This window comes from Lutra lutra, chromosome 9 (assembly GCF_902655055.1).
Source record: "Lutra lutra chromosome 9, mLutLut1.2, whole genome shotgun sequence".
Classification (NCBI taxonomy): domain Eukaryota; kingdom Metazoa; phylum Chordata; class Mammalia; order Carnivora; family Mustelidae; genus Lutra; species Lutra lutra.
Window position 1 is genome coordinate 128,910,745 of NC_062286.1, and position 71,283 is coordinate 128,982,027.

At 45.7% G+C, this 71,283-nt stretch overlaps 2 protein-coding genes and 1 pseudogene across 3 annotated transcripts; 2 read left to right on the top strand and 1 right to left on the bottom strand.

Moving 5' to 3' along the window:
* Positions 1-1,643: 1,643 nt before the first annotated feature.
* WFDC5 (WAP four-disulfide core domain 5) lies at positions 1,644-6,282 on the bottom strand. 2 transcript variants are annotated; one of them, XM_047747112.1, is made up of 4 exons: positions 6,058-6,282; positions 2,753-2,893; positions 2,530-2,670; positions 1,644-2,120 (listed from the first exon to the last, which is right to left on the bottom strand). In XM_047747112.1, exons 1-4 carry the CDS (start codon positions 6,140-6,142, stop codon positions 2,107-2,109), a joined length of 381 nt encoding a protein of 126 aa, XP_047603068.1. In that variant the 5' UTR covers positions 6,143-6,282; the 3' UTR covers positions 1,644-2,106. The 2 variants fall into 2 exon arrangements, with proteins under 2 accessions (XP_047603068.1, XP_047603070.1); XM_047747114.1 differs by having other exon boundaries at positions 1,644-2,145; positions 6,058-6,273.
* Positions 6,283-18,821: 12,539 nt separating this feature from the next.
* Positions 18,822-20,838, top strand: PI3 (peptidase inhibitor 3). The gene is made up of 3 exons (XM_047747115.1): positions 18,822-18,930; positions 20,183-20,416; positions 20,664-20,838. The coding sequence occupies exons 1-2, from the start codon at positions 18,852-18,854 to the stop codon at positions 20,413-20,415; spliced, it is 312 nt and encodes a 103-aa protein (XP_047603071.1). The 5' UTR covers positions 18,822-18,851; the 3' UTR covers position 20,416; positions 20,664-20,838.
* Positions 20,839-59,385: 38,547 nt separating this feature from the next.
* LOC125109652 (antileukoproteinase-like) lies at positions 59,386-61,884 on the top strand (annotated as a pseudogene).
* Positions 61,885-71,283: the final 9,399 nt, after the last annotated feature.

The window sequence follows — 71,283 nt, forward strand, 5'->3', positions numbered from 1 at the left end:
GATATGGAGCACTTTTTCATGTGTCTGTTGGCCATCTGGATGTCTTCTTTGCAAAAATGTCTGTTCATATCTTCTGACTTGGGCAAGTCTCTTAACTCAAAAGTTCTTCTTGTCAAATGGCAATAAGCATGCCCACCTCCCTCAGGGTTATGGGATGGATGAATGAAATGATGTTTTAGAGTGTGAGGCATGGAATGGGCATTCACTCAAGAGTCACAATCATTATCTGAATTCAACAAGCTTTCACTGTTATAAATCTATAAGAAATGCCTCCCTCCCCAACCCCTCCATCTCACTGGCTTCCTATCACAAACCTTTATTTTGTTCTGGCAGGTGAAGGGATTGGCAGCTCAACTTCGGGCCTGCCTCAGCTTTCCTTCATCCCAAGACCAGTGGCTTCTGGGCAAGCACTTCTCATGGCAGAGGACGGAAGCTCCAAGAAGGCCGGTGCCTTGCCTTGGGACTGGCACATGTCACTTGAGCCCACATCCCATCAGTTTCAGGGCGAAGCCCTAAACCCCTTGGCGGGGCATGGGTGCTCTCTCCCAGGGAAGCCATGGTAATGGTGGGGAGGGAAGAGGCATCTCTGGGCAAACAGTGCAATGTACCCTATTATCTGTGTCGACCGCTTGAGTTTATAGATGGGGAAACTGAGGCCCAGAAGAAAAGGAAATATCCAAGCTCACAGGGCATCAGTGACCCACAGATTATTCTTCTCCTTCTCCTCCTCCTCCTTTCTTGGGCCTCAGCATGTATCCCTATAATCAGCATTTGCTGATTTTGAGTTCAGTCACTTGAGCCCCATGAGAAGGACTATGGCAGTGAAGAAACAGGATTCTCTCCATCTTCCAACAGGGCAAACAGAATCCCTGAGCGGTGACTCACCTGTGACCACACTACTACGTCAAAGGAACAAGGAAAGAAAACCCAGGATTCCCAACTTGACCTGGACGGTGGACTGGCCAACCCCAGATTCCATCAGGGCACAAGAGGAAACCCAGCAGATAAAGCAGAGAGGAATCTGCCTGGTTCCCGCCCCTCCCCAGAGTGAGTACTGAGTGACTGGGACAGCCAGGAATCCAGCCCTTTGGTTCCAGGAGTGTCCCTTGGGATGGCTGTCATTCTCTCATTGACCCCCTCCCCTGCCCTCTTACACCTGGACTACAGACTGACCCTTGAGAAATCCAAGTGAATGAGGTATTGTCCAATGTGAGACAGACTCTCCCATAAATAATGACATCCCAGCTGTTCAAGCAACATTCCCCAAATGTGGAGCAATTTGAAATGATCTTAGGGCGGACCTGGATGCGACATTCTACAACACTGACTCTTGAGAAAGTTGTCTTCTCAGTCCTTCTGATTACCCCACGAAAGAGGTCCCAGTTTTGAGAAGTGTGTCTTTAACGTGTCTTTAACCCTTGCTAATCTTCGTTTATTACCAGAGCCAGAGAGCAGCCTTTGGGCTCACAGTGTTGGTAGGTGGCAGCATCTAGGTAGAATTTAATACCATTATGTAATATTGTTTCATCTGACAACATTTACTTTATTGGACCTTAGCTATTTTCACTGCATTTGCTTTTACAACTACATTTTATTTGTGGCAAGTGATCCTGCCTATTCCATTTATAGTGATGATGTCAAGGTTTTCTTTTGAAATAAACTTATTTATATACCAAAGTGAGTCCATTCAGAGAGAGACATTAGATAACTAGTAGTGTAGGCAGTACACAAGATATCACGATGCTGTTTTGCAGGTGTTGCAAGAACAGTGGAAAGGGGTATGCAAATAGATAATGTCTGGAAAACTCTGCTAGAACATACGTTCGAAGTGGCTGGGCTGCCTCAGGGAGGGGTTTGGGCCCCTCAAAGAGGGGCCTACCTGAGTTGGGTATTTTAGGCAGAGAAACACGCAAGGAGACGGGGCTGTGGTGCAGCATGGCGGGAGTCTATCTGTGCACCTTGACTCCCAGGAGGAGAAACCAGCGGTGGATGGTGGCAAGGGAGGGGGCAGCAGATCAGTGTTCATCAGAAGGTTGGAACTGCCTCAAGCAGAGACAGAGGTATCCAGGTGGCAGGGTCCCAGGCCCCCATCAACATCTCTTCCTGCTAGAGACCCCATCCTCAGGATCCAAAACCAGAATTAGACTGGGGAGAGAGAAGGAAAGAGTTACGCCCCCCATTGCAGGACTCTGGGATCTTTAGAAACTTGGGTCCTCCCTCCACCCCATCAGCCTAGCCCTGGGGGTGGGGAGCACTGAGGCAGGGTGGCCCAACCTCCTTCACAAGGGCCAGATGAAGCTCAGAGCCATTGTGAGATCAGCAAGAGAATGGAGGATCGCCAGTTCCTCCAGGTCCCAAAGGGTCCTAACAGGACCCCTTCCCTCCCCCACATCCACTTCCCAGGTCTGATGTAGACAGCCCCAGGCTCCTGGGAAGGTAAGTGTCCCATTAGACTTATTGACCTGGAAGGACATCTAATGCTGGGGCTAAGAGAGGGAGAGAACCTGGCTCAGGTGCAGAGGAACGTACCTTGGACAGGGTTGCGACAGTCTCGGCCACAGGCCCCGAGGCAGCACCGACTGGAGCCCCTGCAGTCTGAGTCCTTGTTACACAGGTGCTGTATGGGGCTGAGGCAGTGCAGGTGGTCCTCGGGGCAGTTGCCCCGCTTCACTGCAACACAGGGGTTGGTAAGCCCTGCCCTGTGCCCAGCCCCGGGGCTTGGGCGCCAAGCAGGGCGGAGGAGGACACTCACCGAAGACCATGGGGACACACTGGCGGAAGCAAGCTTTGTAGCAACACTTCATCCTTGAGGGACACTGGCTGTCATCCATGCAGTGGTCAGGCACCGAGAGGGGACAGGGCCCATCGTCCGGTGGGCAGCCCCCAAATTTCTCTGCAAGAGAACCCCCAAGTCTTGTAGCTGGAGGCAGCTCTGAGTCATGTAGTAAGCACCTGGGAATCACGAGATCCAAATTCTCTATTCCTTATTTCTTGCCTGTCCTTTGGCAAGCTTTTGTGTTGTTTTGTTTTTTGTTTTTGCTGTGGGGGGGGGGGAGTAGACTTGCTTTTATTTGTATAATAAGTATAATTGTATAATTTTATTTGTAAATAAGTATAATTGACGTAACTTGTTAGTTTCAGGTGTACAACAAAATGATTTGATATTTATATATATCGTGAAATGATCACCGCAGCAGGTCTAGCTAGCGTCTGTCCCCATGCAGAATTAGAAATTTTTTTCTTATGATGAGAACTTTTAAGATTTTCTCTCTTAGCAACTTTCAGATAAGCAATGTAGTAAATTACTTATAGTCACCATGCCGCCCTTATATCCCCACAAATTATTTCTCTTATAATTGGAAGTTTGTACCTTTGACTCCCTTCCTCCACCTGCCCTACCTCCTACCCATGTCCCCTTGCAAAGACCAATCTGTTCTCTAAGAGCTTGTTTTTTTGTTTGTTTGTTTGTTTTGATTTCTTGGTTCCAACGTGAGATCATACAGCATTTATCTTTGTCTGCCTGATTTGTCGCCTTCAGTGTAACATCTTCAAGGTCCGTCCACATTATTGCAAATGGTTGGCAAATTTTTTTATTTTGTTTTTTGGACTGCAAGCCTCAGTTTTCTGTCTGTGGAATGGGAAGCTGGACTCCTTCCTTCCAGGGCTGCTTTGAGACTCAGATGACATGAAGGATGGCAACAAATGAAGTTCAACACTGGCATCTGGGCCAACAAGGTCGTGCCTGGCCCAGGGCTGCCCACCTCCTTGTGTTCATCCTCAACACCTTTTCCATCCTGGGCTCCTGCTCTGCTCCCATCTGCTTCTCTTGGAGGGGTCTTCTTTTGCGGGTGCTCTGCACAGTGCTCTCTCCTCTAGTGGAAACACGGCATCCTTGGGAGACCCTCCTTCTCTGACCCCCGCTCCCCAGACTAATTAGGTCAGCACCCCGCACTCTTTCCTTCAGAGTTTGTGACTCTGCATCTATCTGTCTGCTTCTCTCCCTTGGCCGGAGGCTACGAGAATAGATCCCGTTCCTGCTTCTCTTTCCATCAGACCGAGGTACGGTCTTTGATGCAGACCACCAGCGCTCAGCGACTGTTAGAAAGGAAGGATTTTCAAGTGTCTCCCAGCATCGTCAGCTGTCATCAGGCTGCTGCACTGTCACATGGCCGGCCGTTATTGGGCACACCTTGTACTGTGTGCTTGCCCTGTTGCATGTGGCCTTGTGTCAGGGATCCGTATGAACTTGGTCTTTGAGGTCTTTGAACTTGGTTCTCTGACAGTTCTAGAATGCTCTGTCCCAGAGCTGATCTAGCTATTTTTCTTGTTAGGATGTTGGGCCATTTCCAGATTTCACGCAGAAGGCTTGAATCAGTATCTTCTTCCACTTAGAGGAGAAAGTCAAGGGTTGGAAGGGCAGTGATTGTCCAGACCCACAGGGACCTGAGCTAGGACTTTGAGTCCTCTGGCCTCTTACCCCTCTGCTCCGGCCACCACTGAGTCCTGGGGAGGATGGAGGCTGGTCCCAGGCCTTCACTTTAGCATGTGAGAAAAGGTTCAAAAGCCTCCAACAGCAGCTGCAGCCAGTGCCATGACTGTACCTTGCATCTCCCTTCCCCTTCCAGCCCCATCTGCACGCATAGGGGACACCTTGCTTACACAGCAAGTGCTCAAAACCCACTTCACTAGGTCCATCGGGTTGTCTTACACTGAATTGTGCCCCTGCTGGAGAAAGGGCAGCTAGTCTGTGAAGGTGCCCCCTACTCCGATAAGCCCCTCCTCCCCGGCTGGGAGTTGGTGAGACCCCAGGAGGCTCTGAGGTCCAGGGGGGTAGCCCTGGCCAGAAGAGCTCAGGCCTTGGGGAGTGAGCCCAGAGGAGAGGCCTGAAGTCTAAGAGGGTCTCCTTGTGGGCTGGGGTGGAGTGGAGGGGACCTGGTCATGCAACCAGGAGAGCTCCTGGGAGGAGCGGCCAGGAGCTGAGCCTTGAGGAATAGAAAGACAGGAAGAGAGAGTCAGAACTGGCATTTCAAGTAGCTCAGTTTTCTCAGCTGCAGAATGGGGATAAAAATAGTCCCAATCTCTCAGCATCTCAGTGAGGAGCCACATGAATCACAGCCAGCAGGGGTCTGGCCTTGGAACTCACCAGCATCCTTCCCTCCTCAGCCAGGGCCTGAGCACTCTGCTCCCCAAACCAGCTCGCGCCCCAGGGAGAGAGCCCAGCCTCGGAGGAAGGCATAAGTTAGGCTAGAGGGAGCAGAGAGGATGTCAGGAGCTGCTCCCCAGCATTGTGGAGGAGGGAACCTGTCCCCATTACTGTCATCTTCCCCCAAGGGAGGGCCAGGGATGCATGGGTGTATGTAGGTCATGGCGTTCCAGTCCCAGAAAAGCAGGAAGCGGAGGCCTTCCCCAGGTGGGGAGGCACCTGTCCAGCCTCGCAGCCCCAACGTTCCTCACCTGTCAACAGGTCAGCCCCAGCCTTTTCGAGGAGGCTTGGGAGAAGAGAGGTAAGGGTAGAGCTTCCTCCCAAAGATCCCAGAAACCACAGCCCTACCTAGTTTGGGAGTCCCTCATGCCACCGATTGGCCCCTGGGACCCGGGAAGAACCTGAGAAAGTTGGAAACAAGATGGGCAAAGGCCAGGCCAGGCACAGCCTCGGTAGCAACAGAAGATGACAGAGAGGGTCATCGTGCTGCCATGTGGGCCCACGGAGCCTAATAATCCACAGAGACAATGAGGGAAGAGCAGGTATGGACAGGTTTGCTCCCCCCTCCCCCAGAGACACAAAGAGACACGCGTGTGCACACACACACACAATCCCACACTCAGATATGTAGACGACACCGTGACCTTGGCAGGAGGACCTTCACAGCTGCAGACGGGGCAGGCTGGCAGCACAGAGATGTACCAACAAAACACCGGCTGCTGGAAGCATCCAGAAGCTGGCATCCCCAGCTACACACACAGACGTCACACTGCACTGCCTCCCCCAACCCTCACTTTCCCCAGAGACATAAGAACTACCCTGTCCCTGGAGCAGAGGAAGCCACCCACACTCACCTCCCTTCTTCCTGGAGGAGGCAGCAGGCAGCTGGCTCCCCAAAGCCAGGAGGGCCACCAGGAGGAGAAGGCTCCAGGCCCTCATGTTCCTGCTACAGGCACTTAATAAGGCCAGGGGCCCAGGGCGCCCTAAATTGACCCCTGCAGCTCCAGGGAGGCCAGAGCAGCTGAGTCAGGGGAGGAAGGAGATGAGGTGGATGGTGAGGTTCTTATTTGCCTCGTCCTGGCCCCGCCCCCTGTCCACGAGCCTCAGGGCAAGTGTGCTTGAGCAAGAGCTGAAGATGGGTAGGTGGGAGCAGGGGCTGGTGTTGGGGTCCAGGATCCAGTCCTGCCTGCTGGACTTGGACTGTGATCTCCAGTAAGCCGGCTCCCTCTCTGGGCCTCAGTTTTTCTCATCTGGATAAAGAATGAAGGTTGTTGAGGCAGGAGATCACTGTCCTGGCTCTCTCAGGTCCTGTGGGGGAGCAGTGGCATAGGCGGGGGACAGGAGTCAGCTTTGAATGGCAAGAAGGGGGTGGCAGTGTTCTGGATGCCAAGGAGGAATTAGGGTTAAGGTCAGAGCTCCCTGCTGGAGAATGTGGACTGGGGCAGGCACAGTGAGTGAGGCCAGCTCCGGCCTCTCCTCCTGGGCTTCTGCGGAGAAGAGAGAAAGAGACCTTCCTGCCACTGGTGAATCACATCCAGTGGCATCTGGTAGAACCGCCCTCTGCCTGGGACTGGCTCAGGGCTCAGGGTGGTTGTTTGTTTGGCTGAGGTGACTGGTCACAGCAGATGTAGGTGGCTTCTGGGACCCCTTCCCTGGCCCTAGGAGATCCTGAGCAAGAAATCATCACCGCCAAGGACAGCACCTTAGATATCAAATCATTTGGCTTCTGCATCTGGTGGAAGAAGCCCTGCGGCTCAGGGTCTTCTGGGGCCCCAGACAGAGGCTCCCACAGAACCATAGGACCTTCCCACGACTTGGGGAGGTCAAGATCATCCTCGCCACCCTCCCACTTGAAAGATGGGGGAACAGAGGTCAGAGATGGGAGGGAACTGGCTAAAGGACCCACAGTTGATTCCTAACTAAGGTGGGACTTCTGTCATTGCCTGCCCATGATCCCCATCAGTTACTGGGCCTTGGAAGCCAGGCCTTACTTCATCTGACCCTAAGAAAGGAAGAGGTTATTCCATTCCAGGACAACCCTCACAGCCGGGAAATTTGTCACTGGGTTTAACTAGAAGCCCTTGTGCTATATTCAAAGCTCTCAGGAAAACAGGGACCTTATATTCTATGATCTGATGTTTCTTTTGGAATAAAAGGAGAATATGGGGCTACCCCCCCATTACAAACTACACGTGTATATTGAATAAATGCTTTTTCAATTAAGACGATTTTGTAGACATTTACCTGTGTCCTCCAATATCATCATTTTTAATGATTACATGGTATTTTGTAGGACTGATATGCTAACACATAGTTGCCTATGGTGAAACATACGTTTCCATTTTTTTTTCCCTACTCAAATAAAGCTGTGGCAACAATCTTTGTATGTACATTTTGGGTCATATCTCTATTTTCTTAGGGTAAATCTGTCAAAATAGAAATGCTAGGTCAGTCAAAAGGTACAAACTTCCAGTTATAAAATAAAGAAGTCCTGGGGTTGTAATGGACAGCATGGTGACTACAGTTAGTAACATTGTATTGCATATTTGAAAGTAGCTCAGAGAATAGATCTTCAAAGTTCTCATCACAAGAAAAAAGTTTATAGGTGATGATAAATGTTAACCAGACTTGTTTTGGTGGGAAAATATAAATATCAAATTACTCTGTGTAACTGGAAACCAATATAATGTTATATGTCATTATATTTCAATAAGAAACCTCAAAAACAAAAACCAATGTTTAAAAACCAAAACAGGGGCACATGCCTGTCTCAGTCAGTAGAGCATGTGACTCTAGATCTTGGGGTTGTGGGTTCAAGCCCCACGTTAGGTGGAGAGATTACATAAAAATAAAATCTTTAGGGGTGCCTGGCTGGCTCAGTGTGTTAAAGCCTCTGCCTTCGACTCAGGTCATGATCCCAGGGTCCTGGGATCGAGCCCCGAATTGGGCTCTCTGCTCAGCAGGGAGCCTGCTTCCCCCTCTCTCTGCCTACTTGTGATCTCTGTCTGTCAAATAAATAAATAAAATCTTTTAAAAAATCTTTAAAAAATAATGAAACAAATAATACATTATATGTTAATTTTATAAAATTTAAAATAAAAAAATAAATAATAAACCCAAATAAAAACCCAAACCAATAAACAAAAAGAAATGCTAGGTCAAAAGGAGTGATTGCGGGGCGCCTGCGTGGCTCAGTGGGTTAAGCCTCTGCCTTCAGCTCAGGTCATGATCTCAGGGTCCTGGGATCGAGCCCCACATCGGGCTCTCTGCTCAGCAGGGAGTCTGCTTCCTCCTCTCTCTCCGCCTGCCTCTCTGCCTACTTGTGATCTCTCTCTCTGTCATATAAATAAGTAAAATCTTTAAAAAAAAAAAAAAAAAGGAGTGATTGCTTTTCAGGTTTTGAATATCCAGTCAAACCGCATTTCAGGAAGGAAGTAAATGAGTGTATGACAGCCTCCAGCTGTCTCTTGCTTTTGTCTGCCGGGTATCTGTTCCTTTTGTGGAGTCATTGCTCCCGAGTCCTGTGATTCTGGTTGGCTGCCAATCACCAAGTACTTCTCCAGTCACTGGTGAGGGCACTTGACTCAGGTTTGAATAATTGGACTCTACTCTTACCCAACCCGCTCCTCCATTCAAATCCTGAACAGAGGAGGCAATGCTATAAAGAGAACAGTCTAAAATTCTGTTGTTGATTACAACCAAAGATCCCTAACAGATATACTCACTAAAGAAAGACAGGATGCTAAAAGAAAAGTATATAACATCTTTGCCAATGGGAATGTATGTCATTTTATTTCTTTATTATTTTTAATGACTTTATTTATTTATTTATTTGTAAGAGGGAGAGAGAGGGAGCACAAACACGGGGAGCGGAAGGCAGAGGGAGAAGCAGGCTCTCTGCTGAGCAAGGAGCCCGATGCAGGACTCTATCCGAGGACCCTAGGATCATGACCTGAGCCGAAGGCTGTTGCTTAACTATAGAGTCACCCAGGTGTCCCCAAAAACCATGTTAATTCTTTAATCCATCTGACATTTATGTTGGCACTGTGTGTGTGACATAGGGGAATACCTTTTTTCTAAGTTATAATACCTTTTTTCTCAGTTTCTTCTAAGCAGCTGCCTTGGTATCATTTAGTGAATAACAAACTTTGGCCATTGGTTGGAAATCAGAACTTTATAAAAAAAAGGAAGTCTTATATGTAACAAGGGACATTTCCAGGTTTTCTGCTCTTTTCCCTCGACTGGTTATTCCTGGGCCAGTACAACTTTTGTAACTTTAGCTTCTTCAAGATATCTTCAAGACGGGTGGTGTTCATTACCCCTTGCTAATCTACCTCTTCAGTTGTCCCTGACACAAGGATTCCATTCTTCCAGATGAACCTAATAATCTTTTTTTTAAAGTTACAAGAACAAATGTGTTGCTTTTTGTTAGACATTTTACCATAAAAATTTTCAAAACTACACAAAAGAACAGTAAGTACTTTTATGAAGCCTTGTCTTCCCATCACCCAGATTCAACAATGAACATTTTCCCCCAGCCTCGGTGAGATGTAATGGACCCATAGCTCTGTGTAAGCTTGAGGTGCCCAATGTGGGTGATGTGATACATCACAATATGTGGTACATGTTGCAAAAGGCTTCCCAGGAAAAGATTTGTTAACACATCCTCTACTTCACCCAATTACAATTCTGTGGTGGTTGTTATGGTGTGAACATTACATTTTATTTCTTTCTTTGTATTTATATGAGATGATGGTGTTAACTAAACTTACTGTGGTCAACATTTCATGTTCTATGTAAGTTAAATCATTGTGCCATAAGCTTAAACTTATATTGTGCTACTTGTCAGTTGTATCTCACTAGAACTGGGGGGAGGGAAAAGTGAGCAGAATTCAGCAAGGAAAATGAAAAGCTCTACTCTCTTAGCAACTTCCAAGTATAGAATACAGTATGGAGAGCTGTTGTCACCATGCTGTACATTAGCTCCCTGGAATGTAGTCATCTGATAAGTGGAAGTCCCAATAATTAACATTCTCCGACACTTCCTTCCTGAATACCCCACACCCCTTTCCTGGCTGGTGTATTTTAAGGTAAATCCAATGCGAGGGGCACCTGGGTGGCTCGTTGGTTGAGCCTCTGACTGGTGATTTCAGTTCAGGTCATGATCTCATAGGTTGTGGGGTCAAACCCCTCATAGGGCTCTTGACTCATTTGGGAATATGCTGGAGATTTTTCCTCTGTGCATGTGCACATATTAGCATTCTCTCTCTCTCGCTCATTAAAAAACAAACAAACAAACAAAAAACCTTTAAAGTAAATCCAGCTCATCTCACATTTTACCCTTAAATACTCCAGTATATGTCTCAAAGAAATAAAGACATTTTCTCACATAACCCTGATACTGTTGTCATACCTAACAAAATTAACAGTAATTTTTTAAAATCTAATGTTCTGTTTGTATCCTGTTTTTCTTATCATCTCAGAAATGACTTTGTATGGTTGTTTGTTTAAGTCAGAACGCAAGCAAGGTGCTCATATCGCGTTGGCTGTAATGTCTTCTGTTTCTTTTAATGTAGAACATTCTCTCCAAATCCTGTTCCTCCTCTTCCTTCCCTTTCTTCTCTTCCTTCTTCATGCAATTTATTTGGTGAACAAAACAGATGAAGAGTTCTGTAGTGTGTCCCACACCACTTTCCTGTGATACCTTTCAACATACTTCTCTATCCTTTGTATTTCCCGGAGATGGACATTAGCTGTAGAGGCTTCGTGGGGTTCAAATGTCAAGTCTGACTGTCAAGAATATTTCTCAGGTGGATGCTGTATGCTTCCTGTCTCTTCACTTCAGGAGGAACACGGGCCTCGCTGACCCCTTTTAGTGTGGTGAAGATAGAGCAGTGCATTGTAGGAGATGTCTCCTAAGATTCCATTGAGAAGCTGTGCTCCCCAATTTAAGAATGGCAAACAGATTGTGGGGTGAGAGTTAGGCACCCTATAAATGTCTGGTCCTGGTCAAAAATTCACCTCATGATTTCAGAAACCATGGATAATTATCACCCGAATCAATGATTTCATTAGGGGTTGCAGAAACCCACCAGGTTTTGGTTCATAATATAAATTATGGTGGCCAAGGTGGACATCTTTACCTCATGGAGGCTTCATGTTTTGGGAAGAGCGTATGTTTAAAAAATTTCTTTTGTTATGGAAAATTTCAAAGACTGTATCTAAATCTTTTTTTTTTTTTAAATGTCATGTAGTAGGGTGCCTGGGTGGCCCAGTGGGTTAAGCCCCTGGCTCGGCTCGGGTGATGATCTCAGGGGTCCTGGGATCGAGTCCCACATTGGGCTCTCTGCTTGGCAGGGAGCCTGCTTCCCTCTCTCTCGCTCGCTCTGCCTGCCTCTCTGCCTACTTGTGATCTCTCTCTGTCAAATAAATAAAATCTTTAAAAAAAAATGTCATGTAGTAAAGTTTTGTAGATATTTTTCCCCCAGAAAATTTCTGTACATTTCTAGATGAGTTTATTTGTAGGTGTTTTATAGATTTTGATAATGTTGGATAGGAATTTTTTTTTTGCTATTTACTAACTAGTTCTTGGTATTGTTTAATGATATGAGTTAATCCAACTTATTTTACCCAGAGAAGTCCTGTAATCCTTTAGCCTCTTGAAGTTTAAGCTGTGTGTTTGCAGGATGGGGAGATAGGAAGCGCCCCCTAGGGGCTGTTAACGGGAAAATGAGATAGTGCACGTGCAGTGTTTGGTACTGAGCCCGAGACAGAAAATGTTTAAAAATATGAGTCATGGGGGGCACCTGGGTGGCTCAGTCGTTGGGCATCTGCCTTCGGCTCAGGTCATGATCCCAGGGTCCTGGGATCGAGCCCCGCATCAGGCTCCCTGCTTGACGGGAAGCCTGCTTCTCCCTCTCCCACTCCCCCTGCTTGTGTTCCCTCTCTCGCTGTGTCTCTCTGCCAAATAAATAAATAAAATTAAAAAAATATATATGAGTCATGGTCACGACTTACGCTTTTTTTTGGCCAGGCCTGGAGGTCAGGCACTGGTCCTGGCTTAGACTTTAAGCTGCCCTGGTGTCAAGGTTCTTCCCCAGCCCAGCCCACCTTTTGTTCCTCTATCCCTGGAGAACAGGGGGAGGAGTGGGACCAAGGCTTGTGTCTTCCTGGAGGGACAGGGAGAGGCATGGGGTTCTTTGCTTGCCCAACCCCATCCTTCCACCTCTGCTTCCCATCGCCACCCACAGCAGAAAGCCAACCCCCCTAAAAGTTAAATTTTTAAAAGTTAGTTTCAGAGAAATGCGAACACTTACATTCACTTCCGTGTAAAATCTAAAAAACGAACAACCGCACCAAACTCAGAGAAAAAGAGATCAGACTTATGGATCCCAGAGGTGGGGGTGGAGAGAAGGAGAATTGGAGGAAGGGGGTCCAAAGGGGCAAACTTCCAGTTACAAATAAATAAGCACCAGGGATGGAATGGACAGCACGAGGACCACAGCTAACACTGTGTGTGACATACAGGGTCATTGTAAAGAGAGTAGATCCTAAGAGTCCCCATCACAAGGAGAATAGTTTTTCTCTTTATTCTGTTGGAGAAGATGGATATTAACTAAACCAACAGTGGTGATCATTTCGCAATAGATGTGAATCAGACCACTATGCTGTGTACCTTAAACTTACATAGTGATGTATATCAGCTATTTTTCAGTAAAACTGGGGGGGGGGGAGTCGACTTTACTCAGGTATAATTTCTTCCCATTAATTTTTTCTCAAAAGGAGTTAATTTTATTCTCAGTGGAGGAGTTAACGTATTCCGACCCCATTAAGACCCGCGTTGCATCTAAACCCCTCAAGTTCGATGAAGAAAAAAACAAAAACTGAGGCTCAGAGAGGGAAAGCTATTTGCCTGAGGTCACCCAGCAAGTTGGGGGTGAAGCTGAGACTAGAACTAATTTCCAGGCCAGTGTTTTCTCCACAGCCCTCCAAGCGGCTCCTCCTGGGGCTTTGGTCTCCCTTGGAGCTTTCATGGAACAGAGCATGGGACTGGTGCATAGACAGCAGACATCCAAGTCTGTCTAGGAAGCCTCTTCCCTGCTTTAGGCTCCCGTCACCCCCCAAGTCTGTCCTGCCCCCAAGATATAGGTATCTGGGGGGACTGCTCACTCTATTGAATGACTCTAAGGTGTCAGGGACCAGGTGTCACCTCCTCATTTATTTCTCAAAAGAGACCACCGGAAGAGGTTTCTCTGTAATCAGGGGGATGGAGGCCCGTGGAGATTGAATCTCAGCCTCTAACAGGGGAGGGCAGGGGCCTCCCAGTGGCAGGCGCAGCATGACTTTCCTGCTATTTCTGGGGCTTCCTTGGGCACTGGGAGTCCCTAAAGAAAGGAGGGAAGGGGACCACAGAGTGGGACTCAGCATGTGTCTGGTGAGGTGGCAGGACCGGCAGAGAGGAGGTCAGGGTGAGAATGGGTGTAGCTGGTGGGGACCTGCCTGCAGATGTGGAGGTTGGATTTCCAGATGTCCAAGGGCCAATGTGAAGACTTCAGTGTCCTCAACTCCCTGTGTTCGTTCCTGTGCCTTAGAGAGAACAGCCACCTCTGCCGGTCTTCACAGAGCGCTCTCACGTGGCAGATGAAACGCAGTGGTCGGCCAGGTCCAAGGTTACCTCTCAGACATCTGGGACTGGTTACGCTGCACCATTTTATTCTTACCCGGAGTACAACAGCTCCAACTTCTCCACCTTCTCGCCAACACTTGTCTTTTTCCATTAAGATAAAAAAATTGTATAGTCACACTAAGGCGTGTGAAGTGGTATCTTGTGATTTGGGTTTGCCCTTTCGCATTGGCTAATGATGTTGAGTATCTTTTCATGGGCTCACCGGCTTTTTATGTATCTTCTTTTTTTTTTAAATTTTTTTATTTGACAGAGAGAGAGAGAGATCGCAAGTAGGCAGAGAGGCAGGCGGGGGAATGAGAAGCAGGCTCCCTGCTGAGCAGAGAACCCGACGAGGGGCTCGATCCCAGGACCCTGGGATCATGACCTGAGCCGAAGGCAGAGGCTTAACCCACTGAGCCACACAGGCACCCCTGATTCCATAGTCTTTTTACTTCCAGGACAAATTAGTTGTGGGAAAAAAAAAATCATCAGTGTGTACTTTTTTTCCTTGAGTGATTTTAAGTTTTGCTCTGCTGTTTTCTGGCTCTCATTCCATCTGATTTTTTCTTCCAATTTTGTTTTTGTTTTTGTTTTTTGAGGGAAGTTGACTTCTTGGAAGCTTCTGTGTCTATCTTTACAGCCCGAAATTTTATTCACATGTGTCTTGTGTTTACTGTGGTGTCAACTTCCAATATGTAGATTGGAGCCTGCTTTTAGTTCAGAAATATTTTCCTTGATTAGGGTTTTAAACAATTCTTTAATTTTGCTCCTTTGGTTTTCTTCTTTTGTTTGTGTGTTTTGGTTTTCTTCTTTGTGCAACTTATGTGTCTCTTACATCTCTATTGACTTTTTATACTGAAGACTTTCTCTGAAATCATTTTCAAGCTATTTTTCATTTTCAGTTTGTGGTTCTTTGCTTTTCATATTTTCTTTCCTTTTGTCCTTACTTGGTCTTTATTTCTGGAATGTTTTTGTCCTTGTCTTCCATTTCTCCCCTGAGCTCTCTCAGGTTTCTCTTCACATCTTCCTGTTGTCTTGCTATTTCTTCTTTGAATTTCTATATTTCTGCTTTATGGTGGTTCCTATGGTTTCAATTGACTTCAGTGATTTTAGACATTTATTTTAGAATATCCTTTTTTTTTTTCAGGTTTGCGGTGACATTTTACTGAAGATTGAAAAAATCCTGCTTTAGATGTTTTTAAGTGTCGTTACTCATTTCTGCTTTTAAAAAAATAGTATTTTTTTTTTACGGGTGCCTGGGTGGCTCAGTGGGTTAAGCCGCTGCCTTCGGCTCAGGTCATGATCTCAGGGTCCTGGGATCGAGTCCCACATCGGGCTCTCTGCTCAGCAGGAAGCCTGCTTCCCTCTCTCTCTCTCTCTCTGCCTTCCTCTCCGTCTACTTGTGATCTCTCTCTGTCAAATAAATAAATAAAATCTTTAAAAAAAAAATAAATAAAAAAAATAAAAAAATAGTATTTTTGCATGGCTTATGTGATTTTCGCATTTCTTCCTTATTTTAAAATCAGTAGATTTTCACGGACCAGCTATTGAAGGGAGTATCTTACCTGAGCAGGAGGGGTGGGAAGTTAGACTGGGTTTCTTGCTTTCTTAGCTCAAGGGCTCCCTCCTCTGTTGCTACAATAATGGGTGGTTCCTCCAATACGTGGACTTGTCCTGATTCTTAGGTACTCCTCTGAAACAAGAGGGCTCCTCCCATGAGCCATGGCCAGAGAGATATTGCTGCAGCATTTCAAGATGATAACTTCTCTCCTAAATACACCTCTTTCTTCTCCCTTGTGCATTTTCTTATTTATTTTCTCTCTACAGGTGGGCACTTTCCTTCTGGGAGGTGAATATTTGCTGATGTTTGGAAGTGTATGTAGAGGATGGACCAGGGGGCGTGAACAGTGGCGTGAAAAGAGTAGACGGCTGTGTGCTCTGTGCAGTTTCTTCATCAACGTGGATTCACTTGCTCCCAACACGTCTTCCTGCAGCGGCTGGCAACCCAGTAACTACCTGTCCCAGACTCTTCCACATCCAGACCGCAGATGGGATTCGAGTTCCTACAATCACACGTGTTCATACTATAGCTGGATTCTTTTTCTGCTGGAACTACCTAGAGTGATTTCTTTCAACGACATCTGAGTTATTCCTGACACACACTATTACATTTTTACATTATGACACTTTTTTTAAAGATTTTATTTATTTATTTGACAGACGGAGATCACAAGTAGGCAGAGAATCAGGCAGAGAAAGAGGAGGACGCAGGCTTCCTGCTGAGCAGAGCCTGATGCAGTTCTCGATCCCAGAACCCTGGGATCATGACCTGAGCCACCCAGGCGCCCTGTTTATGACACTTCTATTTTAAGCATTCCTTCTCAACACTGAGACTACTGGTTACATATATCTCATTGTTTATTTAGGTATAACTGTCAATTATATTGTTTTCTTCATTCACATGATTCCTTGAGTTCTGTTTTCTATTACTGATTATAATTTTCTTTGATATTTCAGATCATAATAGTGACTTTTTGTTGTGACAAGTGAAAAAATTAGAAACTAGTATGTGTAAAGGAAAACCTACTCATCTGTTTTTTTTTTCCCATTCCCGTCACTGTGATGAAAGCAATGTTAAGAGCGTAGTGTGTACTCTTTCATACCTTTCTCCTTTCTCCTACATAAATAAAGGCATTTATAGCATTTTTATGTGTTTCTACTGAAGTATTATCAAGCACATATATTATCCTCTAACGTGTTTTCCTGTTGGTAAGATTTAATGAATATTTCTAGAATTCAGTACACAGAGATTTAGTGATATTCATTATTTTCCCAATTTATTTATAAATGTAACAGGATCACACCAGACATGATAAGCTTTTTGGAGAAACAATACTTTTTTGTTTCTTCTTATTTGCGTTTTTATCCCTCTATCTTCTTAACCTCTATCCTCCCATCAACTCTTCAGTGACCCTGTATTAATAGGATGTGCAGCCTTCTGAAGAAAATATAGCCAGATTTGTTTAATATAACCATATTAAAACCATGTCCTCACTATGTGCAAAGTAGCCAAAAAATAGGAGGTAATGTCCAATAAGATGAGAAAAGGAGGCTACCTCGAGTTGTTCTGAGCAGGTCTTAGAATGACGTATAATTTTTTATTTGCAAACCCTACCACAAAGGACCTTTCTCCATAATTTATAAAGAGTTCTTAAAAATTAAGAAGAAAAAGGTTGATAAATCTATTAAAAAGTGGGCAAAGGAAAAGAAGCCTTCAGAAAAAGAAATGTAGGGGCACTTGGGTGGTTCAGTGGGTTAAAGCCTCTGCCTTCGGCTCAGGTCATGATCCCAGGGTCCCCGGATCGAGCCCCACATCAGGCTCTCTGCTCGGCAGGGAGCCTGCTTCCTCCTCTCTCTCTGCCTGCTTCTCTGCCTACTTGTGATCTCTGTCAAATAAATAAATAAAATCTTTAAAAAAAGAAAAAAGAAAAAGAAATGTAAGTGGCTTCTAAAATATGCAAAAATGAAAATGAGAGAAATGTTAACTAAAAACATCAGTGAGGCATGACTTCCCACCTATCAGATTGATAAAAAACCCCAAATTAGATACACTGTCTGTACCAGAGCCTGGATGCACACAGGTGCTTTCATTCACTGCTTGTGTGGATACAAAATGGTATAACCCCCATCAAGGGACATAAGACAAGAGTACAAAAATTTCAAAAGCATTTGAGAGATGGTAACTATATGAGTTGATGAGTATGTTTATTAACTTGATGGTGGCCATCTTTTCATAATAATGTGCATTTATAGTAAAACATCATATTGTACACATTAAATATATATATATATATATATATATATATATATATATATAAAATTCGTTTGTCAATCATACCATAATAAGCTGGAAAAAATTTTCAAATGCGTTTAATCTTTGTACCAGCAAACCTACTTCTGGGACTCTAGCTTACAAGTTAATGCAAAAAGTCACATGGGGCTACTTTGTAACAGTGAAAGGCTGAAAACCACCCAAGAGAGGAGCAGTTTGGGTTTCTGAAAAGTGAAGGTCATTCATAAATGACTTGCCCTGCAGCCTTGGAAATACGCACACACACACACACACACACACACACACACACACACCCCTCAAGGGAAATTACCAATCAACCCAAGTACTAGAATGTTACCAAGAACCAAAAATTTAAACCAACCCGAGTCCTTCTCACCCATCCAAAATGTTTCTTGCCTCCGTTCCAGAGTTAACGGCTATCCTAGATTTCATGCTGATGGCTTCCTCATTTTCCTCCACCCGAGTAAATGAGCTGTACCACATATATAAGCACTCCTAACAATCTATTAGTGTTCCTTAGACTTGAACCTTATACACAAGCCTATAATTCAAAATATTTTCTCTTGAGGCTTGAACTTTTCCCCAGCATTATTTTAATTAGTGTTGTTATGTAAAATCTAGAATCCCACCTTCCGGATTACTTAGGTGGTACATCTCAGAGATGACCCTTGTAGTGATGTGTCATTAGAGTTTCAAGACAAATTTGTCTTTGAGAGTTTTCCTCAGGGCCAAGGGACATGAAAGTGAAGCCCAGCTTGATGCTGGGAGGGGTGAACTGTTCAGGCAGGCCTGGGAGGGCCTGCGAGAACAGGGAGTAATGGGAGAACGCCCGGCTTTGAAATCAGGAATGCTGGACCAACCAGCCAGTCCTGCTTCTCCGTGAGAAAGTGGGACAGCTCTTGGAGTTACCAGAGGTGATGTAACCCAGTGTCTGCCATTTTTCCCTGTGAACAATCCTTGGGGACAGCCCCAAGTTGCCTCCCAGGATAGGGGTGGATCCTTCCTGGTAGAATTAGGAACTGTAGGTCTTGTCCCATAGCAAACCACAGACCCACCCCCCCTGGCACCAGGCCATGCTGGGCTGCATAAAACGAGTCAGCTTCAGCTCTTAGCCACACACCTGAGACAACATGAGACCCAACAGCTTCTTGGTCCTGGCAGTGTTCCTTTTCCTGGGGATCCTGGTGGCACAGGCAGCCGTCAGCGGAGGTGAGTAGGCAAGTGGCCTGGGTGAGGCTGGGTTGGGCCCTGCCAAGGAGCACTCTTGGAAGGCCACGGGCAGGGCTGGATCTCACATTTTTTTTTAAAAAAAACTTTTTATTTATTTATTTATTTATTTTTAAGATTTTATTTATTTATTTGACAGACAGAGATCACAAGTAGGCAGAGAAGCAGGCAGAGAGAGAGGAAGGGAAGCAGGCTCCCTGCTGAGCAGAGAGCCCGATGCGGGGCTCGATCCCAGGACCCTGAGATCATGACCTGAGCCGAAGGCAGAGGCTTTAACCCACTGAGCCACCCAGGCGCCCCCAAAAACTTTTTATTTATTTATTAGAGAGAGTGAGAGAGAGAGAGTGAGCGAGCAGGAAAGTGGGGAGGGGCCGAGGGAGAAGCAGACTCCCCACTGAGCAGGGAGCCCAATGCGGGACTGGATCTTGGGACTCGATCTTGGGACCCTGGGATCACAACCTGAGCCCAAGGCAGTCAGTTAACCGACTGAGCCACCCCGATGCCCATAGCTCGCACACTGTGGTCTGTGGCTGCTCCCGCTGTATCCGGAGAGAGAGGAAGTGGTCCAGTAGCACCAGCAATGCTTTCCACACCAAGACTGAGATAGCGGGACGATTGCTGGAAGGCGTGTTGCTACGTGGTCGTGGCCTTAAGTGTGGATACCTGCGCAGAATGTGCAGTGAAGTGAGAAGCCCCAGGAAGCTGGGCCTGGGTGTGGGGTCTGGCCCCTGCCTGTCTGTCCCCTGAAGGCACCTGGGTAATCAGCCTCTAAAAGGAGGTTCCACACCGACGACACCTCAGAAGTCATGTGGTGTGAAGACCCCCCGTTTACAAGGAAGGACACTGATCGTCCAGACAGTCTTCAGAGCCTCCGTGAGGGAGCTCGGGTGTCCTGGTGGGTGTCTCAGGCTCTTCTCCCTCCCTCAAGAGCACCGTGTGTCCTTTTCCTCTGCGAGTCACCCCAGTCTGGTCTCTCCTCCTGAGAGAACTTATCATGGAGGGTTGAGGGGAGAGACGGACACCCAAGGGAACCATGATCCTAGAGATCCTCCCCGCAAAGCCCGGGGCACAGCCTTCCCGGAGCACTGACCCCAGCTAGCCCAGATGACCCCGCCTGCCCCCAGGCAGAGGTTTGGGAAACAGTGCTGCGAGCAGTGGCTGGCCGCGGGGGAAAGACCAGATAGTGAAGCAGGCACATGGGGTCTACATGTGATGACATTTGTTCTTTCAACTATTCCTCCTAAAGGGCAAGGTCGTGTTCCGGTCAAAGGACAAGATCCCGTTAGAGGTCAAGATCCAGTCAAAGCCAAAGTTCCCGTGTCCACTAAGCCTGGCTCCTGCCCCCGCATTCTGATCCAGTGCGCCATGTTGAACCCCCCGAACCGCTGTCTGAGAGACAAGCAGTGCCCAGGGGCCAAGAAGTGCTGTAAGGGCGCTTGTGGGCTGGCCTGCTTGGATCCCCAGTGAGGTGAGAACCAGGGGAGGAAGAGGGGACCCTGAGGGCACAGAGAAGGCTGAGCAATGGGGAATGACCCCAGCTGAGTGAGAGAGAGGTTGTGGGGAGGTCACTGAGAGACTGAGGGTCTCAGAGCCCATGACTGAGTCCAGAGGGGGTTGTCACCTGGACGTGACCCTGCCCCCCCCCCCCCCCCCCCCCCGCTATCTCTGACTGCTTTGAGCTGCCGAGTCACCTCTCCGGTTCTCTTCTCTCCCAGCCAGGTGGAGCCTGTCCTTGTTGCACCTGTGACGTCCCCAGAGCTGCCGGTCCGGACCCCTGTCCCACAGGCCTATCCCTCCCTGAGCATTCTGCCTCCCGCCCAGGATGCCCAAGTCCGGGCTTGGTTGCTTCCCTTGTTGACCTTGCAATAAAAGACGACTTTCTGCTCCATTTGCTTCTGGCGCCCATGACGTCTGTGCTTCTGGAAGCCCCAGAGAGATGGGTAGGGAGCTAGGACTCCCTCTCCCTGGTGAAGGAGAGCAGAAGGCGATTACAAGAGGTCCATTCCTAGGGCTTAATACTAGAAATCCACTAGTCGACCCCAGACCCGGAGTCTGCATTTCCCTGGGGAATTTTGTCTTTGATCTAAGACCAGAGAAATAAGAAACAAAACGTGGCACCAACTGCAGGCAGTTTCCTTCCTCTCCCATCAACCCCGTGTCCTGATCTGGTTATCACCAGCCCTCCTGGTGTGACCAGCCAACCCTAGTGGCTAAGTCTGTAGCTCCCTGCTGCCTTTCCTTTCATGTTTCCCAGGGAGCCACAGCCTCCCAAGAGGCCATAGAAAGAAGCAGGGAAATCCCCGCTTTGGAAGCATTTCACCTGTTCCTGCTGAGATGCCTCCATTAACAATCCATTCCTTTGGGTTAAGCCATACCCCGCCCCGGCTTTCTATTTTAAGATGTGAACAAGGAGAAGGACACACCAAGTCCTTGATCCTTTAATGTGGGTGGGGAATAGTGTCCTCTGGAGATGCACAGGGTGGGGACAGGCAGATTCGAATGGTGCAGATCGAGGAGGGTGTGTGTTAGGCAATCCCGAGTGACCTCATGGCTCTGCTCTTGACCCACCTGCCCCACTGCCCTTGAACAAGACAGCTCTCACAGAAAGAGAATTTGGGTTGGAGTTGAAGAGCACAGGCTGAGGAGTCAGGGGACCTGTGTTCTAGCCCCAGCCCAGCCTCCCCACTTGTCGCACGACCTCAGACAAACATCTTGCCCTCTCTGAGCTCCCGTTGTCTATTCAGTTTGAGGGAGTTGGAGGTAATTACTCGGGAAGTGCAGTCTAGCCCTGACGTTCTGGCCCTGAGACAACTCTCCTTCTTGTGCAGGGTTGGCACTGGAGCGGATGTGGGGGGCAGAACCTCGGGGCAAGAGAACAGAGTGTCCTTTGCCCCTTCCAGAAGCCTGCAAGCCAGCGCTCCCTCTTGTTCCCCAGGGGACTGTCAGCACTGCGCTGGACCCGTGGTACCAGGACATCCTGGAAAGTAGGCAAGAGCCATGCCCAAACTTCTGGCCTGACACGCACACGATGTACCACTGGCAGTAAGATTACTTTACGTATCGACTACTTCTCTGTTCCAGATCCCATACTAACTGTGTTATATGTACTGTCTTATTTATTTCTCATGAGAACCCTCCCAAGTGGGTACCAGCTCATGTCTTTAATTTTGTCAAAAGCATGAAGCCATGAGAGGCTCAGTAACCACCCACAGTCACAGTTAGTACGTGATAAATCCAATTTTTACTAAAACGAGGAATAACCCAAATAAAAGTTTTTAAATCCCGCTTCTATCAGTCAGAGAAAGACAAATACCATATGATCTCACTCACGTGTGGAATTTAAGAAAGAAAACAGATGACTATATGGGAAGGGGGGAGAAAAGAGAGAGGGAAACAAACCCTAAGAGACTCTTAACAACAGAGAAAAAACTGGGGGTTGATGGAGGGTGGTGGGTGGGGGATGGGCTGGATGGGGGATGGGCATTAAGGAGGGCACTTGCTGTGATGAGTCCTGGGTGTTGTATGTAAGGGATGAATCACTGAATCCCACTCCAGAAACCAATATTGCGCTGTATGTTAACTAACTCAAAGTTAAAAAAAAAATAAAATAAAATAGAATAAAATCCCACTTATAGTATCAACAAAATCATACCATTCCTTTCAATGAACGTAACAAGAGGCAGGCAGAACCTTAAAAAAAGAAACCAATGCAACTGTTCATGAGGTAGCTTAGAAAAGGCTTTATTGAATAGATGCTGTGCTCCTGAGTGGGAGGATGGCACATGGCGACGATGCCAACGTTTACTTCTTCAATTTACTTTTTTCCCCAGCTCTATGATAAAATTGACACTGGTGTACATGTGCTCATGCAATTCACATATATATTGCAAAACGTTTATCATGATAAGGGTAGTTAACAAATCCTTCACGTCACGTAATTACCATTTTGTTGTTATGGTGAAAACATTAAGGCTCTTCTCTGATAGGGACTTTCAAGGATATAATACAGCACTGTTGGCTCTACTCAGCATGCTCCACAGGAGATCCCCAGAACGTGTTGGTCTTGTGACTAAGAGTTTGTGCCCTTTGACCAGCCCCTTTCTTCCACCCTCCCAGCCCCCGCCATTTCACTCTGTGTTTCTGTGAGTTGATATTTTTAGATTCCACTTACATGAAATTATATAGGATTTGTCTTTCTCTGTCTGACTGGTTTCATTTAGCATAAAGCCCTCGAGGTCCATTCATGCTGTCAAAAACCCAGGAACTCCTGTTTCTATATGGCTGAATAATAGTGCTTCGTCTACACCACATTTTCTTCATGCATTCATCTGTCAATGGATGTTCGTATCTCACTAAAGCTGGAGGAAAAAATTCACCAGACTTCCAGGGTAGCGGGTGTCCTTATCAACTTAAATCTTCAAGTACATTCTTTCACAACTATAGAATTCAACAACAACAAGAAGAAAACCACATTAACCCCTTAACATCAATATAGTCAGAAATCAGGGAGAGCAAAAACTTCAACTTTAAGTTTCTTTACTAAAAACTTTCTTTAAACTTTTCAAGTTTCTTCACTGAAAAGACTCTTGATTTTCAAGGTGGTGTCTCTTGAACTCTTGCCTCTGCCCTTTTCCAAGAGCAAAGTGAGGTCTGGAAATACCTCTGTCAAGAAGAGGAGAGGAGAGGAGAGGAATGAAACTCGACCATTCTCTTACATCGTACACAAAGATAAACTCAAAATGGATAAAAGACCTCAACGTGAGACAGGAATCCATCAGAATCCTAAAGGAGAATATAGGCAGTAACCTCTTCGGTATCAGCCACAGCAACTACTTTCAAGATATGTCTCCAAAGGCAAAGGAAACAAAAGTGAAAATGAACTTTTGGGACTTCATCAAAATCAAAAGCTTCTGCACAGCAAAGGAAACAGTCAACAAAACAAAGAGGCAACCCACGGAATGGGAGAAGATATTTGCAAATGATAGTACAGACAAAAGGTTGATATCCAAGATCTATAAAGAACTCCTCAAACTCAACACACACAAAACAGACAATCATATCAAAAAGAAATGGGCAGAAGATATGAACAGACAGTTCTCCAATGAAGACATACAGACGGCTATCAGACACATGAAAAAATGTTCATCATCACTAGCCATCAGGGAGATTCAAATTAAAACCACATTGAGATATCACCTTACACCAGTTAGAATGGCCAAAATTAGCAAGACAGGAAACAACATGTGTTGGAGGGGATGTGGAGAAAGGGGAACCCTCTTACACTGTTGGTGGGAATGTAAGTTGGTGCAGCCACTTTGGAGAACAGTGTGGAGATTCCTCAAGAAATTAAAAATAGAGCTTCCCTATGACCCTGTAATTGCACTATTGGGTATTTACCCCAAAGATACAGATGTAGTGAAAAGAAGGGTCATCTGTACCCCAATGTTCATAGCAGCAATGGTCACGGTCGCCAAACTGTGGAATGAACCAAGATGCCCTTCAACAGATGAATGGATAAGGAAGAAGTGGTCCATATACACTATGGAGTCTTATGCCTCCATCAGAAAGGATGAATACCCAACTTTTGTAGCAACATGGACGGGATTGGAAGAGATTATGCTGAGTGAAATAAGTCAAGCAGAGAGAGTCAGTTATCATATGGTTTCACTGATTTGTGGAGCATAACAAATAGCATGGAGGACAAGGGGAGTTAGAGAGGAGAAGGGAGTTGAGGGAAATTGGAAGGGGAGGTGAACCATGAGAGACTATGGACTCTGAAAAACAATCTGAAGGTTTTGAAGGGGCGGGGGGTGGGAGGTTGGGGGAACCAGATGGTGGGTATTGGAGAGGGCACAGATTGCATGGAGCACTAGGTGTGGTGCTAAAACAATGAATACTGTTACGCTGAAAATAAATTTAAAAAATAAAAAAAAAAAAAGAGGAGAGGAATGGAGAGCTGGGACTGAACTAAAATCATTCCCAGAGAGGTTGTGTCCATTAAGTGTGAAAATACCAGAACAGTAGCTTAGCACACCGTTCCTCCCAGTATTAACAAACACCCTCTGATCCTCTGGTACAGGTGTCATGATTAATGAAGCCATATTGATGCATTAGTGTAACCTAAAGTCCCGACTTCCTTCATTTCGCCTTATGCTCTTTTTATTTTTCGGAGTCCCACCCAGGATATCATGCTACATTTAGCCCTTGGAAGTCTTTTGGCTCCTCTTGGCTGGGACAGTTTCTCAGACCTTCCCCATGTTGATGACCTTGACAGTTTAGAGGGCCACTGATTAGGCAGTTGGGTAGGTCTGTGCTTCTGGAAGCCTCAGGGAGATGGGCAGGAAGCTAGGATTATGTTAGACTGGGGTTATGGTTTTTTTGGAGGAAGACCACCGAGGGAGAGTGCCCTTCTCATCACATCATGTCAAGGGTACGTACTAGCAACTTGACCAATCCCTGGTGATATTAACCTGATCATTAGGCTGTTGGGTTCATCAGGTTTCTATGCTGTAAAGTTACTCTTTTTCCTCCCTCTTTCCATACTATTCTCTCAGGGAGAAAGTCACAGTGCATATCCCACGCTTAAGATGTTCCTTGACATTGATATGCAGAATTCAAGAAACAAAACAGCGGATCATATGGGAAGAGAAGAAAAAATAAAACAAGGCGGTTGGGGGGGGGAGGGTTGGGGTGGAGGAGACAAACCGTACAAGACTATTTTTTTAAAGATTTTATTTATTCATTTAACAGAGAGGGAGAGTACAACCAGGGAGAGCCGTGGGCAGAGTGGGAGGGAGAAGCAAGCTCTCTGTTGAGCCACGAGCCAGATGTGGGACTGGATCCCAGGACTGTAAGATTTTCACGACCTGAGCCGAAGCCAGCCACTTAATGAACTGAGCCACCCAGGTGTCCCAAGAGACTCTTAAGCATAGGAAACAAACTGAGGGTTGCTGGAGGGTTGCTGGAGGGGTGAAGGGATGGGGCAACTGGGTGGTGGACGTTAAGGAGGGCATGTGATGTAAGGAGGACTGACTGTTATATAAGACTAATGAATCACTGACCTCTGCCTCTGAAACCAAAAATACATTATACGTTAATTGAATTTAAATTAAAAAATTAATTAAAAAAAGATACTCCTTGAAAGGGAGGAGGCTCAAGACCTTATTTGGAATTAATCTCTATGGGAGATTTGTCTATCCTCCCTGTTTTTTCACTTAACTATTTATATCATTGTGGACTTACAGACATTTTACACCATGGGTTGCATTTTATTTTGTTGTTCAAGTTGTCAGAAGGGCACTTTTTTTTGAGATTTTATTTATTTATTTGACAGAGAGAGAGCTTGAGCAAGAGCAGGAACATAAGCAGGGGGAGTGGGAGAGGGAGAAGCAGGCTCCCTGCTGAGCAGGGAATGAATCAGAAGGACACTTTTAATGTTAATAACCACAATTCACGGTAAAGATGTGCACTTACAATTAAGTGTATAAGCACCACATAACACATACACCCCTCTCTTTTACAAAGAAGTAACTACAGAAAAACAAATGGACAGACAAAAAATGGAAACCGACTCATAAACACAAACTGGTGTTGCCAGAGGGGAGGGGAGTGGTGGATGGGCAAAACAGGGAAAGGGGATTAAGATAAAGGGGATAAAGATTAAAGAAAGGGGATTTTATAACTCTTTCAGTTATAAAATAAATAAGTCACGGGGATGAAAAGTATAGCATAGGGGATATCGTAACATTTTAGTAACACTGACAGGTGGTGACCATGCTTATGGTGGGGAGCGCTACATAATGTGCAGGTCTGTACAGACCTGCCCACTCACTATATTGTGCACCTGAAACTAACATGATGTTGTTTGTCAACCACACTTCGATTTAAAAAAAATAAAGAAGTAACTACAGGATATGCAAGGAGACATAGATTGCAGCCCGCCAACAGTAGAATTTAACACACTATCATTGTAAGATGGTTCATGTGAACAACAAAAAACAAGGATATAGAAGATCAGGGAGAGTATCCTGAAATACTTATGCCAAAAAAACCCAAGTAATGAAAATAAGTACATCAGAATTTACATTCAAAAAGCCGTAAAAAAAAAAAAGGACAGAGTAAGCCAAGGGACACCTAAAAAAAATAATCAGGTAAAGGCAAAATAATAAATTTATGAGGTTGAGACTAGGAAAACAGTAGCTGTAACTAATAAATCAAAATCTTATTTTAAAAAATATTTATTGAATAGACAGACCTCTACCTACTTAACCTAGATAAAAAGACAGGAAGCAGAAATAAATAAAATGAAGCACCACAGTGGGACCCAATATTGGGAGAGACACAATCATCCTGAGACCACTTGGAAGACCAGCTTCTTCACCCACCCCTTGGGGCTGCTGTCCTGAGGGTGAGGAGGCAGAGGGAGGGAGGGAGGAGGCTATTGGGTGTGCTGTGCCTGGTTGTCATTAGTGGAAGGACAGAGGGGACCAGGCACTATCTTCACCCATTCCCTGATGCACCACAGGGCTGTTATTTTCAAGGCTGGTGGGGAATGATACTTGAGCTTTACAGAGCCGTGCTGGGGACAAACATCAGGAAAATTCCAGTGCAGGCTCTTAAGGACGGGATCTGCAAAACTAATCTGAGAAGATTTTTCTTAAGTTTAGCCTGGATCTCAGAGGACAGCCTGGCAGAGCCAGGAGACAGCAGGGAAGATGCCCAGAGGAAAGGCGTAGAGTTTCTCGGCAACCTACCCTGCGACCTACCATGAAGGACAGGTGCAGCCCACCACCTCCCAACCCAGCAGGGTGTGGCGACCTCTCAGAAGGAGGGTTTGGGAGGAGGAGGAACAGCTGCGGGCCTGACACCAGCTGCACGGGCTGGTGCTGAAGTTTGCCCCACTTACCCCCATCCTCTGAAGTCTCCAGCAGGGAGAGCACCTACATGGAGAAGCTGTACTCCCCAGTGTGTGAGGAGACGCGCTTCCCGCAGCACAAGGGCGGCACTAGGATCTGACTGGGACTGGTGCAGCTCAGACCCCCTTCAAGGAGCCCTGGGGGCACCCAGCTGCAGGAGCATGAGCCGCTGAGCATGCCTGAGCTGGGGACCCCCAGCCAGGGACAGGGGAAGGCTGGGGTGCTTTCTGCCAGAAGGAAGCCTCCTCTAATGGAAAATGCTTGCTCCAGAGCTCCCGGCTGGGCTGGCAGAGTTGCTGTTAGGTCTGCACAGTGATGGCTCCCTGTCTGTGCCCAGTCCCAATTCTCTCCGGTCCATACTTTCATCGGTGGCCCTCTGCGGTAGAACTTGCCCCCTCACTGTCTCAGCTCCTGCTCCCCTAAGGACCCAATCTGCAAAATGTGGCTCCAGGGATTATGAAAATTCAAGCTCAGGGGGTATCGTAAGAAAGAGAGCCTCCAGGCAGCGTGACCACAGCCAGAAGCACAGCCCCGCCACTACGTGACGCGAAGGCGGACGACTGCACACCCGCCAGGGCACCGAAGCCCCTGACTCAGGGGCTGCTGTGGACCAGGCTCCTGTGTGGCTTTGGGAACAGATATCCCTGCATGGAGTCACTCGGGGAGATGTAAAGTGCCAGGGGGAATATCAGATTTGCTGAGCTGCCCGAAGTGTTGGGGTGAATGAAAAGTGAGCCTGTTTGTTCAGTTTCTACGGGGGGACACCATCTCTGTCTCTCATCAGACTCAAAAAGAGAGGTGCCAAACATAGAAGACGGGAATTCCACATCGTGGGCAGTCAACAAACATTAAGTAGCCTCTCCTCTGTGGATTTCCATAAGGTTCCAAACTCCCCATGAAACTCTTTAGGGCGACACTGGCAAAGGAAATGGAATAAATGTTACAGCCTCTGCAACAGAGACCACCTCCCTAGTCCCCCGGGGGGAACGTCCTGGGAAAATGCCTTCTCCTACTGAGCTCAACAGCAGACAGCTCCGTTACCCGTTTCTCCCACGGCAGTAAGCTACTTCACAAGGTCACTTTTAATAAGCCAGGATCACTTTCCTGCCCTGTTCTAATTCCAGCTTACGTTCTCAACTTTTCCACACTACGTGAGGTGTGGTCCTCCCTAGTCTGCAGTCTAGTGTTTCTATGGGGACATGAATCTTCAATAACACCTGTCTTTTACTTTTAAGACACCCAAGGTCCTTTACTGCCAAGTCACAATAAAGCATAGCCCGGAAGCTGATGTCACCTGCAGTCAGCCCACACTGCCGAGGCCTTGGCCATCACCTTCACTCGTCTCCCTGGCCGGGAGACGCTGCCTCCATTGGCTGCCGGAATAAATTCTCGCTTCCTCCTGCCTCTGTGTCTGCTAACCACCACTCGCCCTTGCGCCCGGGACAGTCCGCGCATACATCATTTGCGCTGGTTCCAGCGCTCATGTGATGGCCGCAGAGAAGGCAGGGAGAGCAGGCATCTGGAGTTTCCATCATCTGTGGGGGACCCGGGCTTGGCCTCCCACTGCCAACACTAGCCCGACAGGAGACTCCCTAATTATAGGAATGGTGTTTGTATGCTCAGCTGTCGAGAAATGAACATTGTCTAAGCCACCTCTGTTCCCACTAGAAGCACCTTTCCTCCGTTCCGTGTCTGGCCCTGGCTTCTGGCCTGGAGTTTAACCAAATGTAAAAAGAAGGGGATCGGAGCAGTAGGGCCTCCAAGATCTCTTGGCTGGCATTCTCCAAACCACCTCCTGCCTCATAAAAACACCTTCCACTCTGCACGTAGTGGCAAGGAGAGGGAGCAAGCATGATGTGGGAGGCTGCGTGATATCAGTGAAATGACCCAGAGAGGCTGGCGGACATGCCCTAGATGGGTGGCACAGTCAGAAGGCATGTGGTTAATCGGGAGCAACTCAAGTCTACGTTGTCTCTCCCAGCTGCAGCTTTGGGCTGAGATCAAATCCCGATATCACAGCTGCAGGCTCTGTGTGAGCTTCGGGGGCTGGGCAGCCAGGGTCCCTGATCATTTTTGCACATCCTTTGGCCACTTCCTAGGCTCACTTTGTCCAGAAGCTCCTCAGATGAGAAGCTTCTGTTCCAGCCAGCCATGTGTGTCTGTCCCGAGGAGTTCAGCATGAGTGGGGTCATGCCCAGACACCGCATGCTTCTTAGCTTGTCACAGATGCCCTGAGCCACAACCTTCCACGGTATGCGGAGTTGGAAGTCCCCTTTAATGCAGACGAACACCGTCATCCTGCAGATGGGAAAACTGAAGTCTAGGGGAGACATCAAAATTCACACTAGGAGTCAAGGGCACAGCTGGGCCAGAAACTACCTATCCTGGTACTATGTTTTTTCTCTTTCCATAGGATACTCACTAACCTTGGAAGACGGGTAGCCTTTCAAAAAAGACTTGAATCATTCATTTTACCTGGACCAGAAATCAAGTTCATAGCAGGCATCCCATGCTGATGGGAGAACTCAAGCCTAAGCGTAGAATCAAAGGTAATATTGGTTTGGGTAGAAGAGAAGAAGTCAGCTCCACAAAATGCCAAGTCAGCCATTATCACAAGGTATTTCATATCATTTTAGTGTCCTCCCAAGGATCTTTCTGCTCTTTTCTTGCACATCTACTCCTCCCCAGGCAGACACCTTTGCTTAGATGCTTAGAGCCTTTCTCAAGTGAGAAAGGTCCTAGGAGACCAAGTCACTCGTTTCACACAGTACCTGAGACAGAGGCCAGTGGCAGATGGAATTGCCCAAAATCAGTGCTGGGAAACCAGTCTCACATACCCTAGTGAAAAAGGAATCGTGTTTTGTTTTCATTTCTACTTCTTTAATTATGGGTGAGGTTTTATTTATTTTCATAGATGAACTATTCACTTGTATTATTTTCTGGTAGACCATATATTCCTGGTCCGTGCTCATTGTTCTATTTGGGCATCTGTTTTCTTTATTATGCTGTAAACAACCTTTTGATATATTACAGAATATATATTCCCATCATATGTGTTTACTCATATTTTTCCAATTTCTAATTGTTTTTCCTACTGTATGATTGATTTTTGCCTTACAAAAGTTTTTCATTTGTAGGTGGTTAGCTGTATCAAGTGGATTCTAGAAGATCATCCCCATGTCATTATTATACGAGAATGAAGATATGTTTTCTCTGAATATTTTAATTTTTTAAAATTAATTAATTTATTTGACAGAGATCACAAGTAGGCAGAGAGGCAGGTGGGGGTGGGTTGGGGAAGCAGGTTCCCTGCTGAGCAGAGAGCCCAATTTGGGGCTCGATCCCAGGACCCTGAGACCATGACCTGAGCCAAAGGCAGAGGCTTTACCCACTGAGCCACCCAGGCGCCCATCTCTGAGTATTTTCATAGCTTAAATCCTTAATCATCTAAAATTTATTTTGAGTTAATGGTTGAGACAGAAACCCAGTATTTCCCCCTGAATTGCTGACAATCTGTTTTGATATCATGTACTGAGTTTTCCAACATTTCTGTGGTGATGTGGAATTCTGCCTTTATCATCTGTAAACTCCCATAAGCACTGAGTTTCTCTTTTCCTCTGTTGATATGTGTGTGTATTCCACCCCCCCAATTCCTGTATGTTCTAATTATGTTAATATATTTATGATAATCTTGGTTGCATTAAAATGTGTCACTTAGGGGCACCTGAGTGGCTCAGTGGGTGAAGCCTCTGCCTTCTACTCAGGTCATGATCTCAGGGTCCTGGGATTGAGCCCCACATCGGTCTCTCTGCTCAGCAGGGAGCCTGTTTCCCCCTCTCCCTCTGCCTGCCTTTCTGCCTACTTGTAGTCTCTTTCTCTCTGTCAAAAAAAATATTTTTTAAGATTTTATTTACTAACCCACTGAGCCATCCAGACACCCCTAAATAAAAATGTTTTTATAAAAATAAAAAATAAGGAAAATGTGCCACTGGGCTTACTGTGGTCATCATTTCACAGTGTATATTTATAACAAATTGTTAAGTTGTGCACCTGAAACTAATATAATGTTACATGTCAATTATACCTCAATAAAAATAAAATAAAAATTCCTGACAGTGTCTAGCTCTAGGCAGTGGGGGAGAATGTGTGTGGAGGAGAAGGTAACTTCTTCTCCCATGATAATTTATCATCAGTTTTTTTTCCTGGAAAATCTTAAGTGCTTACTTTACTAGGTGATATTTATAACAATTTTAAATCATTTATCGACCCCAACTATTGGTTATTTCATCACAATGCCTCAAATTCATAGCATAAGAAATAGCATGTCTGTTTTTGTGAATGGAATCTTTTCTTTCACTGTGCTTTCTCACTGGTTATTGATTGTTAAAAAGTTACTTGATCTATGGTATACAGAAACTTATTATTTAAAATGTCCTTGAGAGCACTAGAAAAGCAGGAAACACAGTAGGGCCATTTCAGAAGTCTTTTCTCAAGGGTAGATTGCACAAAGAATCAAAAGTATAATAAAGATAAAGAACTTTTAAAAATAGACTGAAAACTTTCAAACAATTTTGCGGATGGACTTAACAGCTGAATTGGAACTTGTCCTGTCCCTTCATAAATAGGTTTCTACTTAAAACAGGGCATCTGTTTTCAAAAAATAAATTGCAATAGGGAAGTCCAATGACAAGATTTTGAGCACGTTACAGAACATGTTCAATGGGCTCTAAAAACTAAACAAACTCTTGATTTAAAAAAAAAAATTGACCTTCAAAATTAAACCAAGGTCTGAAGTTCTCCTGCTGAGAGTCTGCAATCTATGGGTTAGGAGACCTTGAGGTGTTGTGATCAGGAGAGCCACTGGAAAAACCAATGTCTCATGAAGACCGAGATGCAGAAGGACGGTTGACCAAAATCTGCTTGATGAAGTGTCTTTCAGAGAGAACTCAATACCCAATCATGTCCTTTCCTTAACTGTCCTTGCTGAACACAAGTGCTGGTCCATCATACCCAACCCAGGATTCTTCAGTCTTGGCACTAAAAACATTTTGTGTCAAATCCTTCTTTTTTTTGTGGGGGTCAGGACGTTCCTGTGTGCTGTAGGATGTTTGGCAGCCTTCCTGGCCTCTCCCAGACTAAATGTCTCCAGGCATTGCCCAGGGTCCTCAGCAGAGTAAAATTGCTCTGGTTGAGAACAGAACATTGGATCCCTGCAAATACTAAAAACACTCAATACTGTAGGTTTCCAAGAAGCCTAAGTTCTTTCCCATGTCTCAGCCTGTGTGTTCCTTTAGGAAGATTATCACCAGTTTTCCTGGCTGGCTGTTAAGCTGTGTGGCTGTCAGCATCACACCCAGCTTGTAGGCCCCACGAAATTATCAGTTGATCTATTTTTTTCCCAAACATTCCCTGTGCCAGAAATTGTTTTGCAGGTTTTTTTTTTCCAATAATTTGAGCCCCTTTACGGAGTAGTCTTTGAGATTTTTTTTTTTTCCTACCCAGGAGGGTTCTCCTTAGTTGTCTTTTTCTATGAATCTTTCTGGGAATTGCTAGTTGTAAATTAGCAAATTATTTGGCTTATAGTTCAGCTTTTTGCTCTCATGGAGCTACCAACTTGTACTTAATTGTTTACCACCAAAATCTGCATTGTTTTCAAGAGTGTCTATAGGCTTGAGCTTTTCCATGCTCTGTTCCAAATAAAGTCCGTTTTTAGGGGAAGAGCTGCAGAGGTCTCTGTTGATGCAGACTGCCTCTTACCCTGGACAACATCTCTGGGCTACTTCCATGGAGCTGCATTGGAGATAGTGTTCAGTGTGGCTTGTGAGTAAAGAAATCAGAAAATAGGTCATTGTTTGACACCATCCTCCACCAGACACCCAGAGTTCTCTAGTACCATCCAGTTGTTGCTGAGACAAGGAACTGGATACCATCTCTTTGGGGTCTTTGCACACCCCAGGGGTAGAGCAATGAATATCACTATAAGCTTAGACACACTTGAGCCACTTTCCAGGACCTTGCAGACTCTGTTCTAACCAGCCATGTGTGTCTGTCCCCAGGCTTGTACAAGCAGATGCCCTGAGCCACAACCTTACACTTACATTTCAACTTTGGAGTTGAAATCCCTGTTGAAAGAATCAGAAAGCTGTCTCCATCTTACAGATAGGAAAAGTGTTTAGGAGTTAGGAGCAGAGCTGGGAAAGAAAACTATCTGTTCTGATTCCAAATCATTTTTCTTTCCATAGGATGTAGGCCAAGGCAAGACTGGACACATTGGCATGCCTAACCGTGAATGAAAGTATAGGTTATACTTTCCAGTAGCAATTGCTACTTTTCCGGTAGCAATTCCAGACCAATAAAATAATATAAGTAAAAGTGTATAATTAAAGTTCATGTCTCAATTGCAGCATTGTTTGTAAGAGCTAAATATTAGAAATGACCTAAGTACCCACACATGGGAAGGAGAGTGATTGGATTAATGGTGATATGTGAACATGGTGAAGTATTATGCAGCTGTAACAAGGAACATGGATGAAATATTTACCTTCACTTTTATTCTTTATTTCTTTTTATGGTTTGGAATTACTATGTGGTGTTCTTTCAGATCTCCTCAAGGACTCCATTTAGTATTTCTTGTAGGTCATGTCTAGTAATGCTGAAATCCTTCAATTTTTGTTTTCCTGGGAGTGTCTTAATTTCTCCTTCACTTTTGATAGGTAGTTTTGCTGGGTATAAAACTCTTGGAGATGAACAGTACTCCAAATACAAGTGATAGAGAAGAGTGGACTTTGTTCTACTAGCTGATCCAAATTATCACCCCAGTGAATGTCCCTGTCCTCCATCCTACTCCTGTATGACTTAATGTGGGGCTTGTACTTTCCCCCCATCATTTCTTCTTCCATGGTCTTAAGGAAGTTTCTGCAGGAGATTTCTACCATGATTTTTCTCATCTTATTTCTCTATATTAAATTGTCTGGGCCTAGGCCTTTGTGGAGCTAAGGCAAGAGATAGTTAGGGGCACCAGGTTGGGTTAGTTGTTAAGTGTGTGCCTTCAGCTCAGGTCATGATCCCAGGGTCCTGGGATCGAGCCCTGCATTGGGCTCTCTGCTAAGTGGGAAGCCTGCTTCTCCCTTTCCCTCTGTCTGCCCCTCTATCTGCTTGTGCTCTCTCTCTCTCTGTCAAATAATGATTAAAATCTTTTCTTAAAAAGAGAGATAATTTTCTGTACTTCTTTCATGTTATTTGTACAGTTTGTGTTTTCTAACTATTCTTTTTTTTTAAAAGGTGATATTTATTTATTTATTTATTTGACACAGAGAGAGATCACAAGTAGGCAGAGAGGCAGGCAGGAAGCAGGCTGCCTGCTGAGCAGAGAGCCCGATGTGGGGCTCGATCCTAGGACCCTGAGATCATGACCTGAGCCGAAGGCAGAGGCCTCAACCCACTGAGCCACCCAGGCGCCCCTTTTCTAACTATTCTTAAAGCAACAAGGTAATTAATTCTGTTACATTTTCTATGTTGTCAAGTAATTTTGCACTGAATTGGCAAAACACTAAAATTCCCCTCTTTTATTCTTTGAGCATATTATTTCCCCATTCTCATATGAAATTTTACACATCTTAATATTTTCCAAGCCTTTTCTTGATTTTTTCCAGAGGGAGCTTTTCCTTCTCCTATCAAGATATCATACCAAAGATTTAGTCACCAATCATACATTTTTTGCTTTTGAAAGCACTAATTGGGGTGCCTGGGTGGAGTGTGTTAAAGCCTCTGCCTTTGGCTCGAGTCATGATCCCAGTGTCCTGGGATCGAGCCCCACATCGGGCTCTCTGCTCAGCGGGGAGCCTGCTTCCTCCTCTCTCTCTGCCTACTTCTCTGCCTATTTGTGATCTCTGTCAAATAAATAAATAAAATCTTTAAAAAAAAGAAAGCACTGATTGCTTCTTTCATTTTTATCAATACATTCATTTTTAATTTTGAAATGTTCCCCCACCAATCTCACTGACTTATATTCTAATATGAGTATTATTATCTTGTGCTATTTTGGGCTTGCAATTACCTGTTTGTTTTTGCAAATCTTCAGCCCCTTAGTTTTATCTGTACCTTCTGCACACGGGAGAGACAAAGGTTTTGTTCTTTGACCCATAAGTAGGATTAATGCTGTCAGATCTTTCCTTCTACTAGTCAGCTTGGGATAGAGTGGTGTCTGAGATATTCTTGAGGAAATGGTGGGAAGGAGTGCATATATAATTACAGCACAGTAGGCACTGTAGGCAATTATAGTTCAGGAACATTTCAACCTAATCTGCTCAGGTCTCTGCCCAAGGGAAATATTGCCCCTCAGCTTTTGATATTATCACCCTTGGAGCACACACATGACCTCGGTAGGCGCTAAGAATGGCTCGGTGAAACCATGTAGCTCCCATGCCTTATGTCTGACAACTTTGTAATTTTTAATCTATGTTCTTTACATAAAAACTTTGTTAGTCTTTCCCTTTTTATCTTACACATGGCATTCCCTACAGCTAGATTAGGATTTCAGTATAGAACGATTAGAAATAGGTCTTCAAGCCACCCTTCCTCCAGAATCACCCCCCCCAATGGTGTTCTGAATGCATACAGGGTCACTATTGGGATGTGTCACAGGTCCTATGGTCTGCCCACAAGCCTAGTTTTCATGGGTCAAAGTAAAGGAATGCTCTTTGGACTATTCGGGACCTTCTCACATTTGGAGAAACATGCACTTCTCTAGATAAGTTGGAAATATTCTCTTTGTGTCCTCTGTCAATATATTAATAAATTCATTGATGGTGGCAAGCAGTCTTCACAGACTGTTGGGCTATAGCTCTTTACTATTTATGCAGGAAATTTTTTGTTAAAAGTTAATTTTGTTGTTTAGGTAGATTAATTGAAAATAACTCACTAAGGAAATCACCACTCTTCCTTCTTTATCCAACACTCATTCCCATCACCATTAAAACATGTTAAGTTCCTCCCATCCTTTGAAAATGTCTCTGGAGCTCACCTTGCCAGCAGGTATGGCCCAGACTCCCACTCCATTGCAAATTCAGATTTTTTTTTTTTAAGATTTTATTTATTTATTTGACAGACAGAGATCACAAGTAGGCAGAGAGGCAGGCAGAGAGAGATGAGGAGGCAGGTTCCCAGGACACTGGGATCATGACCTGAGCCAAAGGTAGAGGCTTTAACCCACTGAGCCACCCAGGCGCCCCGCAAATTCAGATTTCTTGAAAGCACTACTTCTGTTCTCTATTCTCCAACTGACAGCTCAACATAGCAAATGTATTAATCTTCTGTAATTAAAGTTAATAGCAGCAGCTGAAGAAAGTAAAGATTTGGGCACATGTCAGTCTTTTTTTTTTAGATTTTATTTATTTATTTATTTATTTGGAAGAGGGAGAGAGAGCATAAGAGAGAGTGAGGGATAGAAAGAGAAGCAGCAGGGGTGGGGATGGGATGCGGAGGCAGAGGGAGAGGGAGAAGCAGGCTCCCCGCTAATTAGGGAGCTGGACTCTGGGCTCAATCCCAGGACTCTGGGCTCATGACCTGAGCCAAAGGCAGACACTTTACTGGCTGAGTCACTCAGGTGCCCCCACAAATCAATCTTTATCATGATGAACCTCATAGCCAGTTTTGTAATTGGTGCATATAGTTTGCTTCTTGAAATTGTCTTTATTTGGCTTCCATAAAGTTGCATTGTCTTCAGTGTCTTTCTACCTCTATGACTATTCCTTCTCTGGTAAAATAGAATGTTATCTCAAGCCCATTTTGAAACAAGGAGATGGACAGGGTTATATTAGTGATGGAGTATTTAAATGATGGCATTATGGAAGGACTAGTTTTTACAACCTGAAGTAAGTCTTTTCTCTCTGGGCTGAATTTCTTCTGTAAATACAGAAGGCTTAGCATGACCTATGAGTATTAATAAAGACTTGCTGGAGCTTATAGGGGAAGACAAAGGCCTCTGATATTGTGTCCCTGTGTAGACCTTGAGGACTCTGACAATGTCCCCTACTAAGCAGGACTGTTGGAAGTTGGTATTTATTGATAAGCTAAGAAGGGAGAGTGCCTTTTGTGACTTCAGCCAACCCCTGGCACATAGAGTCAAGGAAGGCATATGTGAGAAACTCAATTCAGCTCTCAGCCAAGGCTTTTTTGGCAAGATGAAGTTCAATACCATTGTCCTTTTTCTGCTCCTCATTTTCAAGAAGCAAGTAGCTATGGTGGGACTCAGTGGTGAGTATAGGAGGTGGGCTTGGAGAAAAGCTGTCAAGGAGAATCCTTTTAAGGATATTCTGGGTGCTAGCAGAAAACCTATTCAGACATATATTCTTCTTATTGATGGGAACTAATTTCCTGCCACCCAAGCCACAGCCCTTTAGAAAACATCATGAGTTGGGGGAGGAGTAAGAGATGGAAGGGAACTTTGGAGATTATTGAGCCCAAACATCCTTATCAGTCACCAGATGGATCATACAGATTCCCAGACAGACAAGGTCCACGGTCTTCTGGACAAAAATGCCAACACTAGGCTGGCTCCAGAGGGAGTTCTTATACCCTCACTTTAAAACAAGTGTATGACAATGACCGTAATCAGATACATCCTATCCTAATCAAGATCAAGGATGTGGTCCATATGCAATGATATGCCAGGCTAATATCAAGGTAGAGAACCACTCCATCATCTCCAACATGGCGGACACCAAGATACATCCCAAGAAAATGACTATATCCAACCCAAACAACAAGTACTTGACATCAATCATAATCACCCATAAAATCCTAATCAGGATGAAGGATGGAGCCAGTATGTGAATAGAGCAGCAGTTCTGTCCACAGAGCATATAGGGAGCACTGCACCTAGACATACCCCCTCATGTGTGTGTGGCCTTCCCCACTTCTTTATATAGTTTTTGGTCAGCCTCTCACTAGCTCCGATTGGTCTCACTGTCTGAGAGGCCATACCATCCAAAAATTGACCCAGGGAGAGGACTGACCACAAAGAGATAGCTCTGAGTTGGGTGAAACAAAATAAGCTCTTTTTATGAAGTTGTTAGGTCAAATAGTGACCCTTTTTTGGCGATGGAGCTTTTAAGTACTGTAAGATGCCCTCTGTATCTCAGTGAGTGCTGTTCCTCTGGTTTTCACACCTGTGCAAGCTCCCTGGCCTCCAGACCATCTCCCAGCCAGGAATGGATGCCAGTAGGGAGAGTCAGATTGCCACAAAGCTCTCTCCTCCTGCCCAGATGCACCTGTTCTTCGTGAATAAACACTTGATGGACCGTTACACGCCTTTGGTAAGTTCCAAAGTTCTGACAACATTTGTTTGTATCCTAACAGCTTGTATGGAGGGACAGCCCTTACTCCCCCCTTCTGGAAAGGATTACTTCTGCAGTAGGGACTCCACAGAAGCTTGCTAGCAAAGTAACTAAGTGAACTTCTAACCCTGTACCATTATATTCTTTTATCATTAATGAATAAATAACTTTTTACATACTCTACTGCTGATGTGGAGATGATTGTATGAGTTTCCCTTTATTTCTTAGTAAGGAGTATTCCACTGGCTGACTTTTGAATGTTAAAACAACCATATATGGTGGAAATAGGTCCCCACTTGTTCATGAAGCATTACCATTTTTATATATGACAAAATTCACTAGCTAATATTGTGCTAGGATTTTTGCCTTATGTTTGTAGAAAGATTGGCATATAGTTTCCCTTGCATGTCATAGCTTTGTCATGTTTTAGTAGCATAAAACTGCAGTGAATATCAAGGTTCTTTGAAAACAGAAATGTCATGAGTGGGTGTGTGGGACTGTGAAGAAAAATCTTGAGAATAAAAGTGCAGACACTTAAAGTTACTGCCCTGTTACACCCATCGGAAAGGATCTGTTTTCCTAAATTTGGACTGAACTTCACAGAGAACAGGCCAAGCTAGAGCTAGAAAGGAAGATGCACAGTGGAAAAATGCCAGGAGGTAGCTAGGAGATGGTGCTGGAAAGAAAGGAACAGGTGGGCAGAGTTGATGCTCTGGGGACTGACCCTTTTCAGCAGCTCTCTGCCACCCACAGCTGGTACCCAATCTCCTGTGAGCATCCACACAGATGTTTCTCCCCGTTACTTTCTTTCTTTCTTTCTTTTTTTTTTTTTTTAAGATTTTATTTATTTCTTTGACAGAGATCACAAGTAGGCAGAGAGGCAGGCAGGGTGCGGGGGTGGGGGAAGCAGGCTCCCTGCTGAGCAGAAAACCCAATATGGGGCTCGATCCCAGGACCCTGGGATCATGACCTGAGCCGAAAGCAGAGGTTTAACCCACTGAGCCACCCAGGTGCTCCCTCCCCGTTTCTTAAGATGGGTACGTTCTTTGCCACAGGCAAGCAGGAACAACACACATTTATGGGAGGGCAGGGAGAGCTAGCAGGGGCTCGGGGTCTGGGCTTCCCGTCCCAAAGTGACCTCCAGTTAGACCTGCTCAGCAAACGATGTGTATACAAAGTCATCGAGGCATAAAGACAGGAGTTAAAGTAGACAACATTCATACGACGTTGAGTTCTGTCCCCCATGCCCAACGCATTGATAGTCTCCATAAGCCTAGCTGTTACCTTGCCGATGGCTCCTTTTCTTGCCTTGTCTTTGAGCCCGTGTCCGTTTCAAACGCTCCTTTGTTCAAGGCAAGCTCTTCCGACGTACCCATTTCTGAAATCGGCCGCATTAAACGGTTCTGGATACACAGAGCCAAGGGCGGAGTGTGTCAGACCTAAAGAGCGCCCAGGGAAAGCCGGTCCCCTCCTACCGCCCCCAAATCCACTCCACAAAGGAAGAAGAATTAAGGGCCAGGCCAGCCCCGACCCTCCCTGAAAAAGAGGGAGCCCTCGCGGGCTTTCGGAACTTCCGGCCGACGGGTTACTGCCCGGCGTCTCCCGGCGTGGTGGGAAGGAAACGGCCGCTACTTACTTCCAGCTTCGAGGGAGGCGCCCGTGACCTTGGACCCCGGGCACCACAGCGCCCCCTGCCGGCGGGCCCCCGCCAGTGGCGATATAAGCCAAGCATCACCCCGCACGTTGAGCAAACGCTCGGCGGCGCCATGAAGCTGCTGGGTCCGTCCGCGCTCATCGCGATGCTCGTCCTCCTCCTCGGCCTCCACACGGCGCAGGCCGGATGGGGGAGGCGGCGGAGGGGTGCGTGTACCCGGGTGGCTGGGGTGGGGGAACTTTCCTCGGAGCGGGTGGTGGAGCCGTGGCGGCGGCGCTGCCTGTGGCCACGACGCTCCGGCGCCCCCAGCTCACCCTGTGGCATTTCTCCTCAGCTGAAAAGAAACCCGGCTATTGTCCAGAGTTTTTTCTTGACTGCCCTTTCCACCTTTTACCTCTGTGCCGTCGCGACGGAGGTTGCAAGGGGGACGAGAAGTGTTGCTTCTACAACTGCAGGCAGCAGTGTATGGAGCCGTGGCTCAGCTTGGAGTGAGGTGAGCCCCCCCCCCCCCGCCCCCAGCCCCTTCCGCGGCTCTGGGCTGTGCCCCGCGAATGTTCCAGAAGAACAAGTGACCCGGAAGGAGTCGGGAACTGGCAGTGCCTGGAGAAATCTTCGAGATCAGAGCTTTACCACCGGGGTCTGCCTTGAAATTTGGCTCGCGGGTCGGGCCATAGCGAGGGAGGCCCAAGACCCCTTCCTCAGGAAGGCAGAGTGCCATTTCCTGTCATGGGCATCCTCCTCTCTTCGGGGTCACGGGACCGTCCGGACAGGAGGATCACAAGCCCCTCGACCGTTAGGGAAGTTTTATTAGGGCTATTTTCAACTGCCCTTCTTTCTTGCAGCTTGTAATCATGAGTCCCTTTCCTCTATGAGATTCTAATTCCTGAGGGTGACTCTCCTAGAATTCCCTGGGCCCTGTCCCTGATTCCTGGGCAGCGCATCCCAGTGCTCCCGGGAGGACAGTAACCAGAGGATCCAGACCACCGCTACGGGTGGGGGGAGCTTGGGACCCGCGGTTTGCACCTTCCCGCAGCTCTGACATCCCCCTCTCTCCCCAGGTAAAAACGCTTCTTCACCAGACCTGAGAAGACCGCTCTGGTAGGCTCAGACTTGGATAACTGATCCCCAGTTCCTCCATGCTCTCCCCACTGCCCACGCAAGAGTTAAATGCTTTTTGACATGAGAACAACACAAAGAAATAAAGGGTTATATATTTAAAACTACCTGAAAATCTAAGACTGTTGGCTATCCACCCAACCCCGTCTCTCTGTCTTTCAGGCTTTTGGGGGGATCCTTTAGAGTTTGGGGTTACTGTTTCACAGTTAATTTTGGTTGGTTGTGGTACTCCTCTTTTTTTTTTTTTTTAAAGATTTTATTTATTTATTTGTCATAGAGAGAGAAGCGAGAGTGAGCACAGGCAGACAGAGTGGCAGGCAGAGGCAGAGGGAGAAGCAGGCTCGCTGCCAAGCAAAGAGCCCGATGTGGGACTCGATCCCAGGACGCCGGGATCATGACCTGAGCCGAAGGCAGCTGCTTAACCAACTGAGCCACCCAGGCATCCCTGTGGTACTCCTCTTTTTCTGATGTTTCTCTCTTTCAATGTCTCCTGACCCTCAGATTTTCTGTTGGTCAGACTCCAGAGGAATCTTTGAGTCCTGGCTTCTGTGTGTGGATTCTATGAAAGGTGCCCAGGTTACCCGGAGATGGGGGAGGAAGCCTTTTTGCTACATTGTCTCTGGTATTGCTGCAAACAGCCTCTCTCCAGTTGTTGAAGTAGGAAGACCTAGAGCCAGGTCTGGAACTTAGGGCTGGAAATGGAGCAGGCCATGCCTTAGTTCTAAGCTACCTTACAGTCTAAGCTTTAGGCCCATCATCATTCAGGAAAACGAAAGGCTGTGACCCAGGTTAGTTACCTGGAGTGTTAGTTTGGGCATCTAGCCCCTGATCTACCGAACAATGAAGTGTTATTTAGCGTTGCATTTTCTCACCTTCTGCTCTGTGAGTCATCTTGATTAGGGATCACATGAGGGTTTCAGGTCTGGGAGAGTGGGGAGAGTGGTCTTCAAAAAATTTATTTTACCTTAACACCTATATCTGAAACAAATTTCTAAAGTCTAGACTTAAAACCTAGAAGGTTTTAAGTTGAGACTGAATTTGTTTCGTCTTAGTTTACAGGGCCGCAAGTGCTGAAATTTCAGGTATATGATGAATATAGTCATTTCAATAAAATGGGAACCTCACTCTTTTCATCTTCTTTTTTTTTTTTTAAAGATTTTATTTATTTATTTGACAGAGAGATCACAAGTAGGCAGAGAGGCAGGCAGAGAGAGGAGGAAGCAGGCTCCCTGACAAGCAGAGAGCCCGATGCGGGGCTCGATCCCAGGACCCTGAGATCATGACCTGAGCCAAAGACAGAGGCTTTAACCCACTAAGCCACCCAGGCGCCCCTCTTTTTTTTTTTTTTTTTTTCTTTAAGAAGAGAGAGAGAGAGATCACAAGTAGGCAGAAAGGCAGGCAGAGAGAGGTGGGTGTCGGGGAAGCAGGCTCCCTGCTGAGCAGAGAGCCCGATGCGGGGCTCTATCCCAGGACCCTGGGATCATGACCTGAGCTGAAGGCAGAGGCTTAACCAACTGAGCCACCCAGGCGCCCCCTTTTTCGTGTTTCTAATGGAATCTAATTACCGTCTTCATTCGACAGTGACATGTATCAGAGAAAAACATGTTCTCTTTTCCAAAACTTCTGCCTGCTTACTTTCTTTTCCTTCACTGCCTGAATAATTCAAGCCCAGACAAATAGAAGCATGTGTTCTTTGCAGCCTCTGAAAAGCAGATGTCAAGCAGAGATTAGATCAAGAGTTTACTGGGGGAAATGCCTGGGGGACAAGGAGAGTCATCGGGCCGCAAGGCAGGCTGCTTCCAGTGTAGGAACGGGCAGGATGGAGAAAGTCTCAGAAGACAGGGCAACAGAGAAAGTGTCAGTCATGCTGACAGGGAGTCGCCTACCACAGGAGTCCTGTGTGTCTCTGAATAATCGGTCAGAGATGGTGGGGCTCCTGGCTAGCTCGGGGGTGACCTCCTCTTCCTTTCCTAAGGCAGGAGATCAATCAAGTCCTTCCACTGAGCCTGGCAGGAAAGAGAACTCAGACAAACACTGGGCAGGTTCTTTGTGGGGACTCCGTCTGAGAGCAGGTCGGGACAACCTGAAATCATCCCTTGACTAAACAGCTCTTTCCGCCATATTGCCTCCCTTCACCTCACTCTCATGCTCTACATCTTCTCGTGCCCTTAGTCCTCACCTTGTTCCTTCTCAATAGCCATCTGGATTTCTTTTAAGTTCTGGCTCATTTTAACTTTTATTACTGTATCTTTCTCTCTCCCTCTCTCTGTCCGAGTGAAACTCAGTTTCATCATAATGTTTCCAGATGTCTGTCTTTATTTTCTCCCTCTCTCTCTGTTTCTGTTATTCCTTGTTCTGCATGTCTATCTTTTCCTGGGCCAGGAACACCTGAAAATGTACCCTACGTGTTCCCTCCAGAGCCAGTGACTCTCACTGCCCACCTATCAGGCTGTCCCTGGCACTGTCCCGTCGCCTGTGTCTGGGTCATGACTTCCGACCTCCCCCACCTTCCTTTTGGCTTCTGGGGACTCCTTTCCCTTCCTGAGAAGATGATCTCTGTGCATTTGTCACAGCACTCCTTCCTTGTCCATGTTGTCTCTATAGAGGAAGGGAAAGCTAGAACCTGCTTCCCTATACCCCCTGACTGGGTCCAGGTCAGTCAGCCCTCAGGCTCATGCCAGGATGACCAGCCATGCTCAGAGAAAACGCAGTGCTGGCTTAGCACCTGTTGAATAAGATGAGGCCATCTTGAAATCCTACAAATGTTCTGAAGCTGGGTGAGACGGTCCTGTCTACAAGGAAGAGACAAAGGCTGAGACTTGAAGACAGAGAGTCTTGGGGTGCTACAGGGCGCCCTCTGAATCTGGCTGGGAACCAGGCCTAGCTAGGCCCCGGCCGCTGCCAACTTTATAAATCTTATTGGTGGCTATTGATTGAAGGTCAGCCACCAGTCAGTCCACCAGGAGGCCCACTGGATTAAAGGAATCAGGCTTTTCTGTAGGAGCTGGTTCAGCCTCAAGTTTGGGTCCTGGGGGGCAGGGAGCGGTGTCGGTCTCTAGGGAGCAGCGTGAGGCGGGGCTGGGGTCCTGGACAGCAGGATGCTCTGGAGCTCTGGGCCTGCTCTCTGGTTCAGGTAAAGCCTGAGAAGTCTCCAGTGGCAAAAGGCACGTGTAGGATGCTCAGCTCTCCAAACTTCTGCAAACAGGGTGCTCTGGGCTGAGACAGCCTGGAGTGGGACAAGGACAAGAGCAGGAAGCAGTGTGTGGTCCCGAAGGAAGGTAAGATGAGCTAGGCTCAGCTATTGGACCCCCTGACGTCCCCCTCCCCCAGTGTGGCCTAAATCCACTGACCTTCTGCCCTCCTTGGCAGGGGGCTGCCTCCCCTATCACAGGGAGAGGAGCCTCTTCCTTTCCACACCGCCTCCTGCTGTCCTCTAAGCACAGAGCCCAGGGGGCCTCCCATGCCAGTGCTGCTGTGTCTGATCTCTCTGAGCTGGGCCCTGGGAGGGAGAAGCTGGGAGAAGCCCGGAGGAGCAGCCCTGCTGCAGGGCTCAGGAGACCTCAGTTTGAATGTCAGCTTTGCCTCGCCTTTCTTATTGCCTCCGGCAGTGGCAGTACCTGTTTGAGACTCCGCGACACTCAGTTTCTTCACTATTAAAATGGACATAATCACGTCCTTCACGCTACAGCGGTGCCGGCCAGGAAATTGGTCTGCTGTAAAGCATCTGTACATGGAGGACTGCTGCTATGGTTACTCCCCAGATGAATGGATTCTAGCCTGATACCACTGGTCAAACCCAATAGGACCACCAGGATACAAAGAGCAGCTTGGATTAGTCCAAAGGCTACATTTTACAGATGGGAAAACTGAGGCCCTGATGTAGAAAAAAGCCAGGATTTGAAGCCTGGGTCCTGATCTCATGAACTGTGCATTTAACTCTGCCACCACCATTCTCCCTGTCTGCCTGGCCTAAGATGATGCTGGGAAGTGGAGGCAGAGGGTGCCTGTGGACCTGGAGGTCCCAGAGGTCCCCTGGCTGGTTCTAGCGCTTTTCTCTCTGCAGACTAAGCTCTGGGGTATGTGGTCTCTGAATTCTCTTTCCCCACTAAGCCTGAAAACATCCAAAGCTCCCCAGGGAAGACCTGGTTTTATCATCAGGACCTCCTTTGGGTTCCGATTTGGCCTGATTCATCTGTGTATCCCCAGAAGCTGGGGTGGGACTTGCATACAGTAGATGCTCTGGAAATGCCTGTCGATTAGGAAACGAATACGTGCACGTGCTTCTTCTTCATTTCCAGCTTCATTGGGCTGGTAGTTGGGAGGAGGAAGTGAGTGACAAGATGTCTGCATGTGTGGTGTGTAAAGGGTCAGGGGCAGAGGACTTAGAAAGAAATGTAACCAGGACGTGGAAGATTCGTACACTGCAAACTATAAGACACTGAAGGAAGAGATCGAAGAAGACAAATAAATTTTAAGATATCCTGCGTTCATGGGTTGGAAGGGTTAATACTGTTAAAATGTCTGCACTCCCCAAGACTATCTACGGATTAAATGCAATGTCTATCAAAATTCCAATGGCATTTTTCACAGAGATGGAAAAAATAATCCTAAGATTCCTATGGAAGCAGAAAGACTCCGAAGCATCGGAGAATCCTGAGAAAGAACAAAGCCAGGAGCATAGCCCCTCCTGACTTCAGACTCTGCTGCAAAGCCAAAGGGCTAAAACCAGCATATTCCTAGGGCGCCTGGTTGACTCAGTCATTGGAATGTGAAAATCTTGATCTCATGGTCATGAGTTCGAGCCCCAAACTGAGCAAAGGAAAAAAACAGCATATTACTGGCACGCAGGGGGGCACATGAACTCATGGTATGACTACCCAGAAATGGATTCTTGCATATATAGTTGACTAATTGTAACAGGGCAGCCAAGAATACTCAGCGGGGAGAGGATAATCTTTTCAATAAATGGTGTTAGGAAAACTGAATATCCTGATGCAAAAGAATGAAATTGGACCCTGATCTGCACCACTCTCCAAAATTAGCTTGAAATGGACCTTAAATATAAGACCTAAAACTAAAACTACTGGAAGAAAATATAAGGAAAACTCTTCTCAACACCAGTCTTGGCAATGGTTTTTTGAATACAACACCAACAGCACAAAAGCAAAAACCAACAAGTGGGACTACAGCAAACTAGAACACTTCCGCACAGCAGAATCAGCAATCAACAAAAAGAAAAAGCAACCTAGAGGATGGGAGAAAATATCTGTAAACCCTATATCTGATAAGGGCGTTAATATCCAAAATATATAAAGAATTCCTATAAGTCAATAGCAGAAAAGAAATCCAGACAACTTGAATAGACATTTTTCCAAAGAAGAGGTAGAAATGGGCAACAGTTACATGAAAAGATACTCGGCATCACTAACCATCATGGAAATGCAAATCAAAGACACAGGGAGATACCACCTCACGCCTGATAAAATGGCTATCAACAAAAAAAACAAAAAAAACAAAAAACAAAACAAAACAATAACAAAAAAAAAAAAACAAGAGACAGCAAATACTGGTAAGATAGAGAGCAAAGGGAGCCCTTGTGCTCTGTTGGTTGGAATGCAAATTGCCACTATGGAATATATATGCCACTATGGAATGCATAGCCACTATGGAGCACAGTAGGAGGGGTCCTAAGAGAATTAAAAATAGAACTACCACATGATCCAGTAATCTCCATTCTGGGTATATATCCAAAGAAGATTGAATCACTATCTCAAAAAGATATCTGCATTCCATGTTCCCTGCAGCATTATTCACTGTAGCCAAGACCTGGAAATAACCCGAGTGTCCAAAACTGATGGGTGAGCGGAGGAAGAAAATGTGATACATATATACAATGGAATATTACTCAGCCATTCAAAGAGAAGGAAATCTTGCCATGTGTGATAACATGGATGGACCTTGAGGGCACTTTATTAACTGGAATAAGCCAGACAGAGAAAGACAAATACTGTCCAATCTCACTTATGTATGGAATCTGAAAACATCAAACTCAGAAACAGAGATTCGAATGGTGGTTGCCAGGGCTGAGTGGTGGGCGAAATGGGAGATAGCCAAAGAGTACAAATCGTCAGCCATAAGACAACTGAGTTTGGAAATAAAAGATGAGTTAACTTCCAGGGATTTCTATATAGCACGGTTATAGCACGGTGACTGTAGTTCACAAAACTGTATCATATACTTGAAAGTTGCTACAAGAGTAGGGCTTTAATGTTCTCACTATAACAATGACAACAAAATGGTAACTATTTGAGATAAAGATTTGTTAACTAAGGCTGCTGTGGGAAACATTTATCAACATATACATGTATCCAATCATCACACTGTACACCTTAAACTTACACAATGTTATATGTCAATTACATCTCAATAAAGCGGCGGGGTGGGGGTGGTAAAAAAAAATCAAAATTACATAAAAGGCTATAGTTAAAGCCGTTTTTCCCCCATCCCTATACTTTTTACTCCACTTCTATCCAACACCTATAGGTACCAATTTTATTTTTGATTTATCCTTCTTACATTTTCATTATATATTCTTATTTACATTTGTTTCTTATGTGAAGGATAGCTTACTATATACATACCAGTATAACTGACAATTACTTCATCTCAGCTCATAGTGACCTTCACTTAATTTTTTAAAAATGATGTTATAATATTATGTTGTCATAAGCTTATTTATCTGATCTCCTCATCTTGCATTAATAAGCCATCTTTTGCTATTGCAAATGTCACAAATTATGTTAGCATGATTGTTGACATAAGTCCTTAGGGTAGATTCCTAGAATGGGATTGCTGACCGGATAGACACATAGTTTGGTTGAACACTGCTAAGTTCTCATTCCCAGGGACAACACTATTTCAGATTCCTAGCGGCTATGTCTGAGACTGTTTCTTCACAGCTGTGCCAATGGAGTTTGTTGTTAAACTTTTGTATTTTTGCCAGTCTGGTAGAAAATGGTATCAGAGTATAATTTTGATGTATAGTTTTCTTATATGAGAGGTTGATATTTATTTTTTCCTTATTTCAGGAGCCATTGTAATTTTTTCCTATGAGTTTTCTGTTCCTGTCTTTTATTCACACCCCTCTTGGGTTTTTGATAGTTTTCTTCTTTATTCTAAAAAGCTCTTTACATGTGAGGGAGATTAGCTGTTTTTCTGATATTAGGTGATAAGACTTTTCCCAATTTTTCCCATCTTTTGATTTTGACTATAATTTCTTTTCTTTTTGCCATGCATTTAAAAATTATTATGGCTTCCTTAATATCATTTGTTACAAAGTATATATTTCTCCAGCGACTTGAAATGGCCACATTTATCATACATTATATTTCCATTTGTAGATGACTCTATTCTTGAACTTCCTATTTTGTTCTTTTCATTTGTCTATTCATATGCCAGTACCACACACTGCTTTAACTCTAGAGCATGATAGTATCTTTTAACACGTGGTAAGGCTAGTCTTTTTGATGCGTTTCTTTTTCAGATTTTTCTAGCCATTCTTGTTTGCTCTTCATATGAAATTTAGACTCAACTCTTCTAAGCCCTGGGGGATTAAAAAACAAAACAAAACCCTTACTGGTGCTTTTATTTTGGTCATGTTAAATTAACTTGAAGACACTTAACATGTTCATTATGCTGTGATCATTCCATCCAAAGACAAGGGATGTCTTCCAATTTAAGTATACTTGAGTATTTCAGAAGTGCTTAAAATTTTTGGTAATTTTTTATCGTAAATGAAATGTTCCCTCATGTTAAATCTCCTAACTTCTTGTTTACATGTAAAAAGAGCAATGATTTTTGAATGTTAATACAAAATTCTCTCTACGTTAGGTATAGCATGGAATCTTTTGGCTTTGATAGATACACTATCATGTCATCTGTAATGATAATTTTAATTATTTATTTCTAATTTTTGTGTGTAATTTTAAAAATCCTGTACAATACACTGGCTACTCCTTCTAATATAATGTGAAATAGTAGAGAAGTTAGCAGATAGCTTTCTTATTAACCTTAATGGAAAAGACTTTGTGTTTCTCCAGGAAGAAAGTATCGGTCAACTTTTTTAGTTTATCAAATGCATAGGCATTTTTAAAAAATAATAAATGAAAGTGAGTTTACTTTTTGGAAGGTCTTTTCAGCATCTATGATCCTATGAATCCTCTTTTTTTCTCCTTAAATATACTTATATATACATTATAGTAAGGATTTCCTAAGGTTTAGCCATCTGTATTCCTCAGGAGAAAAAACCCTAATTTGGTCATGATGCCTTACTTCTTATTTTTATTTTTTTAAAAGATTTTATGTATTTATTTGACAGACAGAGATCACAAGTAGGCAGGGAGGCAGGCAGAGGGCAGGGGGGAAGCAGGTTTCCTGCGGGGCTCGATCCCAGGACCCCAAGATCATGACCTGAGCTGAAGGCAGAGGCTTAACCCACTGAGCCACCCAGGCGACCCAATGCCTTACTTTTTAGATATACTATTGTAGGGGAGCCTGGGTGGCTCAGGGGAACCTGGTAAGGGCATGAAGGAAAGTAGCCAAGCAGTGGTGGGATTTCAGGGCAAGTCCCAGCCTCACCCAATCCCACAGGGGTCTCTGGAGCATAAAGCATGGATTTTATACGTCCACACTGGCCAGACATTGACTAAGAGCTGACGGGAGGGAACATCAACTCCCAGATATTTCTGGTGCCCCATGTGGATAAGGTGGCTGTAAAAGTCAAGGACACACCTCTGAAGCAATCTCAGGGGCTACCAAGGTGAGCCCTTAGCACCCAAACAATAATCTGGGTCATGGCCATACAGAGATGATCAAAGGGATCGAAGGAACGTGGACATGACACTGACCGTGTTCCATGAAGTCATTCCCGGGGGGCGGGGGCAGTGCATCCACCTCAGACACATGTGATATGGAAGAGAAGGCACTTTGAAGGGTCAGGATGTCCCTTCCTGACTATAAGTGGCAGCACTGCTCTGTCTAGTTAAGGACAAGTTTGGAAGACAATGTTTGGAAGCAATGGCAGAAAGTGCTTGTTTAGAGGTGAGTGTGTCAATGACAACCGTAAAGGTGTGTCTTCACCTGATGAGAGGTCCTGTGAGGTAAGAAATGTATTTACCCCATAGAAGGTCGGGAGGAAGTCTGAGCTCAGATCCAAGTCCTTTGATTCAGTGGGCCTTGATACCCCAGTACCCCAGACCCATGGGGAAGGGCTGTGTGCCTTTTTATCTCTGCAGATCCTCTACAAGGCCTCCGTGCATTTAATCGCACTTCCCCCTGTCCTTCAGGCGGGGATGCCCACAAGGTTACCTAGACAGTGCTTTCTCCCAGAGTCCTGCAAAACCCCTGGAAGGGAGGGGGCCCTGGAGGGGAGCAGGAGCGGGCAGCTCTGGTACAGGGCACGGGAGCCTGGAATTGGAAGAAAAACTTCTGATTGATTTATTTCATTTAGTATAATACCCTCTAGTTCCATCCATGTCGCTGCAAATGGCAAGATTTCATTCTTTTTGTTTTGTTTTGTTTTAAGATTTTATTCATTTGAGGGAGAGTGAGTGAGAGAGATAGGGCACAAGTAGGGGAGAAGGAGAAGCAGACTCTCCACCTAGTAGGGAGCCAAACAACGCCCTGCAAGAGTTCATACTTTTTGATGGCCGAGTAATATTCCATACTCTGTGTGTGTGTGTGTGTGTGTGTGTGTGTGTGTGTGATATCTATATCTCACATCTTCTTTATCCACTCATCTGGGCTCTTTCCATAGTCTGGCTGTTGTGAACACTGTTGCTATAAATATTGGGGTGCATGTGCCCCTTCAAATCACTATTTCTGTATCATTTGAATAAATACCTAGTAGTGCAATTGCTGGGTGGTAGGGTAGTTCTGGTTTTAACTTTTTGAGGAACCTCCATCCCGTTTTTCCAGAGTGGCCGCACCAGCTGGCTTTCAAAGTATCATAAGAGAAGCATAAGTGGGTTCCCCTTTCTCCCCATCTGCGCCAACACCTGTTGCTTCCTGAGTTGTTAATTTTAGCCCTTCTGAGCATGTGATGTGGTATCTCATTGTGGTTTTGATTTGTATTTCCCTGATGCTAGAATGTATTATGGTAAGCAAAATAAGTCAGTAAGAGAAAGAGAAATACCATATGATTTCACTCATACGTAGAATTTAAGAAACAAAACAGATGAACATAGGGGAAGGGAAGGAAAAATAAAATCAGATAAAAACAGAGAGGGAGACAAACCATAAGAGACTCTCAACTCTAGGAAACAAACCGGGGTTTGCTGGAGGGGAGGTGGGTACGGGAATGGGATAACTGGGTGATGGGAATTAAGGAGGGCACGTGATGTAATGACTAGGTGTTTATGCAACTGATGAATCCCTAAACTCTACCCTGAAACTAATAATATATTATATGTTAGCTAACTTTAATTTAAATAAAAAAAAAAACACCTGCTTCTGACTTACAGTATGACTATGAAGGATGATTGTATCTCTTTGGACTCAGTTTTCTCATCTGTAAGGTGGACACAGTCACCTTGCTCAGGACAACATCCTACACAGGGTTTTGTAATCCATAAAGCACTGAGGCAGTGAGGGCTCTTAGCTGATTGCTCCTCTGGGTCTTTGGCGGTGCCCCGATAAAAGGCCCTCAAAGACCACCAGCGTTGGGGAACTTGCCAGGGTCATCCAGCCAGTGTCCTGAATTTACGGGTGGGGGGGAAAGTGAGTTGGTAAACAGCTAAGATTGCCACCACATGCTCTTCCTTCCCTGCCTCAAGCAACCTTCAAACGTGGTCCCCCTCAAGGTAGAGGATCTGGTGGTTAGGTGGCCGCGCCAACGGGTGGAAGCTCAGACCTGGTCTTCTGTCTAAAGATGGATGGCCATCAGCAGGGTGACACAGAGGATTCCCACTGTGAGGGTACAGGGGGTCCATTCCCCACACAAGACCAGAATATTGGGCATTCCAAGCTGAAGCCTGGGTTCTACCACAGATAATTCTTTATGTCTGGTCCTTAGTGTACCCTTGGTGCCCAGAGAAAGAGCTGGGCGCAGAGAATGGGTTTTGAGTAGAGAATGAATAAAAGCACGTGCTTCTCTCCACAAATCCTGAGTCCGTCTGTGATTCAGAGTCTGGCCTGGAGGCTGGGAGTCGCTGGGAGCAAAGAGACTCCCTCCTGCAGCTCGATTCCACATACCCCTGGGCTTGTGTTCCCCCTAAGCTGTATACCTAGAATTCAAATTGCTTCTAGGTCTTTCCTTTTGGCAAGGCTAGGTGTCCTTATAGAAAAGTTCAAGTAATTCTGCCAACTGAATGGGCTAATTTATATTTCTTCCAGTGGCATCTGAATCTCTGCTTGACTGTAACTCAATTAATATGTGGTCAGACTTTTAGTCCCAATGTAGCTCTATAGCAGAACTAACGTACTTTCCTGGAGATTTGCAGACCACTGGCCTTGAGGAGAGAAGGGCCAGACTTTCCCAGAAGATAAGGCCTGACTATATTTGAAAACAGCCCTCGCTGATGCCAGCAAGTCTGTTCAGGGTCACGGTGACATAGGACTAACTGCCTGGGGCACCTTCTTCTCCTGCACGGAGCTCCCCTCCTTTTTTCCCTCCTTTCCTCTTTAAAACCCTCTGGCTGCCCCTGGACTGGGAAGATGGTCTTTGAGACATTTGTCCCCCATTTCTCAGGTTGCCAGTTTCCCAGATAAAGCAGACTCCACTTTCCCACCATCATTTGTCTCTTGAGTATCGATTTTCAAGTGGCAAGCAGCCAAATTTGAGTTCAGAACCAGTCCTCTGTCCAATAGCTCTCGTGACTGTTAGACACCATGGCCTTAACCTCTCACAGAGGAACCCGGTTGAGAAAGGCTCTTAAGGGCTTCAAATATCTCTACCCATATTTGTATCTATATCCATCTCAGATTAAAATTTAAGAAATATCTATTGCCTTGAAGGGTAATGATAATATATGGGCAGACTTTAAACTTTTATCAATTGGTGTATGAAAACTGATGCTCTCTTTCAATTTGCACACATGATTATTTAGGAGGCCAAAAATATATCCAAGCACTCAAATAATCATGATATAATTAATATCCATGTACTTAGTGCTGCATTGAAGTCTCCATTGCATAGGATTGTGCAAGTCTATTTCCATAGACTCAACAGATAAGAGTTGGATGAACAGGATGGTTGAGAGAACTTTCAAACCTTCTGTAAGTTTCAGAAGATCTATCTAGGAAGAGGTGCATAGGGAAAACCCCAGTAGGAAGGAATCAACCGTGAAGCTCATTTCTAGTGGGAGGAGATCTGACAGCTACTGTTATCCATGAGATCACTGGTAGAGAAGGGTGTGGTTGACCGAACCCTCCCTTATTTTTACCCCATTTCCCAATCTCTGTCTTCTGGCTCAATCCAGTAGGTTTCTGTCCTGACACCCACCACCAACTTGTCAGCACCAGCCCACCATCTCAAGTGGCCGGCCTCATGGTGGAGGGATCCTCCATTCCCCTTGGAGATTGCTGGCATATTTCAGAGAACCTTTTCCAAATATAAGAAAGGAACATTACAAACCTGGACATGAATGCGTGTCCCCAAGGACTACCATGAATCAGGAAGGCGGGATCAAAACTTAGCTAATGGCTCTTCCTGGCTTCCTTCTTTAGTTCATTCAGTGAATTATTCATTGTTTCATTCATTCAACATGTACTGCGTCAGGTTCCTGAACTAAACAGAGAGATACTGTCTTTCTCTGACAACAGTTGCAGTCTACATGCCAGTCATTGAGCTGGGTGCTGGGATATATCTTTTTGGTTAAGTTCTTCTGGAAGCAAGACCCTGGGGCAATAGTTTGAGGACAAGTAATTTACTTGGGAGTTGATTGAAGGAACACTATTTAGAGAATAGGTTTGTGAGACCAGGTGGAAGGAAACTGAAAAGGGTGCAGTACTGAGAATATTGCTGGTATGGGCAATTGGAGCTCAAAACCATTGGAAAATTCTGGAAGATAGTATAGAATCTGCCTTGGAATTTCCCATCCAGGGTGAAAAAAATGGAGTATTTATCCTCCAGCTCCCATCTGTCACTGGCTGGCATTTAGTTCCCCTGAATTGGGCTGAGAGAAAATCCTCAGGCAGGGTAGCCCAGGTGTTTCTATTAAAGGACACTGGCAGGTACTGGGATGGTGAGCACCCTGAGATTATGGACAGGGCACAGCCAGAGTCAGCGATAAAGCCTAATGGTAAACCACAGCCACAATAATTTGGGCTGGAATCAAGATTTGCTATAAACCTCTGTGTCTTAATCTGCTCAGACTGTTATAAGAAAATATCACCGACTGGGTGACTTAAGCAACAGAAATTTATTTCATACAGTTCTGGAGCCTGGGAAGTCCAAAATCATGGCACTGGTTGATTTGACATCTGGCAAGAGCCCTCTTACTCATTTGTAGATGGACACCTCCTTACTATGTCCTCACATGGCAGAGAGAGCAAGAGTGGGAGAGATCATCTCTCTCATATCTCTTCTTATAACAGCACTAATACCATTCAAGAAGGTTCACCCTCATGACCTAAGCATCTTTCAAAGGTTTCACTTCCTAATACCACCACAACTGGGATTGGGGCTCCAACTGAGGGATTTTGAGGAAGAGCAAACATTCAGCCCATAGCAATACTGTAATGAAGGCATTGTGCTATTCGCCGAAGGACAGACAGGTAGATCAGTGGGGAGTGTGAAAAGAGATTCATGCACATAGAATCAACTGACTTTGGCAAAAGTATGAAGAGAATTCACTGGAGAAAAGAATTGCCTTTTCAGCAAATGATACCAGAACAACTGAACATCCATACATAAAATATGAACCTTGATCCATACTTCACATCATTTATAAAAACTAACTCAAAATCAATCACAGACATAATTGCAAGAATTAGAACTATAGAAAGAAATGTAAGGAGAAAAATCTTTGTGACTTTGGGCTATGCAAAGATTTCTCAAATATGACACCAGAAACATGATGAAGAAGAAAATGATGAGTGGGATCCCATCAAAATTAAAAACTGCTCTTTGAAAACCACTGTTAAGAAAATAAGGACAGGCCACCAATTGGAAAACTATTAGCCAAATGCAGATCTGATAAAGTATTTGTATAAAGAATCTATAAAGAACTTCAAAAATCAATAACAAGAAAACGAACAACCCAATAAAAATGGGTAAAAGGTCTGAACAGACAATTCACTGAAGAATATATACAGTGGCAAATAAGCACATGAAGATAATCATTGCATACACTATGTATTTATTAGGATGGCCAAAAGTAAGCAAACAGACAAACCACACACACACATACCACACACAACATCAATACCAAGTGTTGTTGCTAATGCACATCAATTAGAGCTCTGATGAGAATCCCCTGCTGGTGGAAATGCAAAATGGTACAGCTACTCTGGACATTATTTGGCAGTTGATTAGAGTTAATGTATGTTACCACCTTACCTATCAGTCCTACACTAGATACTACCCAAAAGAAATGTCAACCACATGCACACAAAAACCTATACATAAACACTTATAACAGTTTAATTCATAATCATGAAAAACTGGGAGCACCACCCAAATCCTCCAACTGGGGAATGCATAAACAAACCAGGATGTCTCCGCAAAGGCCCCTTTTAAGCAAACATGCTTGAGCAGTGGAATCCAGACAGACCCATCAGGCGACCCACCTCAGAATATCCATAGGCCCTGAGTAACCAATGCGTTACTTACAACCAGACACAGTTATCAAAAGAGGGAAGATTCCATACATGGCCATACTTCCTCATCTCCCCCTCCTTTAAAAGCAGCCCTCACCACTATCCAGTGGCAGACGGTCTCTCCTCTGCTCTCCTGCCCACTGATCCCTTGTGGTGTAATTCAGTACTCTTCTATCTCCTTTGCTCAGCTGTGGGTGAATTCTTTCATCACCGTACCATCGGCTTCCACCTGCTTATCACCCCACATTTGGGGGCCACCATCTGATCAAGAGAAACCCCATTTAGACACCATAACTTATTGCTGAGCCACAGAACAAACTCCTGGGAATATAGACGTTCTGCTAAGTGTAAGAAGGTTCAACAGGTCATGGCCTGTTCGATCCCACTCATAGAACACCCTCAAAAAGGCAAAATTTATAGGGACAGGAACACATCGGTTGTTGCGAAGGGCTGAAGGTGGATCACGGGATCGACTCCAAAGGGTGCATGAGAATTTCAAGAGGGGGATGGAACGGTTCTCTCTCTTGGTTGAGGTGGTGGTTGGGGGGCTGCACGCCTTTGTGACAACTCAGAACCACACACTAAATTGGGTGACTTTTACAGACCATGTACACACAGTCTGTCCTATTTAGGACCTTACGTTCTCATGGAGAAGCATCTTCATGAACTGGCACTGACCATTCTCAGTGATCATTATGAAGAGAGTGCCAAGGGCAGGGCAACAGGGGAGGGACTCCCAACTGGGAGAGAGAATCTTATGTCCTCAGGGATCCTACTGAAAGGGGAATAATGCTTAGTGCTTTACCTGGATGATTGTACATCTTCATGATAAGCTAAGTGAGATAATAGGCTTTCTTTTTAAATATCTTTATTTTTATCAAAATGATACATGCAGATAAACTCAAGAGTCACATAATCTCACAAAACTTGTGACAAACAGCTTACCAAGCCTCACCCTTCCATGCCCTCCCTTCCATTAGTTATGTGACAGGTTTTCTTATATTAATTCATTTATTTTAGACAGAGAGTATGAGTGAGGGGAGGGGCAGAAAGAGAAGGAGAAGCAGACTTCCCACTGAGCATGGAACCCAATGCAGGGCTCCATCCCGGGACTCCAGGACAATGACCTGAGCCGAAATCAAGAGTCAGATGTTCAATGGACTGAGCCACCCAGGCAGCCCATTTTTTAAAAAGCTGTATTTATTTTTTTTTTATTTGAAAGAGAGAGTTCTGTGATAATTTGGTGAGATCGGGACTCTTAGTTACCTTATTATGACTCTGTGGACCCTCATCACAGCTGAACTAAGTCATAAACCAAACTACTTTTCCTTTCTGGCACAACTTTTTATTTTTTTTGTCATGAAAAATTGTCAGGTTTTATGTTTGCTTGGTTTTCTACGTACATATCACTTTTCAACCATAACTCTTTATTGTGTTGTCACAACCTCCTCCCCATGTTCGTATGTGCCAAATGTGCTGTTAACTTCACCTTTCAGAAGATGAATTTCCTGGAGCCCTGGGGCCCTTTCCGGTCTGAACTGGCCCCCCGTGTTTCTGGCACTCTGCTGTCACTCTCAGACCTTCTGTCACCGCATTGTGGTGGCTCCCTTAATTTTTCCCCTGCATTCTGGCTTCTCTATCCCCTGCATTTTTTTTTTCTTGGTTACACCTTAATGGGCTTCCTTTTGATTTTTGGAAATGTTCCACTCAAACTTCTTGCCACATAGCCAATGCTCAGTTAATGAGAACCTTCATTATAATTATGAAAGCACAGTGGGGGTAACTTGGGGTGTGGGAAAACTTTTTGAGCACATCAAACAGCACTCCTTGCACTCCTTGCTTATCTGGCCATCCAGCTGACTGCTGGGAAGAGTCCTATTGGTTCATTTCAAAGAAACGGGCTCAGATATGGCTTCGCATTCACTTCACCTCCACCTATCACTAAGGGGTGTGTGTTCACTCTGTTCAATGCCCTTCCACCCCCTTTCTCTCTGATTCTGCTCAATGACCCAGGCAGGTAGCGCTACCCCCACCTCACAGCTAGGAAGTTGGAGGCCCCAAGTGGTTTGGGTTGCTCTCCCCTATCACCAGTCATGCCATTCAGGCTCTTTGAGAAAGCCCCGTGGGATTGTCAGAGTGCCCAGAACTCTGGGTATTATGTGGACACAAGTCCAGTGTCGGCAGGCGAAGGCATCACCTGAAGTCTGGGAGAGGGAGTGTCCCTGGGTAATTGGCAGCCAGTCCAGGAGTGTGGGAAGGTCAAGGCACACAGAGAGGCTCCTTTGTAATGACTTCCAGTTCTGGCCTGTACGTTCCCCTCCAGGACCCTCGCCAACTCCACCGCAAAGGCCCAAGGCAGGTGCTTCCAGAATGGTCTCCTGATGAGCCTGTGGACACCTCCCCCTCCAAGTTCCATGCGTCCCTCCCCAGGCTCCTGCCATCAATACTCTGGGTGGTGGAGTTACTGTCCTCCCTTGAATTTCCGGCTTAGGAAAGAACAGCAGGGAGGGCCCCTGGCACGTCAGTAGGAACCACACCCTCCGTGGAAGGTATAAAGGGAAAGGCTGGCACTGGCCACCAACCCCCACCTGCTGTGACGATGAAACCCGGCAGCCTCCTCCCCTTCATGGTGCTCCTTGCCCTCCAAATCCTCACATCCTAGGCTGTGGAAGATGCTAGCAAAGGTGAGTTGGAGTCTCTCTGGACATACCAGGGTCCCTGATGGCTCAGCTTGGTGGTACCTTCTTCTTCTTAGTCCAGGAGCTGACCTTGAAGTCACCTTTCCCATGGTCTGGCCCATGGCCCCTAATTTCAGGCACCTCTCTGAGGACTTCAGCTAAGAGTTCCTGAGCATCCAGAAACCCACCTTTCCCCAGATGGACCCAATAATCCCAGCCCCTGTATCGCTTGTCATTGTCTCTCTGCAACTCCTTCTCTGGTCTTTGCTCCATCACATTATTTGGGTCTCTGTTTCATTTTCCAAAATGTTCTCTTTTACTCTTACTGTTTCTTTTTTAATGGTCACTCTGTCTCAATTTACTTGCCAGTTGATCTGCAATCTGTCCTGATGAGTTGCCTCTCCTACTACCGAGGTCCCTCTCCACCTCCTTCACAGTGAACGGTGGGCCAGGAGCACCTGACCATGAGCTCTGTCCAACCGTGTACTGGAGCTGGCTTATACTGTTCACAACAGCTGAAGGTCACACTCTCAAGACTTTTGAGAGCCAGTGGACATCACGTTGGTAGCCTGGAATCAGCCACAGTGGCGATATTTACACCACGGAAATTGGCAAATGCCCAAAGGCTTCTCTAAAAACGTTTGCCAGCACCCCACCATCTATACCTTCTTTCTTGCATTGACTCCCTCTTGGTTGAGTGGCTGGCTGAGCCCGGCACCGCCCCACACCTGCCTTCAGCTGGAACCCCAACAGCTCCCTTCCTTCCTTTGGGGTTGGCTGCCCAAGTTCGGTTTTTCTCCCCTCCTGGGAAGCTGGTTCCTTGTCCAGGATTGTGGTTGTGACTCAGAATCAGCTTCCTCTTCCTCCCTTGTTCTCACCCTTAGAAAAAGCCAAGCACGGAGCCTGCCCCTTCACACCTCCTGTGATGTGCCTTGTGTTTGAACCCCCTCAGTGCCAGAGCGACTGGCAGTGTCCAAAGGAGCAGAAATGCTGTCGTGAATATTGTGGCATCAAATGTGTGGATCCTGTAGACCCATCAAAGCCCGGTGAGGCAACACAGCCCGGGAAGAGGGGACCAGGGAGATTTTAGCTTAAAGACACATATCTTGGAGAAGTAGCGGGAGATCCCCAAAACTGGGCTGGAGGGTGGGGCCGAACCACAGCTGACTGACTCCTGTTCTCGGTGAGTCAGTCCATGAACTGGTGATCTAGTCAATGAGTTAGCCACTCATTCAGCTACTGAGTTACTCTGTCTGTTGGACACTTATAACACTGATTGGGGTCCCCTTAGTGGAACATGCACTCCATCAGGACACACACTGGCCTCAGTTTGGCTGCAAGGTAGAGAAGAAGTGATTGGCATGTACAAGTTAGAGATGGGGTAGGAGGTGGGGTGCTGTCTAGGGGGTAAGCCTCTGAGTTGTGCTCCCATTCTCACCAGTTAAGGTCAATCCTGGGAAATGTCCAGTGGTCACTGACCAGTGCAAGAGGCCCAACCCCAGGGACTTCTGCCTGAATGATGGCCACTGCCTTCACAATTTCAAGTGCTGCAAGGGGGTGTGTGGGAATTCCTGTGTTGAGCCAGTGGTACAGAGCCACATCCCCAGTGTCCTATCAGGGTGCCATGCTGTGTGAATGAGGAAGTTGCTTGGAATCTCCCTTTACACTACTTGTCCCCCCCCAAGTAGATCCACTGTCCATCAACACCATTCACCACCACCTAAGCAAGTGTTTCCCAGGGTCAGGTGTGAATGACTGCTAGTGCTGGGCCCTGGGAGGAAAGGCTTCTTGGAATGAGCCAGAAGAAAGGAACCATGATATAAGAGGCGAGAATTTTATCTTTTCACATCACCTCTGCCTCTGACCCATGTGGGACTATGAGCAACCGACTGCACCTTCCTTAGCCTCAGTGTCCCCAGCTGTAAAATGGACACAAGTATATCCACCGAGATACTAAATGTAAAAGCAAAGTGCTGTGTGCATGGAGAGAGTGTTGCTGTGGTGATGGCCTTGATTGGCTAGGTTGTCTGGAACCACAGGAAACTCCAGTACTGTTTTGACTATTCTAGCCCCGTGTTCTCTCTCTTCTTATCCCAAGGGATGTAGGGCCCACTGACAGGGGACCCTCTGGCTGGGAGGAAAGTAAAGGTCCCTGGGATTGTTCCTCTGGTGAGGCTCTGTTTTATTTTCTTTCCACAGATGTATTATTGCCAGTTCAACAAGATTAGGACTTCCCGGTACGTGTGGTCTGAGGATTCCTTTGTTCCCCAAGCCCAAGAAAATGAAAGTGTCTTGATGCAGGTGTGGCTCCGTGACGAACACCTCCAGGGTGCTAAGGTTGGGTCTGTTTTATCCATGCTTGCCCAGCGTCCCACGTGAGACTTGGCACACAGGAGGAAATGACAGTTCGTTAGTGAATAAATAAAGACCCAATGTTTTCTCTGCATTTCCATCTTCCTTGATTCATTGCATCTGGTCTAAGTTAGGAGGGGTGGGTGAAGAATGACATGTGTGCATGGATGGGGTTTCTCTCCTAAGCTAGGAAGTGGAAAAAAAGAACATTTCAGAGCCAAGCAGATACGGTTTTGAATCCTGAGTCTGTAGAGTACTGGCTCTGTAATTTGGGACACATTTGTGGGACTTTGTCCCACTGAGCCTCAGTTTTGCTATCTGTAACATGGGGAGGAGAATAGCAGTGTGAAGTCCATGGAGTTGAAGATGAGAGGCATAACGTGTGAACTGACGAGCCCGACGACTATCACCTGGTGACAGGAAGAGGTGAAAAGCTGCTTGAGAATGGTGAGGTCCCCCGGCACCTCACCCGCACTCCCAACCTGGCTGTAGGAATCCCCGAGTCAGGGATAAAGCCATCAGGTAGAGAATGAGAGGCTCCTCATCTGGAAAAACTGAACTACTCCAAGGAAAGATCCTGCAGTGAGAGACAGATGGCATTAAAGATAACTAACCTTAATGATCACCAGTACCCATGGTGTCTGCTTTTCCCTGATCACCAGTACCAGTACCAGTACCCATGGTGTCTGTTTTTCCCTGATCACCAGTACCCATGGTGTCTGCTTTTCCCTGGGCACGTGGCTAGGCTGAGTTGTTCACCTCCCTTTTCAACTGAGTGTAGTTGGTTGTACGCTCTGGTCAGTGAAATGGGAGTGGGAGTGATGTGTTCCATTCTGGATCTGGCCTATAAAACTCCCTCAGCATCTGCGGGTGCCATGGAGAGGACATCAAGGACCTGGAGGAAGGAGCCTCGGGTTCTGAATTTCTGGGTGGGTCCCAGCCATCCTCTGCACTTGCTGGGGACTATGCCATAAACAAAACAACCCATGTGTACTGAGTTAAGGCACTGAGATTTGGAAATCGTGTGTGACATGAATGGTACAGTTCGTGGCCACTGTTTGGAGTCCAATGTCAGCCCAGTTGATGGCCTTGCTCCATTTCTTGCCTTTGGGTTCTTCATGATGCCTCATTTCATCATGGATCCCCTATGAAAGGGTTTCTAGTCCATCTCTGGGTGGGGTTAGGGGTGGGAAATAAAGTGAGAAGAATCTGAAACCTCAGTTTTCCTCTCTCTGGCCAGATGGTCAATTGCAGGTGAAAAAGTTCCCTGATGCTAGTTTATGCACAATAGACCCTGACCAGGGTTAGACCTTCTCACCCAGGCATTTCTATCTGTAGCTCCGCCAGAGCTGCTGGAGGAGAGGCTGGTTCTCACCTCCTTGCTCTCTTAGACTGCACAGTGATGTCTCTGCCCCTGCTCTGGGTGCCAGGCCTTTTGGGGGTATCCCTGCAGATCATCCCAGAACTCTGGAAGATTCCCTAGATGTTCCTTCCTTCCCAGCTCTCCCCCTTCTCTTTGAATCTTTTTCCTTCATTATGCAACTCCCTTCCCTGTACCTCTACCTCCCCTTTTCCTGGAACGTGCCAGCCCTTCACTACAGGAATACCGCGTATCAGTACATTCTCTGCACTTCTGGCTTTTGGTGGGGCTGTGGGGGACTCAAATTTCAGTGTCTGTGGATTCTGTGTGGTGGAGCAGTGATGGTCTGGAAGAGGGGAGGGAGAAAGCAATCTTTTGGGTGGTGGTTAAAGGGAAAAGGTGGCAGTCTTCCACTCTGGCTCAAACTTTCTCTCAACCAGCTTATCTGAACTCCAATATCTGGACCACAAGATTAATCTTTCCCTGCAAGTCTCTCAGGGTTTTTATGAATCTGATCTTATTACATGGGGTCTATTCATTCTGACCTTATTGTGTTAAGAGAGCATCTGACCCTTCCTGACTCTGGATACATTTTGAACTTGACCTACGCTGACTGACAGCTCTGTACCCAAGTCACTTCTTGCCTGTCCCTTGGTTTTTTCCATTCTTAAGAAAAGGATGGAGAAAATACTCTCTCATCCTGACTCTTTTCAAATAGATCTCCCTTTGTGGAAGTTAGCTTGACTCAGTCTCTCGAAGTACAGGCCGCAGGGGCATTGGGAAATTACCTGGCCAGCCTTCAGGAACAGTGGTTGTCCCCAGCTTGGCTGTTGACTCAGCGTTGACACGGGGCATGACCTCTCATTTGTGTAATGAAGCGCTGGTTCAGCCGACTTCCAATGTCCCACTTTGTTCTGCTGTTTTACAAACTAATGACTCAGAGGTTACTTTTGAAGGAAAGCCCTGGGAGGAAAACCTCATCCTGTTCTAGGAACTCCCTGAAGTCCATGAACTCCCTCCATCTCTTGGCCTTGGCTTAGCTTCATCTTCTCTGGTGGCTGCGGCCACCTTCCAGAGCACCTGCTTGCCTGTTGATTGCGACTCAGGAGTGACCCAGCCAGCCACAACTAGAAAGTCAGAGACCATTGGTCTAGTAACAACTTCTTAGAGTACAGATGGGGAAACTGAGGTCCAAGGAGACAATGTGCCCAATGTGCCTTATAACAAGTCAGTGGTGGGACTCAAAGCCCTGCATTCTTTTTCTTTATTTTCAGGTTTATGTTTTTCAGATGCTATAGTGGTTGCTGTGGTGTGCTGTCCAGATCCTCCCACAGGACTGAGGCGCCCAGGCCTTAGGGCACTGAGAGGCTTGGCGGCTGACGCTCACAGCTGAGTCCATCCCTGGGAATTTCCCCAACCAGAGGGAGGTGCTATGTCTGAGGGTACACCCCCTTCCTGGGCAACCTGGGGAACCTGTATCCGCTGACTGGTGGATGTTGGGGCACAAAGGCCGAGCTCCCCAGTTCAATTAGGGACACCTCTTGAAGGGGCTCTGCCACTCCCGAGGTCTTGGTGGAATCGGCTGAGGCTTTGTTGTAACTGTGCTTGTAACTGTAACTGTGCTTCTCCTACACAACCAGCCTCTTGTAACTCTCGCGGGTGTTCCTCTCGGAATACTCCCCAGGAAATCTCTTGCACATAAATCACTGCCTCGGACCCATTTCCCAGAGCATCTGACCTAAAGAAGATAGTAAAAAAGACCATCCAATAAAGACGTTTACCCAAAATATACAAAGAACTCTTTAAAAATCAACAAGAAAACAACTCAATTAAAAAATAGGCCAAATGGGACGCCTGGGTGGCTCAGTTGGTTAAGCAGCTGCCTTCGGCTCAGGTCATGATCCCAGCGTCCTGGGATCGAGTCCCACATCGGGCTCCTTGCTCATCAGGGAGCCTGCTTCTCCCTCTGCCTCTGCCTGCCATTCTGTCTGCCTGTGCTTGCTTTCTCTCCCTCTCTCTCTCTGACAAATAAATAAAATTAAAAAAAAAAAAATAGGCCAAAGACCTGAACAGACATGTCACCGAAGACCATATACAGATGGCAAATAAGCACAAGAAAAGATCCTCCACATTCTTTGGCGTCAGGGGAATGCAAATAAAAATGGGATACTCTAGGGGCACCTGGGTGGCTCAGGGGGTTAAATCCTCTGCCTTCGGCTCAGGTCATGATCCCAGGTGTCCTGCGATCGAGCCCCGAATCAGGCTCTCTGCTCAGCAGGGAGCCTGCTTCCCCCTCTCTCTCTGTCTGCCTCTCTGCCTACTTGTGATCTCTGTCTGTCAAATAAATTAAAAAATTTAAAAAAAAAAAGGGATACTCTAGACACCTGTAAGCATGGCTGAAATCTGGGACACTGACCACAGCAAGTGCTGGTGAGGATGTGGAGCGATGGGACCTCTCATGCATCCCTGTTTGGGGGGGAAGGTGTGCCTTGTTCTTTCTGATTCAAGTGCATTTTTCCTTGATTGCGATTAAACCTGATATACAATTTCAAATATTATTTAATTTTTTAGAGGAGGGAGGGGTAGAGGGAGAGAAAGAGAGAGAGAGAGAGAGAGAGAGAGAATCTCAAGCAGGCTCCACACCCAGCCCATGAGTCCAAGCAGGGCTTGATCTCATGATCCTGAGATCATGATCTGAGCCAAAACCAAGAACTGGATACTTAATGAACTGAGCCACCCAAGTGCCCTTGATATACAATTTTAGATTTTTTTTTTTGGTTTACATTATAACACAATCTCCCAGTGTTATACAAACTTCATAAATGTCTTGATCTTCATGACAGCAGAGGTCATGTCCATCTGCTCTATGAACGTTTGCACAGCACACACTTGGATGGACAGGAAAAGTATGGTTCAGCTGAACTCAGCTAATGGCCACATTGTTGCTCATTTCAAGGCTATGTCATCATTTCTGTAACTCCACAGGACAAGCACTTTGTTCCCAGTCCTTGATTTCTATTGTAGATTACATGCCTATGTCAATCTTTGTACGTGAATCATTTTTGTCTTTATTTCAGATTTTTCTGCTAGGACTGATGTCTAGAAGTGGAATGTACTGGGTCAAAGGGTTTAGATATTTTTAAGGCTGTCAACACAAATCATTCTCTCTGTCCGCTCCCTGCAAAGCCTTTATGAAAATCAAACGAGACAGAGGATATAAATGATCGTGTTAGGCGCTTATGGGGGTGCTTGGAGACAGCCCTCAGAAATTTTGCCCACCTTTGAACAAGAGACATATCACACTTACATACAGAGACGCACAGGTGTGCCTATAAACATCCAGAACTGTAATACAAGTGCACCCATTTTCTTGGTGCAGACCTTCTTGCCTACATTAAGTACATGCTCTCCTGAGCATCTACAAACAGGCATGATAGGCTGTTAAATACTAATGTGCACAAGAACCTTAAATGCAGATTCGGAGGCAGTGGGTTGTGGATGGGGCCCGAGCTACCATATGTCTTAAGCTCTCAGGTATCCCGATGCTGCCAGCCTGGGGACCACCGCTTAGGTGGCAAGCAGGTATAGAACAAAGACACAACAGGCACAAAGAAACACACACATACACATAAATTAAAACCCCCATATGGGCACTAATTTAAAATGTCTCAGAAATGCACTAGGAAACAGGACTCGGACTTCCAAGGGCAGGGATCCACGCTTGATGGAAACAATCTGTTAGCACCTGCCTAGAACCCAAGAAAAGCTATGCTCTGTGAGCTCATTGGGACTGCACTGAAATCCCACTGGTCCTTGCCAAGAGAGGAGGGAACAGATAAAGTGATGGCCAGTGTTCAGTAGTGCCAGAGTAGGGTGGGACAGAGAAGGACAGGACAATCGGGACATTCTCTCCCTGAAGTAGGTGCTATCCCCACAAATGGGGCTTGGATTCCTCCTGAAATGCCAGATCCAACCTCTTTGGAACCTGGCAGCCTTCCCTTCCTCAGTACCATGCCTGAAACAGCAACAAGCTCACCAGCTGCCCCCAAGTCAGAAAGTCTGGGGGTGTCAGAAGGGGCACTTGGCACTGTGGCTCTGGTTCTGTCCCACTCATGATGTCCTGTGAACATGTGGGCAGGACCTTGCCCTTTTCTGAGCCCTGGTCTGTCCACATCTGCACCAGGGTGAGACCCATCACCATCCCTTATCCATTTTTTTTTTTTAGATTTTATTTATTTATTTGACAGACAGAGATCACAAGTAGGCAGAGAGGCAGGCAGAGAGAGAGGAGGAAGTAGGCTCCCTGATGAGCAGAGAGCCTGATGCAGGGCTCGATCCCAGGACCCTGGGATCATGACCTGAGCAAAGGCAGAGGCTTAACCCACTGAGCCACCCAGGCGCCCCTCCTTATCCATTTCTTACTTCCATTCTCTCACGCCCAACTCAGACACTCTGCACCTTTGTGTTTCATTCAGTTGAGAGCCCAGGGATCATTTAATCCAGTCTCCGCAGTGTATTCACAGGGAAACTGAGGACCTAAAAGGAGAAAGCGCCAGTCCCCACTTTTGGAACCTGAGTCCCTTCTCTCAGTTGACCTTATAGCCCCAGCCGGTGAGTTCCCTTAACGTGAGTTTGTCTAATGAAGAAGCCAGCTCCAGATCATCCTTTTTATGACCCCGAAACAACTTCTCACAAGACAGAACACATTCAGGCTCTTGAGAGAATGTGTTCTCTTCGAGGGGGTGTGTCTGCCTGCTTCTGAGATTTTACCATATTTTTCCCACCAGTTTTTTCACTGAGTAGCTTCTTATATCCAATACTTCTAATGTACAGACCAGGTATATAATTTGCCAATATACTCATAACCCCTAGGTATATTTAACTAACCTGTTGTAAAATACGGCCCAGGGAGAAAAGTGCCTAAAACATAAAACATGCGAATGTAATGAATGGTTGTAAAGCAAATCCCATGTAAACACCACTCAGATCAAGATGAAAAAAAAGTTTGCTGTGACTTAGAAACATGTTCCCAGCCATAGCCCCCTTTCTCAGGCAAAGGGAACCAGTAAGCCGATTTCTGGGCAATCACTTGTTTACTTTTAGTTATACGTTTAACTTTATATAAATGTTTTCAAGGCAGTTGTATGCTTTCACTCATCATTATGCTGTGAAGTTCATTCAGGTTGTTGAGCGTAGCTGTGTACTGTTCATTTACATTTACAACAAATTGTAGGAATACACCACACTTTTTCCAACATTCTAGAGCATACTGATGGACAACCGGGTTGTTTGCAGATTTGAGCCATTTTGGATGACGCTACTATGAACATTTCCGTACCTGTCTCTTGCTCACATGTAAATGCATTTATAGTGGGGTTTGTTGCATCGGAAATGATGAGCTTTCTCAAATTTATGAGATCACAACCAGTTGCTTTCCAAAGAATTGCCCCAGCTCACTCTCTCACCAGCAGTGGATGGGTCTTCCTGTTGTTCCTCATCCTTGTAAAAAAACAACTCAGTGTTACCAAACAATTCAGTGTTGGCCGATTTGGTGGATACAGAGTAGTGTCTCATTTTTGGTTCTAATTTGCATTTCCCTGAGCAGTAAATAAGGCTGTAGGCTTCTAGGATGTTTATTGGACGTTTGCATTTCATTTTTGTGTGTGAGGAGGCTATTTCTGTATTCGGTAGATCTTTCCACTAGACCAATCATTCTTGACATTTATTTGTAGGAATTCTTTCTATATATTCTGCTTGCAAGTATCTTCCCCAACCTGCGGTTTGCCTTTCCATTTTCTTACAGTATCTTTTGTCAAACAGAAATTTTAATTTATTGTAGTTAAACTTATCTTTTCTATAAGTAGTATTTTTCTGTCCTCTTTAAATAATCTTTTTCTAAAGGGGAACCTTCTTACACTGTTGGTGGAAATGCAAACTGGTGCAGTTACTCTGGAAAACAGAGTGGAGATTCCTCAAAAATTTAAAAATAGTACCCTACCTCCCAGCAATTGCACTGCTAGGTATTTATCCAAAGGATACAAAAATACAGATTCGAAGGGACACATGCTCCCTGATGTTTATGGCAACAGTATCAACAATAACCAAACTATGGAGAGAGCCCAAATGTCCTTTGGCTGATGAATGGATAAAGAAGAGGTGGTGTATATATACAATGAAATGTTACTCAGCCATCAAAAGAATGAAATCTTGCCATTTGCACAATGTGGATGAAACTAGAGTGTATTGTGCTAAGCAAAATAAGTCAGAGAAAGAGAAATACCATATGATGTCACCCGCATGTGGAATTTAGGAAACAAAACAGAGGAACAGGGGAAGGGGGGAAAAAGAGAGAGAGAGGGAAGCAAACCCCAAAAGACTCTCAATGACAGAGAACAAACTGAGGGTTGATGGAGGGCGGTGGGTGCAGGATGGGCTGGATGGGTGACTTGCTGTAATTAGAACTGGGTGTTACCTGTAAGTAATGCATCACCAAATTCTACACCTGAAGCCAATTTTACCGTATATGTTAACTACCTAGAATTTAAATAGAAACTTGAAATTTAAAAAAAAAAATCTTTCTCTAGACTGAAGTCATGAGAATATTATCCTCTGTTACATTTTTAAAATCTTTATGGTTTTGCTTTTTATATTAAATCTACAACCAGTTGGAACTGATTTTGCACGTGATGACGACTAGTGATCAGGTTTCTCTTCTTTTTCTTTTTTAAAAATACAGATATGGGGCACCTGGGTGGCTCCGTCAGCTAAGCATCTGACTCTTGATCTCAGCTCAGGTCTTGATCTCAGGGTCATGAATTGAAGCCCTGAGTTGGGTTCCATACTGGGTGTGGAGCCTACTTAAAAAAAAATAAAAATTTACGGAATATGGATATTTGTCCCAGTGACATTTATTGAAGAGTCTCTCTTTCCCCCTACTGGTTTGTAAAATAACCTGTGACATAAATCGACTTCCTGCATATATATATAGGGCACTATTTGGGGGTTGTTTATCCTATTCTGTTTTTGCTGTTTTCCAACGTATTGACTCTAAGTTGCAAGTCCATCCTTTATTGCTGGCTTGGAATATGAGAATGTATCTCCCTTGCCAGCTGGTGCAGGGTTCATCTTTGTGAGTATCAGGTGCAGGACAGGCATTGGGGGAAGAAAGCTCTTCTCTTCTGCTACAGATGTGTTTTCCTTTTTCTTGCTTCTACACTGCTGCCTGGTGTGTGTGTGTGTGTGTGTGTGTGTGTGTGTGTGTGTGTGGTGTTACTGGACAGAGAACCGATTCCGAACTCAGGTTCGGCCGCCTGCGACTCAAAAATCAATAGTTGAGAGATGAGTGATGGTGAGAAAGGAAAGGTTGCTTTATTCAGGAAGCTGGCAACCTGGGTAGATGGTGGACTAACATCTCAAAGACCATCTTCCCCATTCAGGGGAAGCCGGAGGGTTGGAAAGGGCAAGGTGTGGAAAGGGAGGAAACGCAGGTGCCCAGCGGATAGTCCTATGTCGATGTGACCTTGAACAGACTTGCTGGCATTGGCGACAGCCGCTTTTGAATGTGGTCAGGCCTTATCTTCTGGGAAAGTCTGGTCCTTCACTCCTCAAGGCCAGTGGTCTGCAAATCTCAAGGAAAGTTAGTTTTGCTACAGACCGAGGGACTTAGCTGAAGCAGCAGGCACGTGATAAACTTGAAGCAAGTTGACCCTTCAGACCCCTTGGAGTGCTGTCACAGCACCACCCATGGAGTTCCTCTAGTAGGTGCATTCAGTGGAACCCCACACAGGCAGCTGCTAGAAGACTTCCTAGGATAACCCTGCAGACTTCCTAAGCATGAGTCCTGCAGGTGCCCGAGCTTGCTTCCTGGTGACTTGCTGGTTACCGCTTCCCAGTTTAGTCTAAGAACACCCCCAGCAGGCAGCTTCTCAGAGCATTTCTCCAGCTCCCCAGCAAGCGTCTGCCCAGGACTGTGCACCAGCTCTGGTCTGGGACAACCCAGCCAACCTGTCTGCCAACCACACCCTCTCCAGTGAGTCTGAATCCTAACCTTGGAGAGGAGTCACTCTCCTGAAAATGTGTTCCTTCCTTGACTACCCTTCCTTAGCTC

Coding starts and splice junctions, on each gene's coding strand:
- WFDC5 (XM_047747112.1), bottom strand. CDS start 6,142: ATGAGGGCCTGGAGCCTTCTCCTCCTGGTGGCCCTCCTGGCTTTGGGG. Junction 2,894..6,057: donor CTCCTCCAGGAAGAAGGGAG/GTGAGTGTGGGT, acceptor GTTCTCTTGCAG/AGAAATTTGGGGGCTGCCCA. Junction 2,671..2,752: donor GTGTGTCCCCATGGTCTTCG/GTGAGTGTCCTC, acceptor CCTGTGTTGCAG/TGAAGCGGGGCAACTGCCCC.
- PI3 (XM_047747115.1), top strand. CDS start 18,852: ATGAGACCCAACAGCTTCTTGGTCCTGGCAGTGTTCCTTTTCCTGGGG. Junction 18,931..20,182: donor ACAGGCAGCCGTCAGCGGAG/GTGAGTAGGCAA, acceptor TTCTTTCAACTA/TTCCTCCTAAAGGGCAAGGT.